At 64.2% G+C, this 53,834-nt stretch overlaps 1 protein-coding gene across 1 annotated transcript; it reads left to right on the top strand.

Annotated features, from left to right (window-relative positions):
- The first annotated feature begins 34,171 nt into the window (after positions 1 to 34,171).
- On the top strand, positions 34,172 to 52,124 carry OAZ2 (ornithine decarboxylase antizyme 2). Its single transcript, XM_054169203.1, is given in 6 exon segments — positions 34,172 to 34,239; positions 37,592 to 37,667; positions 37,669 to 37,749; positions 44,457 to 44,632; positions 47,794 to 47,879; positions 51,964 to 52,124. Coding segments are annotated over 6 exon segments (573 nt in total). The 5' UTR covers positions 34,172 to 34,219; the 3' UTR covers positions 52,098 to 52,124.
- Positions 52,125 to 53,834: the final 1,710 nt, after the last annotated feature.

The raw sequence follows: 53,834 nt of genomic DNA, 5'->3' as shown, positions 1-53,834 counted from the left end.
TCCCCGGGACAGGAGCCCTACAAGTCTAGCACAGCAGCCAAACGTTCCCTGGGACATCAGATCCAGGAGCTTGGGATGTGGGTTCTGTAACCCTAGGACAGCAGCCCCCTATCTACTGGGACAGGAGCCCTGCATCCTCCCAGGCAGCAGCTCCACATCCTCCCAGGCAGCAGCTCCACATCCCGCCCCCCCCGGGCAGAAGCTCCCTAAGTGACCCTAAAACCCCAGGGGTGCAGCCCCAACCCCCTGAGACAGCAGTTGGCTGGGCACAGGACCCAGATTCCTCCTGCTGCTGCAGCCCCATGCCCCCACAAGCAGCCAGTGGTGCCAGTGGTGCCCCTGCTCTCAGGCCTGGGAGGAGCTGCAGGGTTGGGGCATTTCCACCTTTCTGGGGAACAACTTCTTCCTCACATCCAGTCTCAATCTCCCCACTTCTAATGCCATGGGCAGGGACACCTCACACCACAGCAGGTTGCTCACAGCCACCTCCAGCCTGGCTGCAAACACCTCCAGGCAGGAGGCTTCCACCACCTCCCTGGGCAGCCTGTGCCAGGCTCTCACCACCCTCCTGGGCAACAACTTCTTCCTCACATCCAAGCTCAACCTCCCCACTTCTAGTCAATCCCTGACACCCCAGAGCAGAGGGGCAGGATCCTCTCCCTCCAACTCTGGCAATGGGCACTGGCAGCCCAGAAGGCCAAGGGCAGCTTAGCTGGGCTGCTTCTGGGCTGCCAGTGCTCATTGCTGCCTCCCTGGCCCAAGCCTGATTCCTGCCCCCTCAGAGGTGTCCCAGACCCCTATCCCTCCCTGACACCCTCCAAAGTCCCTCCCCAGCTTTCCTGCAGCCCCCTGCAGCTCCTGGAAGGCCACCAGAAGCTCTCCTGGGAGCCTTCTCCTCTCCAGCCTGCACAACCCCAACTCTCTCAGGCTGTCTCCAGAGCAGAGCAGCTCCAGCCCTCTGCTCCTCCTCCTGGCCCTGCTCTGGACACCTTCCAGCCCCTCCAGAGCCTTCCTGGCCCAGAGGCTCCAGAGCTGGCCCCAGAGCTGCAGCTGTGGTCTCAGCAGAGTGGAGGAGAGGGGCAGAATCCCCTCCCTGCCCTGCTGGCCACACTTCTCTGGCTGCAGCCCCGGCTCTGCTTGGCTCTCTGGGCTGCAAGTGCTCCCTGCTGGCTCCTGTGGAGCTTCTCCTCCCCCAGCACCCCCAAGGCCTTTTCTCCAGGGCTGCTCTCCAGCCTGTGTCAGTGCTATGCCATGGCAGGAGATGTGCTGGAGGAGGGGACACATGCTCCTGGGAGCTAGTGCTGGCTTTGCATGGCCTGGCTTTCCGGGTTGGGGCTCTCAGCAGCAGCAGCAGCAGCGGTGTGCATGCAGCGCCGCAGCCACGCCTGGAGCGCAGCAGCAAGGAGGTCACCTCCTTCTGCAAGGCTGCGTCGGGAGCTGCCAAGCCAGAGAGGTGAAGGAGCTGTGTACAGTCTCACAGTCTCACAGAGTCGCCAAGGTTGGAAGAGACCCCAAGGATCACCGAGTCCAACCTGTCCCCACAGACCTCCTGGCTAGACCATGGCACCAAGGGCCACATCCAATCCCCTCCTGAACACCTCCAGGGATGGAGACTCCACCACCTCCCTGGGCAGCACATTCCAATGGCTAACAACTCTCTCAGGGAAGAACTTTCTCCTCACCTCCAGCCTAACCCTCCCCTGGCACAGCTTGAGACTGTGTCCTCTTGTTCTGGTGCTGCTTGCCTGGGAGAAGAGACCAACCCCCTCCTGGGTACAACCTCCCTGCAGGGAGTTGTAGAGAGCAATGAGGTCTCCCCTGAGCCTCCTCTTCTCCAGGCTAAGCAACCCCAGCTCCCTCAGCCTCTCCTCACAGGGCTGTGCTCAAGGCCTCTCCCCAGCCTTGTTGCCCTTCTCTGGACACCTTCAAGTCTCTCAATGTCCTTCCTGAACTGAGGGGCCCAGAACTGGACACAGCACTCAAGGTGTGGCCTAACCAGTGCAGAGTCCAGGGGCACAATGACTTCCCTGCTCCTGCTGGCCACACTCCTCCTGATGCAGGCCAGGATGCCATTGGCCTTCTTGGCCCCCTGGGCACACTGCTGGCTCATGTTCAGGCAGCTGTCACTCAGCACCCCCAGGTCCCTCTCTGTTTGGCAGCTCTCAGCCACTCTGCCCCCAGCCTGTAGCTCTGCCTGGGGTTGCTGTGGCCAAAGTGCAGCCCCTGGCCCTTGGACTTGTTGAATGCCATCCTGTTGGCCTCTGCCCATCTGTCCAGCCTGGCAAGGTCCCTCTGCAGAGCCCTTCTGCCCTCTAACTGACCAACCTCTGCTCCCAACTTGGTGCCATCTGCACACTTGCTGCTGTCTGACTCCCTCCCCTCATCCAGATCAGAGTGGGGATGTTCAAAAGGCTGGGGCCCAGCACTGACCCCCCAGGTGGGCACCAGCTGCCAGGCTGTGCCCAGAGGCCTCCAGAGGAGCAGGATGTCTCTCTGGGGCTGGCCCTGCTTGCCCAGCCTTGGCAGCCCAGGGTGCCCCTTGGTGCCCTGTGCTGCCCTGTGGTGCTCTGTGCTGCCCCTTGGTGCCCTGTGGTGCCCTGTGGTGCCCCTTGGGGTGGCTGGGAGGGTGCTGAGCAGGGCTGAGGGGCAGGGCTGAGGCTGTGGGGTGGCTGGGAGGGTGCTGAGCAGGGCTGAGGCTGTGGGGTGGCTGGGAGGATGCTGGGCTGGGCTGAGGAGCAGGGCTGAGGCTGTGGGGTGGCTGGGAGGATGCTGGGCTGGGCTGAGGAGCAGGGCTCAGTCTGTGGGGTGGCTGGGAGGATGCTGGGCTGGGCTGAGGCGCAGGGCTCAGTCTGTGGGGTGGCTGGGAGGCTGCTGGGCTGGGCTGAGGAGGGAGGGCCGGCAGGGCTCGTCGGGGATCACATGCCTGGAGCTCGGAGGCTGGTGCGGAGCGCTTTCAATGTTTAATTGCTGTCGGTCCGTCAGCGCTCGTCTCCTCCGCCCTGCCTGCCCCCAGCGGGCCGGGCTGAAGCCGGGGCAGCGCGGCGGGGCCGGGCGCGGGGTGCGGATGCCGGCCGGAGCCGTCGGATCGCCGCCACCTCGCTGCTTTGATGGGCTCCTGGCAGTGCCACCCAGGGCCCAGCCCGCAGCTGCGCTGCACCCCGCGGGTGAAGCCGCCGGCACAGCCCGGACCCGGAGCCGGCGGCAGAGCCCAGCGCCGGAGCCGGCGGCAGAGCTCAGCCCCGGAGCCGGCGGCAGAGCCCAGCCCCGGAGCCGGCGGCAGAGCCCAGCCCCGGAGCCGGCGGCAGAGCCCGGCCGGGGAGCCGGCGGCACAGCCCGGACCCGGAGCCGGCGGCAGAGCCCAGCCCCGGAGCCGGCGGCAGAGCCCAGCCCCGGAGCCGGCGGCAGAGCCCAACCCCAGAGCCGGCGGCAGAGCCCGGCCGGGGAGCCGGCGGCACAGCCCGGACCCGGAGCCGGCGGCACAGCCCAGCCCCGGAGCCGGCGGCAGAGCCCAGCCCCGGAGCCGGCGGCAGAGCCCGGACCCGGAGCCGGCGGCAGAGCCCGGACCCGGAGCCTGCAACCTCCTGCCGGGCAAAGGCTCTGCGGCACGGAGGGCTTCGGCCCCCTGCTCACCCCGGACATGGAGATGAGGCTTCAGCCTGCCCCAAAACGCTTTGGTTTCTTGCCCTGAAGATGAAAGGGGGAGGGGGAAGTGGCGCTGCCCCTCCGTGCCCCTGCGGTGCTGGGGCAGCTGAGGTCTATCCTGAACATCCCAACTGCACTGCCCAGGGGAACAAACCAGGGGGGAAGCCTCTCTGCAGGGCTTGTGACAGGCCCCAGAGCCAGGCACGGGGTGACTGCAAGCCTGGCTCCAGCACTTGCTTCACCCGGAGCTGCTGCTGAGGGGACATCAGCCCTTGGTGGCACCTGGCAGTGCTGGGCTGGGGCCAGCTGCCTGCAGTGCCCCCAGGCCATGCGGCACAAGAAGGACATCGAACCGCAGGAGCAGGTCCAGGGGAGGCCATAAAGAGGAGCAGAGGGCTGCAGAGCCTCCCCTGTGGGGCCAGGCTGGGAGAGTTGGGGCTGTGCAGCCTGCAGAAGAGAAGGCTCCAGGCAGACCTCAGAGCAGCCTCCCAGCAGATGAAGGGCTCCAGGAGAGCTGGGGAGGGACTGTGGAGAAGGGCTGGGAGGGCCAGGCTGAGGGCCAATGGCTTTGAGCTGGGAGAGGGGAGACTGAGAGTGGAGAGGAGGAAGAAACTCTTGGCAGTGAGTGTGGGGAGACATTGGCACAGGTTGCCCAGGGAGGCTGTGGCTGCCTCCTGCCTGGAGGTGTTTCAGGCCAGGCTGGATGAGGCCCTGAGCAGCCTGTGCTGGTGGGAGGTGTCCCTGCCCATGGCAGGGGCTGGAGCTGGCTGAGCTCTGAGCTCCCTTCCAACCCAGCCCACTCCATGAGTTTATGACATGTCTGAGCATTCCTCTCTGCCCCCTGTAGCTCCTGCACCACTCTTCAGCCAGCAGAGCAGCTGAGGCAGCCATGGTGCCCTCAGGGGCCAACATTCTCCCCAGGCTGCAGCAGGAGCTCACTGAGCAGTGTCCTGCTCCATCCACAGAGGAGCTGGGAGCCACCTGGAGCTGCTGTGTTCCCACCCAGGCCATAGTGGAGGGAGTTCTGCTCTGGGCTCTGTCCCTCTTCCCCTGAGCCATCACAGGACCTGGAAGGAGCTCCCCCCAGCCCTGCTGTCACCACCTCCAGCAGCAGCCACAGCTCTGCTGCAGCACTCAGCACCGACAGCGTGGCACTGATGGCCTCCAGATCCATCCCCACGGCAGGGAAAAGGCTCAGGGCACTCCAGGAAGCCCTTGCTGGGCCGGATCCTGCCCCTTCCCACCTCCTGAGGCTCTGGCAGGGCGCTTGGTGACTCAGCTTCAGTGCCCAAGTGGGTGGCCAGAGCGGCAGTGACAGGATGTGACTTGCTATGGGGCGTCCAGAGGCTTGGTGCCGCCAGTGTCCTGACCCCTCTTGTGTTGTCCTACCCACAGGGTCCAGCCTGGGCACCTCTGGGTGTCAGCCACCCCACAGCCTGCCCAAGCTAGGATCCTTCAGCCAGCTGCCACGAGGTGAAGGAGCTGTGTACAGTCTCACAGTCTCACAGAGTCGCCAAGGTTGGAAGAGACCCCAAGGATCACCGAGTCCAACCTGTCCCCACAGGCCTCATGGCTCGACCATAGCACCAAGGGCCACATCCAATCCCCTCCTGAACACCTCCAGGGATGGGGACTCCACCACCTCCCTGGGCAGCACATCCCAATGCCTAACAACTCTCTCAGGGAAGAACTTTCTCCTCACCACCAGCCTAACCCTCCCCTGGCACAGCTTGAGACTGTGTCCTCTTGTTCTGGTGCTGGGTGCCTGGGAGAAGAGACCAACCCCCTCCTGGCTACAACCTCCCTTCAGGGAGTTGGAGGGGGCAATGAGGTCTCCCCTGAACCTCCTCTTCTGCAGGCTAAGCAACCCCAGCTCCCTCAGCCTCTCCTCACAGGGCTGTGCTCAAGGCCTCTCCCCAGCCTTGTTGCCCTTCTCTGGACACCTTCAAGTCTCTCAATGTCCTTCCTAAGCTGAGGGGCCCAGAACTGGACACAGCACTCAAGGTGTGGCCTAACCAGTGCAGAGCCCAGGGGCACAATGACTTCCCTGCTCCTGCTGGCCACACTGTTCCTGATGCAGGCCAGGATGCCCTTGGCCTTCTTGGCCCCCTGGGCACACTGCTAGCTCATGTTCAGGCAGCTGTCACTCAGCACCCCCAGGTCCCTCTCTGTTTGGCAGCTCTCAGCCACTCTGCCCCCAGCCTGTAGCTCTGCCTGGGGTTGCTGTGGCCAAAGTGCAGCCCCTGGCCCTTGGACTTGTTGAATGCCATCCTGTTGGCCTCTGCCCATCTGTCCAGCCTGGCAAGGTCCCTCTGCAGAGCCCTTCTGCCCTCTAACTGACCAACCTCTGCTCCCAGCTTGGTGCCATCTGCACATTGCTGCTGACTGACTCCCTCCCCTCATCCAGATCAGCAATGAAGATGTTAAAGAGGCTGGGGCCCAGCACTGCTCCCTGGGGCACACCACTGGTGCCTGGCTGCCAGCTGACTGTGGCACCATTCACCACCACTCTCTGGGCTCAGCCTCCAGCCAGTTCCTAACCCAGCTTAGAGAGCTGCTGTCCCAGCCAGGGGCTGACAGCTTGGCCAGCAGTTTGCTGGGGGGGACGGTGTCAAAGGCCTTGCTGCAGTCCAGGCAGACCACATCCACAGCCTGCCCCACATCCACCAGGCAGTCAGCTGGGCATAGAAGGAGATCAGGTTGGAGAGGCAGGACCTGCCCTTCCTAAATCCAAGCTGGCTGGACCTGAGCCCTTGGCCATCCTTCAGATGCAGTTATTGCCCCCAGGATAATCTGCTCCATCACTTTCCCTGGCACTGAGGTCAGGCTGCCAGGCCTGGAGTCTCCAGGCTCCTCCATCCGACCCTTCTTGTGGATGGGGACCCACCTTGCTCAGCAGACCCACCCCTGACCACCACCATGGCCTCTCCAGACCACCGTCTGCTCTTTCGCTGCTGAGCGATCTTCACACCCAAGGCCAAGCCCTGGTGGCTCACAGCGTGGCCAGCACTGGCCCCACACCTCGCCACTGAGCATCCAGGCAAGCAAGAAGGGACACCCTTGCAGGGGAGGAGGTGGGCAGCTCTGAGCCCTGTCATGGCAGCCCCCAGATTCTCGCAGGGACAAGGTCCTCCATTCTCATCACGGTCCTGGACATGGGGACCTTGTCGAGCCACGAAGGCCTCGCTGTGGGGGCTGGCTTGGCAGCAGCACCAATGGACGCAGGGCCTCCTGCACACCCAAGCCAGCAGCCCCCCTGCATGCAGCTCCTCTGCTTCCCAAAGCCTGGTGGAGCAAAGCCCAGAGGCAGAGGGGGCACGTGGCACAGGCATTGCTGCAGCTGGGATCAGTGGCACTTCCCTGGGGGCAGCCACAGGGCTGCAAGAGCTCTCCGCTGGCTTCTTTGCCACCTCCTTTCCCCTGCTCCCTGGGGGGTTCCCCTTGGCCAGCCCTCTGCACCTCAGCAATGTGGCCAGGGGTAGCCCCCAGGGTAGGAGGAGGTCTCCTTGCAGGCTCCTTCCTCCCCCATGCTGCTCTCCAGGCCCTGCTGCACTGAGCGCCGCGGAGCACAGCCTGGGACCCCTCCTCCATGGTCAGCCCCTGCGTGCTGCTGCCCAGCATGGGGGAGACCTCAGCCTGTCAAGCATGGGGGAGACCTTCTGCTGGCTCCAGCCTCCCTTCTCCCCAGGTCCAGCAGGACCCAGGCTCTGCTTGTGGAGGTGACACCTCCTGGCCAGGGCTGCAGCCTGCTGCGTGGAAGCTGCTGGCAGCGCTCCGGAGGCTGCTCCTCGGTCATGTGGCTCAGGAGAGGGATTAGCAGCTCAGGGGAGGAGGAGAGTTCAGTGAAGCAGCACCTTGCAAGAGCCTGCTCCATCCACCCCACTCCTCGTGGGGCACTGCTGATGGGCAGGCCAGGCACAGCCCCCCTAGAGCCAGTGGGCCACAGCAGCACCCTTCCCAGCACCCTGCCCACACACAGGGGGCGCTCAGCTTGGCTAAGCAGAGCCTGGGGGGTCCCAGTGGGCATGGTGAAGGCCCTGCCTCCAAGCCCAGGGCACCCCAAAGTCTCACCCCATGGAGCCTTGGCAGCAAACCAAAGCAGCATCTCTTGCCAATCCAGGAGTGCCAGGCTCGCTTAAACTGGGCTCTTCAGATGAGTCCAGCAGGAAAGACTTCAGCTCAGGATGAAGGTTTGGCAAAGCCTTAAAGCCACAGAAAACAAAGAGTTTGCTGGTGGGGAGCCCTGGGCCCCAGCAGGAGCTGGGATTCCTTCTGTCCAGGATTCCTTCTGCCCTGCCTCCCCCACAGGGAGCGACCACCGAGGGTGGGCAGCAGCAAGGGTCTGGCTCCAGAGCTGGCAGTCACCAGCTGCTGCTCCAGCTGGGCTCCTGGCCATGGAGCTGGTGGAGAGGGTCCAGGGGAGGGCCATGAAAATGATCAGGGGGCTGGAGAACCTCTGCTCCAGGGCCAGGCTGAGGGAGCTGGGGGTATTCAGCCTGGAGAGGAGAGGGCTCCAGGCAGCCCTAGCAGTGAGCTGCCAGCAGCTGAAGGGCTCCGAGCAGGCTGCAGAGGGCTCCCAAAGGCCTGCAGGGCCAGGCCCAGGGGCAATGGTCTGAAATGAGAGCAGAGCAGAGTGAGATTGGAGGTGAGGAACAAGTTGTGCCCCAGGAGGCTGCTGGAACACTGCAGCAGGCTGCCCAGGGAGGTGGCTGAGGCTCCAGCCCTGGAGATGTTGAAGGGGAGGCTGGAGAGGGCTGTGAGCAACCTGCTGCAAGGGAGGATGTCCCTGCAGGGGCTGGGCTGGGTGACCTCTGCAGCTCCCTCCCAGGCCAAACCCTCACAGGATCCTGTGCCATCTTTTCCAGCCTTGGTGACTCCATGATGGGATGGGAGAGGACACACAGGGGAGCACAGCACCCACGGCCTGCAACCCTCACCTCTGCAGATCCTGCCCAGCACCCAGGGTACCAGCACCCATGGCATCACCACCAGCACCCAGGGCATCACCACCCAGGGCATCACTACCCAACACCCATGGCATCACCCTCCAGCATCCAGGGCATCAGCACCCCGGGCATCATCACCCAGCACCCAGGGCATCAGCACCCAGGGCATCACCACCCAACACCCATGACATCACCCACCAGCACCCAGGGCACCACAGCAGAGCCCCTCCTGCCCTGCCACGGCTCCTGTCTGTGCCAGTCTCACCCCACACACCCCCAAATTCCAGGGCCTGGCAAGCCCCCCCTGAAGGGCAGGGCTTGGGGAGCCCCTTGCAAGGGTTGGGGCCCCCCAAAGGCCAGGTCCCGGCGGCCCCTCAGCCCCCAAAGCCCTGGGGCCGGCCCCAGCGGGGCTGCCTCCCCGGCTCCCGGCCGTGTTTACGCCTGGAGAGCTGCTCCCGGCGGGGAGAGCGACGGCAGCCAGGCTTTGTTTAAAGAGCAGCCGGGAGATTTGCCTTAAATAGGCAAGAGCCCAGCCCTGGAGGGGAGCCCGAGCGGCACCGAGCGGCCCGGGGCAGCGGAGCCCACGGCCACGGAGCCGGCCCGGAGCCTGCGGGAGAGGCGGCAGCAGGAGGAGAGGAGGCGGCAGGAGGAAGAGAGGAGGTGGCAGGAGGAGGAGAGGAGGTGGCAAGAGGAGAGGAGGTGGCAGGAGGAGAGCAGGTGGCAAGAGGAGGGGAGAAGGTGGCAGGAGGAGGAGAGAAGGTGGCAGGAGGAGGAGAGGAGGTGGCAGGAGCAGGAGAGAAGGTGGCAGGAGGAGGAGAGGAGGTGGTAAGAGGAGAGGAGAAGGTGGCAATAGGAGGGGAGAAGGTGGCAATAGGAGGGGAGAAGGTGGCAATAGGAGGAGAGGAGGTGGCAGGAGGAGGAGAGGTGGTGGCAGGAGCAGAGGAGGTAGCAATAGGAGGGGAGGAGGTAGCAATAGGAGGGGAGAAGGTGGCAATAGGAGGGGAGAAGGTGGCAATAGGAGGGGAGAAGGTGGCAGGAGGAGGAGAGGTGGTGGCAGGAGGAGGAGAGGTGGTGGCAGGAGCAGAGGAGGTGGCAATAGGAGGAGAGGAGGTGGCAATAGGAGGAGAGGAGGTGGCAGGAGGAGGAGAGGTGGTGGCAGGAGCAGAGGAGGTGGCAGGAGGAGGGGAGGAGCCGGCAGGAGTGAGCGGAGGTGGCAGCAGGCTCCTGCCTTGCCCCGGGCAGCGGTGCCACCCTGGTCCTCGCTCTGCCTGGGCTGTGGCAGCAGAACCTGAGGTCGGAGCCCTGCTGGGGGGGCGCAGCACAGCCCCAGGCCTCGCCAGCCGGCTTTCACTCTGTACCCTCATGGTGGCAAAGCAGAGCCGCTCCGCTCCGGCGTGGCTGCAGCCGTCCCGGGGGAAGGCAGCCCCAGCCTGGCACTGCCCCAGCTCTGAGCCCCCCAGGCAGCCCCCCTGCGGGTCTTGAGGCCTCCTCCTTCAGGAGCAGGCTAAAGGTGAAGGCAGCCTGCTGTCAGAGGCTGCCGGGGGGGCGGCTGGGCTCGGCCGGGTGCTGCGCAGGGAGCTGCTCTCCGTCGGTGCGCCCGGGGCCGGCGGCAGGCGCAGGGCAGAGCTGTTTCGGCTCGGCGGGGGGACGCTGGCACAAACAAAAGGCTATATTCAAACTTTCCACGGGCAGCAGCAGCAGGCTGGAGGGAAGCTCTTGACTCCTGGAGCGGGGAGGGAGGCGGAGAGGGAGCCCCCCCAGGAGGGGGCCAGGGGCAGCTCCTCCGTGTCCCCAGGGTGGGCAGCCCCCAGCTTCCCTCTGCCTCCACGGGCAGCAGGGGCAGCGGAGGGGCTGGCAGCCAGGCTGGGCACCGCCTCCCAGCCCCAGCCCAGGCCAGGCCGGCAGAGGGGCAAGCTGCTCTTCAGAGGTTTGTCCACTTGCTTGACTTATTTGGTCAGAATTGCTGAGGAGTTCATCACACTAATGAGGAGCTTGGGTGCCTGGGAGCGCCCAGCAGCTGGGAGGCAGAGCTACTGTGCAGAGCCTGGCAGCCCCTGCCAGCCCCTGCCAGCCTCTGCCAGCCCCTGGCAGCCTCTGCCAGCCTCTGCCAGCCCCTGCACCACTGCTGATGCCTGCCCCTCCCCACCCCCACCCCCCCCCGATCATAGTATCATAGCATCAGTCAGGGCTGGAAGGGAGCACAAGGATCATCTAGTCCCAACCCCCCTGCCATGGGCAGGGACACCCCACACTAGATCAGGCTGCCCAGAGCCTCATCCAGCCTGGGCTTAAACACCTCACGGCGTGCTGCGGGACAGGACCCCCCGGCGTGCTGCGAGGCAGGACCCCCGGAGTGCTGCGGGACAGGAGCCCCCGGCGTGCTGCGGGACAGGAGCCCCCGGCGTGCTGCGAGGAAGGACCCCCGGAGTGCTGTGGGGCAGGAGCCCCGGTGTGCTGCGGGACAGGAGCCCCCGGCGTGCTGCGGGACAGGAACCCCCGGCGTGCTGCGAGGAAGGACCCCCGGAGTGCTGTGGGGCAGGAGCCCCGGTGTGCTGCGGGACAGGAACCCCCGGCGTGCTGCGGGACAGGAGCCCCGGAGTGCTGCGGGACAGGAGCCCCGGAGTGCTGCGGGGCAGGAGCCCCGGTGTGCTGCGGGACAGGAGCCCCCGGCGTGCTGCGGGACAGGAGCCCCCGGCGTGCTGTGGGGCAGGAGCCCCCGGCGTGCTGCGAGGCAGGAGCCCCGGCGTGCTGCGGGACAGGAGCCCCCGGTGTGCTGCGGGACAGGAGCCCCGGTGTGCTGCGAGGCAGAACCCCCGGTGTGCTGCGGGGCAGGAGCCCCCGGCGTGCTGCGGGACAGGAGCCCCCGGCGTGCTGCGGGACAGGAGCCCCGGTGTGCTGCGGGACAGGAGCCCCCGGTGTGCTGCGGGACAGGAGCCCCCGGCGTGCTGCGGGGCGCTGCAGCCCCGCGCTGCAGCCGCCCTGGGCTCCACAGCTGGTGGAGCAGGGAGGAGGCCAGCTGAGAGGAGGGTTGGGGCAGGAGGGAAGGGAAGAGAGACAGTTGGAGGGAAGGGAGGCAGCAGGAGGGGAGGGAGGCAGCAGTAGGGGAGGGAAGGGAAGTAACAGGAGGGAAGAGAAGGGAGGCTGCTGGAGGGGAGGGAGGCAGCAGGAGGGAAGAGCAGGGAGGCTGCTGGAGGGAAGAGAAAGGGAGGCAGCAGAAGGGAAGAGAAAGGGAGGCAGCTGGAGGGAAGAGAAAGGGAGGCAGCTGGAGGGGAGGGAGGCAGCAGGAGGGAAGAGAAGGGAGGCAGCAGGAGGGGAGGGAGGCAGCAGGAGGGAAGGGAAGGGAGGGGAAGGGAGGGGAAGGGAGGGGAAGGGAGGGGAAGGGAAGGGAAGGGAAGGGAAGGGAAGGGAAGGGAAGGGAAGGGAAGGGAAGGGAAGGGAAGGGAAGGGAAGGGAAGGGAAGGGAAGGGAAGGGAAGGGAAGGGAAGGGAAGGGAAGGGAAGGGAAGGGAAGGGAAGGGAAGGGAAGGGAAGGGAAGGGAAGGGAAGGGAAGGGAAGGGAAGGGAAGGGAAGGGAAGGGAAGGGAAGGGAAGGGAAGGGAAGGGAAAGCTGCAGGGCTGCCGGCAGTGTCGGCAGGGGCCCTGGCGGCGCGGGGGCTGCATTCCCCGGGGCCAGATAAGAGCTGCCGTAAAAGGAGCCCTGTCAGCGCGGCCGCCTGGCTTGTCTCAGCGCGGGCAGCGCTCCGCCTGCCAGTGCCACCGCAGCGCCGGCGGCTGACGGCCACCTTATCGGCGACGTGCCACGGTCCCCGTGGGGCACCTGCCAGGGAAGCCACCGGGGCACCTCTGAGCCGCCTCGGCCCCAGCCCCTTGTGGCGGCAGCCTCCAGCACACCTGGCTGCAGCTGCCGCGTCCCAGCGGGCTCCATCCAGCCCCTGCTCCGCACAGGGTCCCCCGGACGCTGCGGCTCTTCGGCGGCAAGCCAGAGAGCTCACAGGGGAGCACTGTGGGGGGCGGGGGGCAGAGGTGAGAAAGGCTGGTGGGGAGAAGGAGCTGCTTCTCATAGACCCAGAGAATGGTTTGGGTTGGAAAAATCCCTTCCCAGAGCGTCCTCTGCGACCACCACCCCAACCCCACCGTGGCCACCACACCACGGCCCCAGGTGCCATGGCCACAGGGTTCTGCAGCACCTCCAGCCATGGGGACTCCACCACCTCCCTGGGCAGCCTCTGCCAACCCCTGACCACTCTGGCACCAAAGGAATTCTTCCTCCTCTCCAACATTAACCCTCCGGAGCTTCCAGGAGCACAGCCCACGCCTGGTGCCCTCCATCACCTCGGCAAACCTAAGGGAGTGGGGAGCTCGGGCAAAGGGAGGGCAGGAGAGAGCAGCCCCCTCCTCAGGAGCAAGAGAGGCGAACCTCAGGTGGCTTCTGCTTCTGGTGGGCGAAAGGCTGGAGCTCCACGAGCAGAAAGAGGCTCTTGTGGAGTGAGCTGCAAGATATTGCCTTTGCACGGCTCAACTCCCCCGCCCCTACCTTCTCCTGGAAGCCTCGGCATCTCTTGGGGAGAAGGTTTCCTCCCTCCCCCCTCCTCCCTCCTCCCTCCTCCCTCCTCCTCACACAGCCAATTAGTGAGATGGGGGCAGGAGGCTTCCCGAGTTCACGCCGCTAATCGCCGAACCGAGCCCACGGAATTGCCGAGCCCACATCCAGCGGTACCCACAGGGCAGCCCCCCCGCCCTGCTCATCCGTGGGACACCCTAGGGACGACCAAGTCCCCCTCACAACGCCTTCTCGTTTCCCCCCTTCGGCACCACCCGCCGAGTCCCCCCCGCCCCCTGCGCCCGGCTCCCTGCTTCGTCCTCGCCTCGACCTGACAGCCTCCAGCTGCCGCCCGGCCCCCACGCATCTCCTCTCCACGGAGCCCGCACGCTGCGGGCGAGCCTTGCAGGGCTGCGGGAGGAGCCCACGGCTCCTCGGCCCCGTCCTGGCACAGCCCCGCTCCGTGCCAGCCCCACCGCGGACGGCCCCGCGGCAGCCGCCGGCCTTTGCCGGGCGCCGTGCCGGGGCGGGCCGGGGTCCGTCATCAAATATTGATGGCCCCGCGTGGGGAAGGAGCATTACCAATTCATGACCTGCTGAATTAAACAAGCTGCGGCTCGGGCCCGCTGCCGCTCGGCCAGGCGGAAGGAACGGCGGCGCTGCTGGCACCCGCAGCTGCCAGGGCTGCCGGCACGGCCCCGACGGCCAAAGCCGGGCCCGGGCCGGGCTGTGGGCACAGCCGGAGCACGGCAGCCTCATAGAGCTCCTGGAGGGCGGCTTCACCTCCTCCTCCTTCACTGCCCTCCGCATTTGGATGCCCCCAGGGCAGGGGATGCTGAAAACTTCCTCTCCACAGAGGCACAGCACCTCAGAGCCACAGCACCACAGAACCACAGCACCACAACACCTCAGAACCACAGCACCACAGAACCACAGCACCACAGAGCCACAGCACCACAGCACCACAGCACCACAGCACCACAACACCTCAGAGCCACAGCACCACAGAGCCACAGCACCACAGCGCCACAACACCTCAGAACCACAGCACCACAGAACCACAGCACCTCAGAGCCACAGCACCACAGAGCCACAGCACCACAGTGCCACAGCACCTCAGAGCCACAGCACCTCAGAACCACAGCACCACAGCACCACAGGGTCCTTGGGACCTTCACCCTCGTGGTAACAAAGCAGATTATCCTCTCATGGCTACCTTGTGGTGCCAGGCTGGGCCTGGCTTGCCAGCACTGCCTCCAAGGAGCAACACCACAGAGCCACTACCCTGGATCTGTGGAGTGCCCTGCACTTGGGCACTCTACCTCCCAGGCCAGCCCTGGCATGACCTCTCCCAGCTCTGTGAGCAGCAACTGAGCCTCCACGGAGGGCTGCCCGCAGGGTCTGGCTGGCTGAGGGTCCCAGAGCCCCGGAGCAGGCTGCCCAGAGAGGTTGTGGAGTCTCCTTCTCTGGAGACTTTCAAGACCCATCTGGATGTGTTCCTGTGTGACCTGAGGTAGATTGTATCCTCTGGAGGATCCCTGGAGGTCCCTTCCAACCCCTCACCTCCTGTCACCTGTGATCCTGGCTGGGGCTGCATGGGCCAGGGCCACCCCCTCCCCACAGCATCCCCCTGCCCCCACCAGCTGCTGGGGGCTGTCCAGCAAGAGTTTGCCCCCAAACAACAGCAGGAGCCAGGCAGGCTGCTGGCAGGCTCAGCTCCTCAGGCAGAGGCAGCTGGGCTCCCCTGCCAGCGCTGCAGCGCTCCCTGCAGACCCCTCGCTGCAGCTGCTTCCCAGCGCTGGAGCTGCCTGGCTCCCAGCCCCCCCAGCGCTCCCTGCAGACCCCTCTCTGCAGCTGCTTCCCGGCGCTGGAGCTGCCTGGCTCCCAGCCCCGCAGCGCTCCCTGCAGACCCCTCGCTGCAGCTGCTTCCCAGCGCTGGAGCTGCCTGGCTCCCACCGCTGCAGCGCTCCCTGCAGACCCCTCGCTGCAGCTGCTTCCCAGCGCTGGAGCTGCCTGGCTCCCACCGCCGCAGCGCTCCCTGCAGACCCCTCGCTGCAGCTGCTTCCCAGCGCTGGAGCTGCCTGGCTCCCAGCCCCGCAGCGCTCCCTGCAGACCCCTCGCTGCAGCTGCTTCCCGGCGCTGGAGCTGCCTGGCTCCCAGCCCCGCAGCGCTCCCTGCAGACCCCTTGCTGCAGCTGCTTCCCAGCGCTGGAGCTGCCTGGCTCCCAGCCCCACAGTGCTCCCTGCAGACCCCTTGCTGCAGCTGCTTCCCAGCGCTGGAGCTGCCTGGCTCCCAGCCCCACAGTGCTCCCTGCAGACCCCTCGCTGCAGCTGCTTCCCGGCGCTGGAGCTGCCTGGCTCCCACCCCTGCAGCTCCCCCTGCAGACCCCTCGCTGCAGCTGCTTCCCGGCGCTGGAGCTGCCTGGCTCCCACTGCTGCAGCGCTCCCTGCAGACCCCTCGCTGCAGCTGCTTCCCAGCGCTGGAGCTGCCTGGCTCCCACTGCTGCAGTGCTCCCTGCAGACCCCTCGCTGCAGCTGCTTCCTGGCGCTGGAGCTGCCTGGCTCCCACTGCCGCAGCTCTCCCTGCAGACCCCTCGCTGCAGCTGCTTCCTGGCGCTGGAGCTGCCTGGCTCCCACCCCCGCACTTCCCCCCCTCCCCCGCCGGGACAGGACGTTGCCATGCGGCCGGGGGAGGCCCCGTTCACACGGGAGGGCAGGCTGGCTGCACCCCCCGAGGCTGCCCCTCGCCCCGAGGGAAGAGCCCACAGGCTCCAGCCTGGCCCCGGGGAGGGTCTTGCTGTGCCCACCACAAGCCAGACCCACACAGGGTGGTGGCACCGGCCCCTCGCCCCGGCTGGGCACAGCGCTGCAGGGCACGGGCTGGGCCCTGCTCACCCCGGGAAGGAGCTCTGTGGACAGCCAGGTTGGAGAAAGCAGTTGGGGAAGGGGTTGAGAAGGGCAGGGGATGAGGGAGGGGATGGAGAGCAGCCCTGCCAGCTGGGGCAGAGCAGCCAGGGCAGCGTCACAACCTTTGCTTTGCTGTTTTCGGCTGCTGCTTGCCTTATATGGCCCTGCTGGGAGACAGCAGAAAGCTGGCAGGGGGGGGAACCAAACATGGGAGAAAGTCAGCATGGCCCTGGCATGACCTCCACTGCCCCTGGCCTGGGAGCACAGCGGGCCTGGGGGGCTAAAGAGGAGGTGCAGTGGCCATGGCCATGTGCCAGAGCTGGGGATGGTGCTGTGACCCTGAGCCATGCCAGGCCCTGGCAGCAGCCAGGGGCTGAACAGCTTCACAGATGGCACTGGGCTGGAAGGGACCCCCAAAGGGTTCATCCCCCTGCACTCAGCAGGGACAGCCCCAGCAGGAGCAGGCTGCCCAGGGACACAGCCAGGCTGACCTTGAATGGCTGCAGGGACAGAGCCTCAAGCACCTCCCTGGGCAGCCTGTGCCAGTGTCTCCCCTCCCTCACTCTGCACAACTCCCTCCTGGGGTCCAACCTAACTCTGCCCTGCTCCAGTTCCAAACCACTGCCCCTGCTCCTGTCCCCACAGCCCTCCTGAGCAGTCCCTGCCCAGCCTGCCTGCAGGTCCCCTGCAGGTACTGAAATGCAGCTTTAAGGTCTCCTTGGAGCTTTCTCCAGGCTGAACACCCCCAGCTCTCTCAGCCTGTCCCCATAGCAGAGCTTCTCCAGCCCTCTGATCATCTTGGTGGCCTCTTCTGGGCCCCCTCCATCAGGTCCGTGTCCCTCTTGTCTTGGGAGGCCCCAGAGATGGACACAGGTGAAGTCTCACAGACCCAGAGCAGCCCAGGGAGCTGAGCACCAAGCCCTGGAGGCCGTGTAAAAAGCTTGCTCCTGCCTGGGCTGTTTCAAACCAGTGATGTCCTCACCCTGCCTGCACCCAGGGGCCCGAGAGCCCCGGAGGTATCCCAGCCGGCAGCACCTCCCGAGGAGAAATCCCAGCCGGCAGCACCTCCCGAGGAGGCAGAGCTGGGAGCTCATCAGGCTGGAAAGCTCAGCCGGAGGCGGTGTGCGCAGCGCTGGCTGGGGAAGGCTGACCCCAACCGTCCTGCTGGAGGCAAAGCTCCGCCGCTCCGCAGCCCCTGCGACACCCTGCGGCCGCGGCACACACTGACCCCGGGCAGCTCTGGTGCCTTCTTGTCCCTCCTGATGTCACACACTGACCCCGGGCAGCTCTGGTGCCTTCTTGTCCCTCCTGATGTCACACACTGACCCCAGGCAGCTCTGGTGCCTCCTTGTCCCTCCTGATGTCACACACTGACCCCAGGCAGCTCTGGTGCCTCCTTGTCCCTCCTGATGTCACACACTGACCCCAGGCAGCTCTGGTGCCTCCCTGTCCCTCCTGATGTCACACACTGACCCCAGGCAGCTCTGGTGCCTCCCTGTCCCTCCTGATGTCACACACTGACCCCAGGCAGCTCTGGTGGCTCCTTGTGCAGCTAAATGCCAGTGGTGCCTGTGGCCTTCACCATCATCAGGGACTGAGCCCAGCCAGGTGCCTGCTGGGGAGGGCACTGGGTGCCCAAGCACCTTGGCTGGGAGGGATGGGGTCTGGTGCCTCAGCAGCTGCTTTACAGAACTAGAGACCTGCTGGGGCTGGAGAAGGCCTCCAGGCTCAGCCAGGCCAAGCTCAGCCCAGCCCCACCATGGCCACCACACCATGGCCCCAGCTGCCATGGCCACAGGGCTCTGCAGCACCTCCAGCCAGGGGGACTCCACCACCTCCCTGGGCAGCCTCTGCCAGCCCCTGACCACTCTGGCACCAAAGGAATTCTTCCTCCTCTCCAAGCTAAGCCTCCCCTGGCACAACTCCAGGCCAGTTCCTCTCCTGCTCTCACCTGAGCCTAGGGAGCAGAGCCCAAGCCCAGCTCCCTGCAGCCTCCTCTCAGGGAGCTGCAGAGAGCAATGAGGTCTCCCTCAGCCTCCTCTGCTCCACACCAACCCCCCCCAGCTCCCTCAGCTGCTCTTCTCCAGCCCTCTTCCCCAGCCCCTTCCCCAGCTCTGCTGCCCTTCTCTGGCCCTGCTCCAGCCTCTCAGTGTGCTGCTGGCAGTGAGGAGCCAGAGCTGCAGCCAGCACTCAAGGTGCAGCCTCAGCAGTGCCCAGCACAGGGCACAGTCCCTGCCCAGCACAGGGCACAGTCCCTGCCCTGCTCCTGCTGCCCACCCCAGTGCTGCTCCAGGCAGACTATGCAGGAGGTGATGAAAACTCCATAAAATGGAGGAAAAAATGCAGTCCCCAGTGGGAAGGGCAGAGGGCAGGGAACTGCTTGCTCCTCTCTGCTTTACATTAAGGGTCAGAGAACTCCTTGACCCTCTCTCCCTTGCCTTAAGGGTCAGAGAACTCCTTGCTCCTCTCTCCCTTACCTTAAGGGACAGAGAACTCCTTGCTCCTCTGTCCCTTACCTTATGGGAGAGAGAACTCCTTGACCCTCTCTCCCTTACCTTAAGGGTCAGGGGACTCCTTGCTCCTGTGTGCCTTACCTTAAGGGTCAGGGGATTCTTTGCTCCTCTCTCCCTTACATTAAAGGACAGGGAACTGCTTGCTCCTCTCTCCCTTGCATTAAGGGTCAGGGGACTCCTTGCTCCTGTGTCCCTTACCTTAAGGGTCAGGGGACTCCTTGCTCCTGTGTCCTTTACCTTAAGGGTCAGGGGACTCCTTGCTCCTGTGTCCCTTACCTTAAGGGTCAGGGGACTCCTTGCTCCTCTCTCCCTTACCTTCCCACTGGTGACTTGGGATGGAGGAAGATCAGACAATGGAGGGAGTGACACTGAGAGACACTGCCTGCAGCTGGGGCACAGAGGCAGCAGGGTGGGTGCAGAGTGAGGATGAAGCAGGGGTTTGGTCCCAGGGACACCTCTCTCACACACACACACACACACATGCAGTTCCCCTCCAGCAGTGGGGCAGGCAGCGTGCAGCCCCCTCGGCATCACTCCAGCGCAGCCCGGTTTGGACCCCTCAGCGCCAAGCAGCGCTGCTGGAAAGCCCCTGGAGCAGCTGGGAATGCTGCGGGCACGGTGTCCCTCGGAGGGCACGCCGCTGGCAGCGGCGCCGGGCCGGGCCGGCGGTGGCGGAGCCGGCCGGGGGTGCAGGAGCGGGAGCGCATCGCCACCGTGTGGCGGCGCCCGGGGGCTGGCACCGAGGCACCGCCGCCGCCCCGCGCCGCCGGGGCACTGCTGCCTCCCCTGCCGCAACAGCAGCGGCTGCACAAAGGCTCTGCCTGCGCTTCACCTTCGCTTCACCCCACCCCCAGCGCTGTTCCTTTTGCCTTCCGAGCAGTCCCACACCCTTGACCCCAGCAAACCACCCTCCCTGTGTGCATCCAGCCCCACTGCTAGGGATGTGAGCCGGGAAGGCTGCAAAAGCAGCTAGGGGATGGTGGCTGAAACGAGTGTGCCCCCAAAACCCACCCTCCCTGTGTGCATCCAGCCCCACTGCTGGGGATATGAGCTGGGAAGGCTGCAAAAGCAGCTAGGGGATGGTGGCTGAAACGAGTGTGCCCCCCAAAACCCACCCTCCCTGTGTGCATCCACACCACTGCTGGGGATATGAGCTGGGAAGGCAGCAAAAGAGTGTGCCCCCCAAAACCCACCCTGTGCTGGGCTGCACCAAGCACTGTGCTGGGCTGCAGCAGGCACTGTGCTGGGCTGCAGCAGGCACTGTGCTGGGCTGCAGCAGGCACTGTGCTGAGCTGCAGCAGGCACTGTGCTGGGCTGCAGCAGGCACTGTGCTGAGCTGCAGCAGGCACTGTGCTGGGCTGCAGCAGGCACTGTGCTGGGCTGCAGCAGGCACTGTGCTGGGCTGCAGCAGGCACTGTGCTGAGCTGCAGCAGGCACTGTGCTGGGCTGCAGCAGGCACTGTGCTGAGCTGCAGCAGGCACTGTGCTGAGCTGCAGCAGGCACTGTGCTGGGCTGCAGCAGGCACTGTGCTGAGCTGCAGCAGGCACTGTGCTGAGCTGCAGCAGGCACTGTGCTGAGCTGCAGCAGGCACTGTGCTGTTGGAGTTGTGCAGGCTGGAGAGGAGAAGGCTCCCAGGAGAGCTTCTGGTGGCCTTCCAGGAGCTGCAGGGGGCTCCAGGAAAGCAGGGGAGGGACTTTGGAGGATGTCAGGGAGGGATAGGGGTCTGGGACACCTCTGAGTGGGGCAGGAATCAGGCCTGGGACAGGGAGGCAGCAATGAGCACTGCAGCCCAGAAGGCCAAGGGCAGCCGAGCTGCCCTTGGCCTTCTGGGCTGCTAGTGCCCATTGCCAGAGGTGGAGGGAGAGGATCCTGAAGTGGAAGAGGTGGAAGCCTCATCCCTGGAGGTTTTGTTGTGCCAGGGGAGGTTCAGGTCAGATGTTTGGAATGATTTCTTCCCAGCAAGGCTTCTCATGCACTGTCCCAGGCTGCCCAGGGAGGTGGTGGAGTCCTCATCCTGGGAGGTGCTTTAAGGCTGTGTGGATGCAGTGCTGAGGGAGGTGGTTTGGTGGCAGTGGCTTAGCAGCAGTGGTGGCATTGTGAGCTCTAGCCAAGAGGTTGGGCTTGAGCTTAAAGGTCTCTTCCAACCTCAACAGTTGTGGGACTGTCCCCTTCACAGGCCACCATGCACTCTGAAGTGAGGCTCCCCGTGGGTGTAGGACCTTTATCCAGGCCCCAGACCCCCAAGGCATCTCTGGCACCATGTGCACACTCCATGCTTGATGTATGTCATAGAATCACAGAGTGGGTTGGCTTGGAAGGGACTCACCCAAAGCTCAGCCAGCTCCAGCCCCTGCCAGGGGCAGGGACACCTCCCACCAGCACAGGCTGCTCAGGGCCTCATCCAGCCTGGCCTGAAACACCTCCAGGCAGGAGGCAGCCACAGCCTCCCTGGGCAACCTGTGCCAGTGTCTCCCCACCCTCACTCACAACAATTTCTTCCTCCTCTCCACTCTCAGTCTCCCCTCTCCCAGCTCAAAGCCATTGGCCCTCAGCCTGGCCCTCCCAGCCCTTCTCCAGAGTCCCTCCCCAGCTCTCCTGGAGCCCTTCAGCTGCTGGGAGGCTGCTCTGAGCTCTGCCTGGAGCCTTCTCTTCTGCAGGCTGCACAGCCCCAACTCTCCCAGCCTGGCCCCACAGGGGAGGCTCTGCAGCCTCTGCTCCTCCTGGTGGCCTCCTCTGGAGCCTCTCCAGCAGCTCCAGGTCCTTTTTGTGCTGGGGGCCCCAGAGCTGGAGGCAGTGCTGCAGGTGGGCTCTGAGCAGAGCAGAGCAGAGCAGAGCAGAGCAGAGGGGCAGAATCCCCTCCCTGTGCTGCTGCTCTCCCTGCTCTGGCTGCAGCTCAGCACTCAGCTGGCTCTGGGCTGCCAGGGCAGGGGGGGCTGTCCTCCATGCAGGGAGCTCATTAAGGTTTTTCTCTGTTTCAAAGCTGACAAATCCCTCCCTCAGCTCTTGGGAAGTATTTGCTCAAGTTCCTTCTTGCAAAATACTTAGCCCCCTCCTGAGCTGAGGCTGGCTCAGTGGCTGGAGCTGGAGCCCCAGTGATCATAGAACTGTCAGGCTTGGAAGGGACCTCAAGGCTCAGCCAGCTCCAACCCCCTGCCATGGGCAGGGACACCTCCCACCACAGCAGGTTGCTCACAGCCACATCCAGCCTGGCTGCAAACACCTCCAGAAAGGGTGAGCTGCCCCTGGAGCCAACCTCACCAGCACTCCAGCCCCGCTGTGCACCTGCCCTGGGCCTCCTGAAGGAGAGAAGGCTCCAGAAATATGTTTAGCTGTGGGCTCTAGAAGCAAAGGTCTCTTGGTTTCTCATGCTGCTGGCCATGCAGCTGCAGTCACCTGCAGCACAAAGGTTCCTGTCCCTGCTGGCAAGCAAAGCTGTGCAGAGCCAGGCCAGGTCCTTGTCCTGTCCCCACCTCCCTTGTTTCTTCCCTCCCTCCGTTCTCTGGGCCAAGCTGTGCTGAAGCAACACTTCCCTGCAACGAGGAGCACTGCAAGGCAGTCACTCTGAGGAGCTTTGCCAAACCCTCAGCCCCTTCCCCATTGCTGTTGTGAGGCTGCTGGAGACCAAGGTGCAGCACACAGCCCTTGCAGCAGGCACCAGCCACAGCGCTGGCACGGGGCAGGGGCAGGCGTGGCAGCAGAGGGTGGCACTGCGGGCACCCAGCAACACTGCTGGGGGTGCCTGGTGAATGAGAGGGGAAGACATCCTGGACAGTGAGGGAGACACTGGAACAGGCTGCCCAGGGAGGCTGTGGATGCCCAGGGAGGCCTTGAGCAACCTGTGCTGCCCATGGCAGGGGGTTGCAGCTGGCTGAGCTCTGAGGTCCCTTCCGACCCAACCCATTCTGTGATTCCATGAATCCCTGAAGAGTTTGTGAGGGGAAGATCAACTCAGAGGGCAACCAGAGTCCCCCTCTACTGGAGGCTGAGAACCAGAGGGAGAGACTCTGCCTGGGGATGTTCCTCCTTAATGCCAACAGCGTTGACTGGCACAGTCCTGAGGGTCTAGACAGGAGAGATGCCAGGCCTGCAGGCTTCCAGCACCTCTGCAGCTCAGCACTTTGGAGGAGGCTCTCTACAACAAATATCATCCAGAGACCAGGCTGTGCCTCCATGTGCCCCAGACCCATGCTTCACAAGCACATTGGAGGTGCCCAAGGCCAGGCTGGATGAGGCCCTGAGCAGCCTGTGGTGGTGGGAGGTGTCCCTGCCTGCAGCAGGGGGCTGGAGCTGCCTGAGCTTTGGGGTCCCTTCCAACCCAGCCCATGAATCCATGAGTCTTGCAGGGAGCTGGAGCAGGCCTTGGCCATGGCAGAGCTCATGGCATTCCCGCTCTCCTCCTCACACACCTTACTCCCTCCACTGGAGCTCAAGCCTCCAGCTCCTCCAGCCCCAGAGAGGTGTTGCTCCTGCCCTGCATGCCCAAGCAGTGATTTCTGGAGTTGATTAAAATAAAGAATGTAATTTCATCAGAGGAAATTAAATCACACCTAAAAAAGCTCAGAGTGCAGGGAGAGGCCAGTTGGGTGGGTTTGGAACAGGCAGAGGAAGAGAGGCACTGCCAGTGTGTGTGCTCTGCAGGGCAAGAGAGGCACTGCCAGTGTGTGTGCTCTGCAGGGCAAGAGAGGCACTGCCAGTGTGTGTGCTCTGCAGGGCAAGAGAGGCACTGCCAGTGTGTGTGCTCTGCAGGGCAAGAGAGGCACTGCCAGTGTGTGTGCTCTGCAGGGCAAGAGAGGCACTGCCAGTCTGTGTGTGCTCTGCAGGGCAAGAGAGGCACTGCCAGTGTGTGTGCTCTGCAGGGCAAGAGAGGCACTGCCAGTGTGTGTGCTCTGCAGGGCAAGAGAGGCACTGCCAGTGTGTGTGCTCTGCAGGGCAAGAGAGGCACTGCCAGTCTGTGTGTGCTCTGCAGGGCAAGAGAGGCACTGCCAGTGTGTGTGCTCTGCGGGGCAAGAGAGGCACTGCCAGTGTGTGTGCTCTGCAGGGCAAGAGAGGCACTGCCAGTGTGTGTGCTCTGCAGGGCAAGAGAGGCACTGCCAGTGTGTGTGTGCTCTGCAGGGCAAGAGAGGCACTGCCAGTGTGTGTGTGCTCTGCAGGGCAAGAGAGGCACTGCCAGTGTGTGTGTGCTCTGCAGGGCAAGAGAGGCACTGCCAGTGTGTGTGCTCTGCGGGGCAAGAGAGGCACTGCCAGTCTGTGTGTGCTCTGCGGGGCAAGAGAGGCACTGCCAGTGTGTGTGCTCTGCAGGGCAAGAGAGGCACTGCCAGTGTGTGTGCTCTGCGGGGCAAGAGAGGCACTGCCAGTGTGTGTGCTCTGCAGGGCAAGAGAGGCACTGCCAGTGTGTGTGCTCTGCAGGGCAAGAGAGGCACTGCCAGTCTCTGTGTGCTCTGCAGGGCAAGAGAGGCACTGCCAGTGTGTGTGCTCTGCAGGGCAAGAGAGGCACTGCCAGTCTGTGTGTGCTCTGCAGGGCAAGAGAGGCACTGCCAGTGTGTGTGCTCTGCAGGGCAAGAGAGGCACTGCCAGTGTGTGTGCTCTGCAGGGCAAGAGAGGCACTGCCAGTGTGTGTGCTCTGCAGGGCAAGAGAGGCACTGCCAGTGTGTGTGCTCTGCAGGGCAAGAGAGGCACTGCCAGTCTGTGTGTGCTCTGCAGGGCAAGAGAGGCACTGCCAGTGTGTGTGCTCTGCAGGGCAAGAGAGGCACTGCCAGTGTGTGTGCTCTGCAGGGCAAGAGAGGCACTGCCAGTGTGTGTGTGCTCTGCAGGGCAAGAGAGGCACTGCCAGTGTGTGTGCTCTGCAGGGCAAGAGAGGCACTGCCAGTCTGTGTGTGCTCTGCAGGGCAAGAGAGGCACTGCCAGTGTGTGTGCTCTGCAGGGCAAGAGAGGCACTGCCAGTGTGTGTGCTCTGCAGGGCAAGAGAGGCACTGCCAGTGTGTGTGCTCTGCAGGGCAAGAGAGGCACTGCCAGTCTGTGTGCTCTGCAGGGCAAGAGAGGCACTGCCAGTGTGTGTGCTCTGCAGGGCAAGAGAGGCACTGCCAGTGTGTGTGTGCTCTGCAGGGCAAGAGAGGCACTGCCAGTGTGTGTGCTCTGCAGGGCAAGAGAGGCACTGCCAGTGTGTGTGCTCTGCAGGGCAAGAGAGGCACTGCCAGTCTGTGTGTGCTCTGCAGGGCAAGAGAGGCACTGCCAGTGTGTGTGCTCTGCGGGGCAAGAGAGGCACTGCCAGTCTGTGTGTGCTCTGCAGGGCAAGAGAGGCACTGCCAGTGTGTGTGCTCTGCAGGGCAAGAGAGGCACTGCCAGTGTGTGTGCTCTGCAGGGCAAGAGAGGCACTGCCAGTGTGTGTGCTCTGCGGGGCAAGAGAGGCACTGCCAGTGTGTGTGCTCTGCGGGGCAAGAGAGGCACTGCCAGTGTGTGTGTGCTCTGCAGGGCAAGAGAGGCACTGCCAGTGTGTGTGCTCTGCGGGGCAAGAGAGGCACTGCCAGTGTGTGTGCTCTGCAGGGCAAGAGAGGCACTGCCAGTGTGTGTGCTCTGCAGCAGTGTCCTTGCCCTGAACTGAAGCAGGGACCTCTGGGGACAAGATTCCTTCCTCCAGCCCTCTGTCTCCTGCTGCACCTGGGTGGGCAGCCCCCAGCAGCATCACCGAGCCTGCAGCCACCCTGTGGGGCCAAGGAGAGAGGAGCAGCATGGGGCTGAGTGCAGAGGAGGGGAAAGGCCCCCAGCAGAGCAGGGGCAGCCAGGGCAGAGAAGAACTCAAGCACACAGCTGTGGGGTCTCTGCAGGAGTGTGTCCCCAAGGCCATCCTGGGTGCCAGGGGAAGAGGGGAATGACATCAGTGACCTCCAGAGGGTGGGCTCCAGAAAGAGAGGAATCACAGATCCACAGAGCACACAGAGCTGCAAGAGAGCTGCAAGCTGCTCCGGCCCAACCCTCAGCCCAGCTCTGCAGGGTCACCCCCAAACCACGGCCCTGAGCACCAGCTCCACAGCTGCTGGAACACCCCCGGGGGTGGAGGGGGGCTGCAGCACTGCCCTGGGCAGCCTCTGCCGATGGCTGAGAGCCCCTGCAGGGGGGAAATGTTCCCTGAGCTCCAGCCTGAGCCTGCCCTGGGGCAGCTTGGAGCCCTCTCCTCTGCTCCTGTCCCTTGCCACCAAGGAGCAGAGGCTGTCCCCTCCTCACTCCAACCTCCCTGCAGGGAGCTGCAGAGAGCAGCGAGGTCTCCCTCAGCCTCCTCCTCTCCAGCCTCAACACCCCCAGCTCCCTCAGCCCCTCCTCTAGCCCAGGGGCTCCAGGCCCTGCTCCAGCCTCACTGCCCTGCCCTGGACCTGCTGCAGCTCCTCAGTGTCCTTCCTGGAGTGAGGGGCCCAGAGCTGGACACAGCACTGCAGGTGTGGCCTCAGCAGTGCTGAGCACAGGGGGATGGTCACCTCCTGGCCCTGTTGCCCACCCTGTTTCTAATGCAATGACACTGAGAGGCTGGAGCAGGGCCAGAGAAGGGCAGCAGAGCTGGGGAAGGGGCTGGGGAAGAGGGCTGGGGAGGAGTAGCTGAGGGAGCTGGGGGGGGTTGGTGTGGAGCAGAGGAGGCTGAGGGAGACCTCATTGCTCTCTGCAGCTCCCTGAGAGGAGGCTGCAGGGAGCTGGGCTTGGGCTCTGCTCCCAAGGAACAAGTGATGGGATGAGAGGAGATGGTCTCAAGCTGCCCCAGGGCAGGTTTAGGTTGGACATGAGCAGAAACTCCTTCACTGCAGGGGTTCCCAAGCCCTGACCCAGGCTGCCCAGGGAGGTGGCTGAGTCCCCATCCCCAGAGGGGTTTCCAAGAGGCAGAGCTGCGGTACTGAGGGCCATGGCTTGGCCCCAGCCTGGGCAGAGTTAGAGAGTGGTTGGCCTGAAGGATCTGCAAGGGCTTTTGCAACCCAAATCCTTCCATGGCTCCAAGTCCCTGGATAGCAGCCCTGAGCTGGAGGCTGTGTGTGAGCTCGTGGGCTGGAGCAGGCCTGGACACATTCTCCTGGGGGTGTAGAGCTGAGGAAAACAAAGCTATTAAAGCAAGTGGAGGAGGTGCTGTGCCTGGACAGGTCCTGCAGCTTCCCAGCTCTTTGTTTCCAACAGCTTCAGCACCAGCTCAGGAGGTGTCAGCAAACAGGAGCTCTGCAGCCCAGAGGGAGTCCTGGGCACTGAACCACCTGTGCTGCCCTGTGGCAAGGGCCAACCCAGGGCCCCCAGCGCTGCTGCAGCCCTCAGGCTGCCCCCAGGCTCCAGCCTGCAGCTCCTCCTGGGGGATGGAACCAAAACCAAGTGGGAGAACCACAGGACCCATTCCCAGGCTCAGCCTGCTTAAGCCTGCACTGCAAACAGGACAGGGCAGCAAGGTCTAGCGTGCTGGCAGCGCCACCTCACCTCCAGGCACCCCCTGCTCTGGGAGCTCTCAGGCAGTGCTTGAAGGATTTCAGCTCTTCAGGGCCTGCAGACTCCACAGAATCCCAGCAGGGTGGGGTTGGAAGGGACCTCTGGAGATCATCCTCAAGCTGAACCAGGGGCACCCACAGCAGCCTGCCCAGGAGCACAATGGCCAGGGGGGGTTGGAAGCTCTCCACAGGAGACTCCACAACCTCTCTGGGCAGACCTCCAGCACCCTCACACCAAAGAAGTTTCTCCTCCCCTTCAGGTGGAACCTCCTGGTTTCCAGTTTGTGCCCACTGCCCCTTGTGCTGTCCCTGGGCACCACTGAGCAGAGCCTGGCCCCAGCCTCTTGTCCCCCACAGCTCCTTTAGCTCTTGCTGAGCATTGCTCAGCTCCCCTCTGGGGCTGCTCTGCTCCAGGCTCTCAGCCCCAGGGCTCTCAGCCTTTGCTCCACCTAGAGCTGCTCCAGGCCCCTCAGCAGCTCCCCAGCCTGCCCTGGACTCTCTCCAGCAGTTCCCTGGCTCTCTTGGGCTGGGGAGAGCAGGGCTGGACTCAGCATTCCAAATCTGGTCTCATCAGGGCAGAGTAGTGGAGGAGGAGGACCTGCCTTGCCCTGCTGGCCACACTGCTCCTGCTGCACCCCAGGGGCCTGCTGGTGCTCTTGGCTCTAAGGGCACACTGATGGCTCATGGGCAACTTGTCCACCAGCACTCCCAGCTCCTTCTCCATGGAGCTGCTTCCCAGAAGGTCACCCCTCACCCATCCTGGTGCAGGGGGCTGTTCCTCCCTGGGGGCAGGACCCTTGCTGACCCTTCAGCGTTTCCACTGGAGCCACAGGTTAAGTAACTAAAAGCACTCACAGAGAATTGGAGGTTAAATGGGAAAGAAATACTGTGTAAAAGGTGTAAAAAGGCAGGGAGGAAACACAGAGACAAATCAGAGCCAGCCTCAGGCTGGCCCAGTTCTCCACCTGGGGGCTGCAGAAGGCCCCAGAAGCTCTGCACTCCCCCACACAGCACAGAGCAGCTGGGAGCAGAGGGGAGGGAGACAGAGAAAGAAAGGGCAGTGAGGTCTGCTCATCTGGGATGGAATAACAGAAAAGAGGATATCCTGTGCCTCCCCCTGGGCTCTCCAGCCCCTGGAGGACTTTTTGTATCTCTCTGCTTGAGGACACTTAGTCCTCAGCCCAGAACACTGTGCTATGGCAGCTCTCTTAGAGACCTCCAGCTCCATTCATGCCTTCTTCAGGCAGGGTCTAGCAGCAGCCTGGAAGGTTTTTTTTGTCTCCCAGGACCAAGAGAGGAGCTGCCAGCTCCACATGGAGATGAGTGAGGAGCGGTGACCGGGAGGCTGGCCTGGCTGCAGGCGCTGAGGGAGGCAGCGGAGCTGTGCCGGGGGGGAAGGATGAGCTCACTGCAATGCCAAGAGCTGCCACAGCCATCAACACAGAGCCCTGCCTGGCTCCAGAGCTGCCACATGCAGCAGCACCACCCCTCCTGCCTGCCTCAGTGCTCTCCTCCCTGCTCTTCTCTAACAGTTTGTCTTCAGACTTGTCCCCTTCTCCTTGGGGGGAGGTTTCCTGGTGCCACTTAACCAGATCCTGCCCTGGGAGGCTTTAGCTGCATCCTGGGGTGTGACCTGCTGCATCAGCAGCCAAGGAAAGAGCTGGCTGAAGATTCAACAGCAGTGCCCAGGTGGGCAAGGAGGCCACCAGCAGCCTGGCCTGGAGCAGCACTGGGGTGGGCAGCAGGAGCAGGGCAGGGACTGTGCCCTGTGCTGGGCACTGCTGAGGCTGCACCTTGAGTGCTGGCTGCAGCTCTGGCTCCTCACTGCCAGCAGCACACTGAGAGGCTGGAGCAGGGCCAGGGAAGGGCAGCAGAGCTGGGGAAGGGGCTGGGGAAGAGGGCTGGGGAAGAGGGCTGGGGGGGAGCAGCTGAGGGAGCTGGGGGGGGGGGGTTGGTGTGGAGCAGAGGAGGCCGAGGGAGACCTCATTGCTCTCTGCAGCTCCCTGAGAGGAGGCTGGAAAGAGGCTGAATTTAGTCTCCTCTCCCTGCTAACAAGTTGAATGGCCTCATGTTGCACCTGGGGAGGTTTGGGTTGGACATTAGAAGAAACCTCTTCACTGAAAGGGTTCTCAAAGCCTGGCACAGGCTGCCCAGGGAGGTGGTTGAATCCCCTTCCCTGGAGGGGTTTAAAAGGTGTGGAGAAGTGATGCTGAGGGCCGTGGCAGAGTTAGAGAATGGTTGGAGTCAGTGATCTCAGAGCCCTTTTCCAGCTGAGTTGAGCCTCTGGGTCCCTGCCTGTGTTGCCCCTGCTCCTGAGTGTGTCACAGGACTGCAGCCCTGGATGGGCACAGAGCCAGCCTGTGCCCACAGGCACCCTGCACTCCTCCATGGCCCCCAGCAGCTGGGCACTGTGTCTCCTGCCAGTCCTGTGCCCTGTAACCCGGGCTGTCCTCTTGTCTTTGCCTTGCACCATCCCAGCTCTTTGAGAGGCCAGAGCTGCCTGCCCAGCCCAGCCTCATGAGTGGGCACCAGCTCCATGCCCAGCCCTGCCTCATGAGTGGGCACCAGCTCCATGCCCAGCCCTGCCTCATGAGTGGGCACCAGCTCCAGGCCCAGCCCCCCTGGGTCTCTGCTCCCCAGCTGGGGGAAAATCTATCACTTCTCTCTCCAGTTTTGTCTAACAGCTCTTTGGCCCACAATTAATGACAGCCATTTAACAGCACTAATTAAGGAGATGCCCACCCAGCATTTGCAAGCTTCTGAAGCAGGAAGGCTGCAAACATCACATGCCACATCTAGGCTTTGGGATAAGCCATGCCCAAACACAGCAAAGCTCTTAGGAGGTGCCCAGCCTAGGTAAGACTGGCTGCAAAAGAATCCAACCTGTCTGAGCCCTTCAGGTTGCCAAACCCTTGGGCAGGGCAATGAAAGCCTGGCCAGGCCAGGAGGGCACAGGGCAGAAATGGCTTTGTGAAGGACTGACACAGCCCTGGTAGAACTGTGGCATGGCACCAACAGAGCCCACTCTGCTGGGCTGCTGCTGGGGTGCCAGGCTGACATCACCCCCAGAGCCCCAGGAAGCGACCTGCAAAGAGCTTTGATGGGAGAGAGAGAGAAGGCCAGGAGGGTGGCAGCCCAGTGGAGAGAAGGGTGGCAGCGCAGCAAACAAGGGGCAGCACCCGGTGAGGGTGCCAGAGCCCTGGAGCAGGCTGCCCAGAGAGGTTGTGGAGCCTCCTCTGGGCACTTTCAAGCCCTACCTGGATGTGTTCCTGGGTGGCCTGCCCTGGGTGAGCTGCCTTGGCACGGGGCTTGGACTGGATGATTTCCAGAGGTCCCTTCCAGACCCTACCATTCTCTCTTTCTGTGATACTGTGAATGTTCTCCTGGGGAGGAGAGGAGAACAGTGGGGCAGGGCCTTGCCAAGCAGGGACAGGGAAAGCCACACAGGCTCCTGGCAGAGCAGCCAGGTGAGGGGGTGCCTCGGGAGAGGACAGGCAGGGCCATCCTCCCTGCTGCAGAAAGAGTTCAGGCAGGGCGTTCCATCCCTCTGCCCGGGGGAACTGCAGGGCCCGTGGATGCTTGCCAGGAGCCTTGGGACAGGCTGGAGCTGTCCCAGCCTGGCCAGGATGTCCCCCAGCAGCTCCCTGCACGGGAAAGGGCCTCACATGGCCAAAAAAGGCATAAAAAGGCCCCGCTGGGCTTCAGTGGCAGCGGCACTCCGGCAGCCGGTGACACGGTGCCCTGGCTGTCCTGGCCAGCCTCACAGGGTGTCCTTGTGCCACCCCAAACTAGGGCACACAGCAGCCAAGCCCTGGGCAGCGTAGTGACAATGAGGCTGCTCCTCTGAGCAGGGCTAAGGTCCTTTCCCTGCACAGGGGACACTGAGGCCCGGGACAGGCAGCATGGCAGCTGCAGAGGGCACATCGGCTGCCTGCCAGGGCCTGGAGGGAGCCTGCAGGAAGGCTGCAGAGAGACTTCTCCTGAGGGGGTCTGAAGCCAGGCCAGGGGGGAAGGGTTTGAAGCTGAGGCAGAGCAGGGTCAGACTGGAGGGGAGGAAGAAGTTCTTCAGTGTGAGGGTGGTGAGAGTCTGGCACAGGCTGCCCAGGGAGGCTGTGGATGCCAGCTTGGCCAGGTTGGATGAGACCTTCAGCAGCTGAGTCTAGTTGAGAGGTGTCCCTGGGCATAGCAGGGGGGTTGGAGCAGGTGATCTGTGAAGTCTCTTCCAACCTGCACCAGTCTGTGATTCTTTGCCTTGGAGGCCATAGACTATCAGGACATCTCTCAGAGCACCCAGCAAGGGCAGAGCACCCATGCCAGCAGCACAAGCAGCAGCCCCTGCCCTTTGCAGAGCCCTCTGGGCACAGATGGGGACACGGAGCGATGCCACGAGGAAAAAAAAACCCACAACAAACCAAACCCAAAGCAAACCAAAGCAAACAAGCAACCTTTCCCAGCGGGACCCAAAAATAATGCCCTGGACATTCCAGCGGCCCCAACAACAATCGCCCGAGGAGCCGGCACTGTGGGAAAGTCTCAGCTGGCTTTTCCTTGGAATTATAAATAGAGTCCCGGCTGCGAGCGGGGCTTGGGCCGCGGGGGCAGGGGAAAGGCCACCGGGCGGGCGCCGTTTGAAGCGCGGCGCTGGCCGCCGGCCAGAGCGCTGCGGAACAGCTGGGAGCTTCCTGCGGGGCTGGGAACCGGCGAGCGCAGGGCCCGGGCTGCCCCGCCGACACCGCTCCTGGGGCTGCCACTCAGCCCCGCAGTCCCTGAGCCTGCCGGGGACACCGCTCCTGGGGCTGCCACTCAGCCCCGCAGTCCCTGAGCCTGCCGGGGACAGCGCTCCTGGGGCTGCCAGTCAGCCCCGCAGTCCCTGAGCCCGCCGGGGACACCGCTCCTTGGGCTGCTTGTCAGACCCCGCAGTCCCTGAGCCTGCCGGGGACACCGCTCCTGGGGCTGCCAGTCAGCCCCGCAGTCCCTGAGCCCGCCGGGGACACCGCTCCTGGGGCTGCCACTCAGCCCCGCAGTCCCTGAGCCTGCCGGGGACAGCGCTCCTGGGGCTGCCACTCAGCCCCGCAGTCCCTGAGCCTGCCGGGGACACCGCTCCTGGGGCTGCCAGTCAGCCCCGCAGTCCCTGAGCCTGCCGGGGACACCGCTCCTGGGGCTGCCACTCAGCCCCGCAGTCCCTGAGCCTGCCGGGGACACCGCTCCTGGGGCTGCCACTCAGCCCCGCAGTCCCTGAGCCTGCCGGGGACGCCGCTCCTTGGGCTGCCAGTCAGCCCCGCAGTCCCTGAGCCCGCCGGGGACACCGCTCCTTGGGCTGCTTGTCAGACCCCGCAGTCCCCGAGCCCGCCGGGGACATCGCTCCTTGGGCTGCCCCTCGGACATAGCTCCTTGGGCTCCCTGTCAGTCCGGGAGCCTGCCGGGGACACCGCTCCTTGGGCTGCCCCTCGGACATAGCTCCTTGGGCTCCCTGTCAGTCCGGGAGCCTGCCGGGGACACCGCTCCTTGGGCAGCCCCTCGGACATAGCTCCTTGGGCTCCCTGTCAGTCCGGGAGCCTGCCGGGGACATCGCTCCTGGGGCTGCCCGCAGGTACCCGGGAGCTCGCTCGGCTCCCGGCGGTGCTCTCCAGCGTGCTGCGAACACCAGCGAGGCCAGGTGAAAGAGCAGGGGAGTAGGTGTGAGACTGCCCCAGGACTCCAGTCCGCAGGGCTGGCTTCTGAGGACGTCTTGAGAGCTTTCCTTCCAGGGAGCTGCTTGGTCTCTGATCCCCATGGGAATGGCTGCTCAGCGCCCATCAAAATGTTGTTCTAGCTGGACTTGAGTAAAGCCTTTGTGAAACCGTTTCCCACAGCATCCTCCTGCAGAGCCTGGCTGCTCACGGCTGCGATGGGTGGACATGGCACTGGGGACATGTTTTAGTGGCCGTGGTGGCGTTGGGCTGATGGTTGGACCTGGTGATCTTGGAGGTCCCTTCCTGCAGAAGCAATTCCCTCGTTCTGTGTGCCCCCAGCACTCCGTGCTTGCAGGATCGCCAGAGGCTCACTGCTCCCATGCTCAGCTGTCCCTCGAGTCACACTCAACTGTCCCTCAACAGCCCAGCAGTGACCCCTCAAGAGCTTCTCAACAGCACCTCAAGCAGCCCCTCAAGGGTCCATCAAATGCCCCTCAGCAGCCTCTCAAGGGTTCCTCATTGGTCCCTCAGCAGCCTCTCAAGGGCTCCTCATTGGTCCCTCAGCAGCCTCTCAAGGGCTCCTCATTGGTCCCTCAGCAGCCTCTCAAGGGCTCCTCATTGGTCCCTCAGCAGCACCTCCAGGGTCCATCAACTGCCCCTCAGCAGCCTCTCAAGGGTTCCTCATTGGTCCCTCAGCAGCCCCTCCAGGGTCCACCAACTGCCCCTCAGCAGCCCCTCCAGGGTCCACCAACAGCCCCTCAGCAGCCCCTCCAGGGTCCACCAACTGCCCCTCAGCAGCCCCTCCAGGGTCCACCAACTGCCCCTCAGCAGCCCCTCCAGGGTCCATCAACTGCCCCTCAGCAGCCTCTCAAGGGTTCCTCATTGGTCCCTTAGCAGCCCCTCCAGGGTCCACCAACTGTCCCTCAGCAGCCCCTCCAGGGTCCACCAACTGCCCCTCAGCAGCCCCTCCAGGGTCCACCAACTGCCCCTCAGCAGCCCCTCCAGGGTCCACCAACTGCCCCTCAGCAGCCCCTCCAGGGTCCATCAACTGCCCCTCAGCAGCCTCTCAAGGGTTCCTCATTGGTCCCTTAGCAGCCCCTCCAGGGTCCACCAACTGTCCCTCAGCAGCCCCTCCAGGGTCCACCAACTGCCCCTCAGCAGCCTCTCAAGGGTTCCTCATTGGTCCCTTAGCAGCCCCTCCAGGGTCCACCAACTGCCCCTCAGCAGCCCGCCCAGCAGCCCCCCAGCCGCGCTGGAAGCGGACGGGAGCTGGGGGGTTGGGGGGGGAGGGGGACGGAGGGAGAAGGAGCGCCGCGCGCCTGCGCGGGCAGTGGGCGGGGCGGGGCGCGCGCCTTTGTGTGGGCGGGGCCATCCCCCTCGCGGCGGGGCGCGGGGAGGGGCGGGGCCGGGCGGCGCGGGCCCGCGGGGTCAGTCGGCGCGCGGCGGCGAGCGAGGGAGGAGGCGGCGGCGGCGGAGCCGAGCGGAGCCGATCCGGGCCGAGCGCAGCCGAGAGCAGCCGAGGCGGGAGCGGGCAGGGGAGCCGGAGCGGAGCGCAGGATGATAAACACCCAGGACAGGTGCTGCCCAGCCCCCCGCCCGCCGTGCCGCGGCCTCTTCCTCGCCCCTCGGAGCGGCGGCTGGGCTCGGGCGACGATCGGCCCCGGGGCAGGGAGATGGGGGAGGTTGCGGCTCTGCTCCTTCCCCGGGTTCAAATCCCCACCGCGGTCCCCTTTCTGTGCGGGGAGCGGTGGAGCCCCGGAGCTGGGAGGGGGACCGCGAGTGCTGGAGCAGCCTCTCGCTCGTAAATCAGGCCGAGGAGGGGTCGCGGCCGCCCTCGCTGCGGGCCCCGCAGCGCCAGGGCCAGGCGGGGCTCTGCCGGCGGGAGGGGGAGCGGCGGGCCCGGGGCTGTGCCTGCCCACCGCCGGCCCTCTGCCTTGGCCGCAGCCCCCCCGAGGGCCGTTTCCCCGCCGTGTCGATCGGGACTCTGGAAGCCGGCCGTGCTGGGGCCCTGTGCTCGGCGGAGGGCTGGCCGCAAGTTCCTGCTCGCAGCGGGCGGCTTGCCGTGCGTCTCGCAATGGCTGGCAGCAGAGCGTCTTGCGGTGACGACCGGAGTGCAGCCGCATCTCCAGAGCCTTCCTCCGAAAGGGCCGGCAGCCCGAGAAACCAAGCCCCCTTCGCTGCCGTAACGCCAGGGGAGCTCCGTGCATCCTTCGGTCCGCTCCAAGTGCTCAGCGCAGAGGGAAGAGCCTGGAGGCCAGGGAAACGTGCAGCTTGTAGAGCCCGGAGTGCCGGGCTTGTGGACGGGAAGCGATGCTGGCCGGGGGGGCTTCAGCTGTGGAGGATGTTGAGGAGCAGCCCTGGTGGGCTTCAGAAGTGGCCAGGCTGTCCTTTGTGCTTCCCGGCTGTGCTCCGCAGGATTGCTGGGAGCTCAGCAGGTTAAAATTATACCTGCGGGCTGCAACCCTCTGCCTGCTGCCAGCTCCTCTCTCTCAGGCAGGGCTCACCCAGCGAAGCTTTTGTTCGGGAGTTTCTTCGGGGGAAGGAAGGCCCTCGGCAATCGAAATCCATCTTCGTGTGAACCAAGCTAGGGGGAAACAGCTTCTCGAAAGGGGCTGGAGGGGAGCAGGGTCCTAACCTGTGTGCCGTGAACAGGCGGTGGGGAGCAGAGCCGCGGGTGGGGAGCAGAGCCGCGGGTGGGGAGCAGAGCCGCGGTGGGGAGCAGAGCCGCGGTGGGCAGCTCGCAGGCAGCTGCACCGAGGGCTCAGGCTTCCCCTGAACTTCTTCCCAGCGTGCTAACGAGCATCGGGAGGAAGCCAAACCTCTTTCAGCCCGCGTGTGTGTGTGTGTGTGTCCTTACACACTTCCCTGGGTGCGCTGGGTCCCGGGCAGCGAAGTCCTGGCGGCCTGCAGGTCTGGGGCTGGGCTGAGCGCCAGCGCCGGGGGCAGGGCTGAGCGCCGGAGGGTCCTCCCGTTGCGACTTCTGCATGTGCCAGAGGAAGCCGAGCTGGGAAGCGGTGGCTTGGACCGTTTCGCATGGAAACTGCAGCCTCGCTCCTTTGATTCTCTTCTGGTTTGGTTCTTTCCTTTTTTGTTGTTGTTGGTTTTTTCCCACAACTACACTTCATTATCCAGCTCCTCGATGCCTTGGCCGCAAGTTGGCCAAAGCTATCAATAGTACATTGTTGACTGGGGGGGGGGGGGGAGGCGGCGAGGGAGGAGGGGAAGGGAATAACAAAGCTGCCAACAGCTTTCTGGGGGTGGGGAACGGCACAGCAAAGTGCTTTGTCATGCCTCTCCACAGCCACTACTACTGAATACACACTGGCCCATTGATGGCCCCGGTCACGCCGTGGGGAGGGGACTGCCCGAAGGCAACGCTGCCGCTGCCCAGCCCTGTGCCCGCAGGGCTTTGCCCTGAGACACCTTCCCTGCGCGGCTTCTGCTCCTGCGCTTCAGCGGCAGCGTCTCTGTAGGCCGTGGGAACGCTGCCGGTCGGCTCTAGCCGGCCTGGAGGAGGAGGAAATCGGCGAAGGAGGATGTTTGTGTTTGGTGTGGAAAGGCTGCTTGGGTAGGAGGTGGCAGGCCGAGGGCCCCCTGGGGTCCTCGCTGCGACTGGGAGCGCTGGTTGGCACTGGGGAGTGCCCAGGTTCAGCGGCTGGTTGGCAGCCTTGGCGTGTTTTCTGGTTCAGGTGGCTCTGGTAGTGCAGCTCCCTGGATGCCAGGAAGGAGTTGTTGCCCCGTGAGGGTGGTGAGAGCCTGGCACAGGTTGCCCAGGGAGGTGGTGGAAGCCTCATCCCTGAGGCCAGGCTGGCTGTGGCTGTGAGCAGCCTGTGCTGGTGTGAGGTGTCCCTGCCCATGGCAGGGGGGTTGGAGCTGGCTGAGCCTCGAGGTCCCTGCCAAGCCTAACAATTACTCTGTGATTGTATCCTGAAGCCTGTCCCCCTCGTGGAGAGGGATTAGAGTGGGAAAAACACTGTCCTGGGAGCAGCTCTGGGTGCCAAGTGTCAGGGCAGCCAGTCAGCTGCCAGTGCCTCTGCAGAGCCTGCCCCTGGTGGTCTTGCTCCTTGCTCTGTGTGCCCCTTGAAGCCCTCTCCAGCCTGGGGGCGCTCACACAGCTTTGCACTGCCTGGTCTCATACTGGGGGCACTGGGAGTGACTGGTTTCTCTGCCTGGCTTTTGCAGGCTTTGTTCAGAGGAGTGCCACAGGCAGTGCCCTGCCTCAGCAAAAGGGCTTTTGTGGTGGCTCATAAAGGAAGCAATGCTCCAGAAGTAAACCAATTTGGTTTTCCTGAGCTTCCTAAGGGCTGGGGCAGCTAGTAGAGAGCCTGTGCTCCAAGTGAGCCGGGGAGGCCAGGGGTAGGACATCCCAAGGGGCTCAGCAGCTGGGGGGGGATGGTCCTTCTGGGGGGCTCAGGGGGAAGGATGCACACGGGGGGTGGTTTATGGGCCTGTGGAAATGTCAACGTGGACGTTGTGGAGAGCCTCACAAAAAGCCCTGAGGAGCCAGCCCTTTCCTTCCTCCTCCTCCCCTGGGGAATGTGAAACCTAAGCCTCCTCCTGCCGGGTGCTGTTGGTCTATTTGTAGGTATTTGTCTGTGGCAAACGTGTGCTGCCCTGCTCCTGCCTCCCCAGCCATCTGCTCCTGGCGCCCCTCCAGCCCTCCCTCATTAGCATGAGGTTGCTCAGCACTCTCCGGGTGCCTGGCTGGAGAGCCCCCTCCTCCCCTGCTGACCAAACACCACCTGGGCAAGGAGTGCAACCCACCGGGGGGGGGCGGTCCTGGGAGCTGCCTCTGATGTGCTGGGAGGGGGAGCAGGGATGGGAGCGGTGCGGGGTTGGGAGGCGCTGGAGCATCTGAAATGTGATCCCTGCTAACCTAACCTGGTGCTCTCTCTCTCTCTCTTTTGTTGTTTTTTCTCTCTCTTGCAGTAGTATTTTACCTTTGAGTAACTGTCCCCAGCTGCAGTGCTGCAGGCACATCGTTCCAGGGCCTCTGTGGTGCTCCTGATGCCCCTCACCCACTGTCGAAGATCCCCGGTGGGCGAGGGGGTAGCAGGGATCCTTCTCTTTCAGCTCTGATATATAAGGTGAGAGAGCTCTGATGTCTCAACAAATGTGCTGCAGCTGCCTTTTGCACTCATGGAATTGTTCTGCTTGCCCTTTCAGCTCCTCAGGTCCAACCAGTCTCTAACCCTGCCCAGGCTGGGGCTAAGCCATGGCCCTCAGCACCACAGCTCTGCCTCTTGCAAACCCCCCCAGGGATGGGCATTCAGCCACCTCCCTGGGCAGCCTGGGGCAGGGCTTGGGAACCCTTGCAGTGAAGGAGTTTCTCCTCATGTCCAACCTAAACCTCCCCTGTCCTATCACTAGTTCCTTGGGAGAAGAGACCACCCCCCAGCTTGCTCCAGCCTCTGTTCAGAGAGCAACGAGGTCTCCCCTCAGCCTCCTCTTCTCTGGACTAAACACCCCCAGTTCCCCCAGCTGCTCCTCAGCAGCCCTGCTCTCCAGCCCCCTCCAGCACCCCTTTGATGGGGACAGAGGAGCCCTTTTCACCCAGGTGTGCAGCAGATCGTTCCCCAGAGGCCCATTTCAGCTGCTGCAGTGTTTCCAAAGCCTGAACCCACGTCCTGAACGTCTCACCAGGGGAGGAAGTGGGCAGCAGAGAGGTGAAGAGCAGGGTATGGTTGATAAGCTCCTTCCTGTGCCCTGGTCTGGAAGGTAGAGCTCGGGGGGGGTGGTGCTGGGAGCTGCCTGAGGTAGTCTGCAGAGCAAGTCCTGACCTCAGCTGCAAGGTGCCCAGCACTTGCCCCACAGCCTGGCACAGCTCCCAACCAAGTGCAGGGTGAGGCGTGGTCAGGAAGGGCTTTGTGAGGCAAGGTCAGGAAGGGCTTTGCAAGGACAGGAAGCCTTTGCCTGGGCTTAGAGCAGGTGGATCCCTGCAGCTCTCCTCTCTTGGCCCTCTTTGTTCTCCAGGAGCTTTGCTTTGGGAGTGAGGAGGCTGCAGAGTAAGAGGCACTTGGGCAGCTCTGTGCTGTGCCAGCATTGCACCTGGCACCCTTCTGGGCTGCTCCTCCAGGGGGGCAGGCAGTGAAGTGCTGGCAGATGAAGGTAACCTAAGCTGGGGCTGGGCTTGCAAATGTGGCCCTTCAGAAAGGAGCCTTCTCATGGCTGTTAGACTTCAGCTCCCTGATGGGGGGCACACAGGCATTGTGTGGTGGGAAGAGACCCAGGCCCTTGTGGCTCACAAGCCACCAGAGTCTCCTCTCCCAGTCCCTGAGGTGCAGAGCTGGCAGCTGCTCTTGGAGGGGCTGTCCTCAGGGAGTTGTCAGCCCAGGCCTCCTCACCAGGTGCAGAGACCTCAGCTGTAGCCTGAACAAGGACCTGGAGCCAGCTCCACGCTCTGCAGGTGAACTGTCACCGGCCTCAGAGGGTTAGGAGCTGCAGAGAAGCAGCAGAGCACAGCAGGCTTCCTGAAGAAGATCCCAGAAGAGCTGCAGGAGGGCTCAGGACAATGAATGAATGCCCTGAGGGTGGGGACCCTGCAGTTAAGGCCTCTGGGGCCAGCTGTGCCAAGCCTGGCCCTGTGCACAGGGGCTGCAGGTGGAGGAGATGCTGGGGGAAAGAAGCTCAGCTGGGAGAGTTGGAAGAGTTTGCTTTCAGAGTGGCCTTGAATTCACACAGAAGCTTTTGGCAGTGGTGTGTGGGGCTGGGGCTGCTGCCTGTGGGGATGTCATGCAGAAAGCTGCTGCCCAGAGCTGGGATTCTCCCTGGATTTACTGCTGACATAGCCCAGCAGAAGCTGCCAGAGCAGATGATGTGTGGTGCAGACATAGCTCACCCTGGACCAGAGCAGGCTGCCTTGCCCAGGGCTTTAAAGGCCAACCTCAGACAGGGTTTCTGGAGCTCTCATTCATCTGTTCCATCCAGTGGTGCTGTAGTTACAGCAGGCTGAGCCTTGCAGCCAGCCAGCCTCAGTGTGACCTGGAAAGGCATCTGGGCCCAAAAGCTTAAGTCCTTTTTCCAGCTGGATCAGCTGTGGAGCATGCAGCATGATGCCTGAGTGGGGGAGGATTCTGTCCTCTGCTCTGGTAGGACCCCAGCTGCATCCAGCTCTGAGGCCCCCAGCACAAGCAGGACCTGGAGCTGCTGGAGAGGCTCCAGAGGAGGCCACCAGGATGAGCAGAGGCTGCAGAGCCTCCCCTGTGGGGCCAGGCTGGGAGAGTTGGGGCTGTGCAGCCTGCAGAAGAGAAGGCTCCAGGCAGACCTCAGAGCAGCCTCCCAGCAGCTGAAGGGCTCCAGGAGAGCTGGGGAGGGACTGTGGAGAAGGGCTGGGAGGGCCAGGCTGAGGGCCAATGGCTTTGAGCTGGGAGAGGGGAGACTGAGAGTGGAGAGGAGGAAGAAATTGTTGTGAGTGAGGCTGGGGAGACACTGGCACAGGTTGCCCAGGGAGGCTGTGGCTGCCTCCTGCCTGGAGGTGTTTCAGGCCAGGCTGGCTGAGGCCCTGAGCAGCCTGTGCTGGTGGGAGGTGTCCCTGCCCATGGCAGGGGCTGGAGCTGGCTGGGCTCTGGGGTCCCTTCCAGCCCAGGCTGTTGTGTGGCTCCATGCAGAGCCCTGCAGTGGGGTCCCTGCGCTGCTGGCATCGCTGTGCTCAGAGCTGCCCCCCTCAGCCTCTCGTGGCACAACTCAGAGGTGCTGTGGCTGGCAGGCCTGGCAGCAGGCTGCAGGTGTAGCCATGCCAGCAGTGTGCTGCTCATGCAGGCTTCTCCAGCCTCTTGGCCCTGCTGCTTCATAACATCCTCCTTGTGCTGCCGGCATGCTGAGGCCTCCAGCCCTGTCCTGACCAGGACGCCCCAGGGGTGCAGCTGGCTCGGGGCAGCTTCTGCTCAGTGAAGTGCAGCCAGGTGGGAGCTGGGCCTTGTGGCTTGGCTGCAGCAGAGCTGAGGTGCTTTGGGCAGCTGGGCCTGGTGGGGCTTTTCCTGCCCACAGTGCCCTGGAGGGGGGCATGCTGCAGGAGTGAACTGAAAACCAAGCACCGTGGCTCCAACAGGCGCTGAGCAGCTTCCACGGAATTCTGGGCTGCTGCTGTGCAGGAGCAGCCTCTCTTCCCTGGCATCTTGCTGGCTTGGTTTGGATGCCTACAAACAAACCCCCCTGTGCTGCCCAGGAGAGGCTGTGAAACCACAACTCCCTCCAGACTGGGGGAGCTGGTTCTGCCCAGCCCTGTGGCCCTGCTGCCTCAGCTCTGAGGGCTGGCGGTTCAGGGGGTTCCAAGCTGGGGTTAACCACACTGGGCTTGGAGCCCAGGGCTTCACTTGTGGTGACAGAAGGACTTAAGTCAGAAGGCTTGGGAAGCTTTTCCCTCCTAGTGCAGGCTCCTGCCAGGCTTCCTGCACAGATGTGTGCCTATGGCTCCCCTCCCGTGTGCCAGGCCTGGCCTGCTGCTCTCAGCTTCCTCGCTTGGCCTTTGTGAGGTGGAAGAAAAGAAGCATCTGTGAACTCTCCTTGAGAGAAGGATCTCCAGAAGAGAGAGCAACAACTGCAGAGGGCTCCTGCAGTGCCCTGGTTTGGCTTTTGGAGCACACTTGTGCCAGCAGAGCTGTGCCAGGGCTCGGCCCCGGGGCTCGGCGGTGGCAGCAGCTCCGACTTTGCTCCAGCAGCTGTCAGGAGGGTTCTTGGCTTGGAGCTAGCAAAAGCCTCCAGCAGACAGAGCCAGGAGAACTTCTTTCAGACTCAGTGAATGAGCTGATTTCCTGCAGGCTCTTTATTCTGCTGGGGGGCAGCCCTGGTTTTCAGGGCAGCTCCCTGGGCTGTGCCCCAGCAGCCGCTTGCTGCTCCACTTCCCCCCCTGGCCAGCAGCTCCTCCTGGGCCTGCAGCACAGCTTTGTCACCAGCTCTATGACACACCTGATGGCTTCTCCCTTGCCTCCCACTGCAGTCAAACCAAGAGGGACCTCTCTCACTGCACCTGGTGGCAGGAACTGAAGCGCTGGGGCACAGCCTTGGGGAGGTTCTGGGTGGTGCTTTCCGCTGCGCCGCTCGCAGCGGCAAGAAGCAGCCTGCTTGAAACCAAGCCCTCCTGAGGAGCCTCCAGGCCTCTTGCTGGGCAGCCTTGGCTGCTGGTGGTTCTGCTGCTCACCCTTCAGGTGCTTCTGCACTGCACATCCAACCTGGGCTTGAGTTGTCCTTGTTGCCTGTGTGGGTCATGGTCAGAGAGGAGCTGCTGCAAAGCATTTCTGGAGCCCGGTCTGGGGAGGTGCTGTTTGCTTGGCAGTGTCACAGAGTCCCAGGATGGGGAGGTTTGGAAGGGCTCTCCAGAGGTGATCCAAGTCCATCCCTCCTGCCAGAGCAGGGGCAGGGCCCACAGGAACACATCCAGAGGGGTTTTGAATCTCTCCAGAGGAGGAGACTCCACTAGCTCTCCGGGCAGCCTGCTCCAGGGCTCTGCCACCCTCACTGCGGCAGAGTTCATTGTCAGCAGCTCAGAGCTTGCCAGGAGCTGCTCAGTTCATCTCCTCCTTCAAACAAGAGGCCTGGAGGCTGGGCCTGGAGCGAGGCGCCAGTGGAGCAAGGCCCTGGCGGAGCGAGGCGGCCGGCGGAGCGAGGCCCTGGCGGAGCGAGGCGCCGGTGGAGCGAGGCCCTGGCGGAGCGAGGCCCTGATGGAGAGAGGTGGCCGGCGGAGCGAGGCCCTGGCAGAGCGAGGCGCCGGCGGAGCGAGGCCCTGGTGGAGCAGGGCCCCTGGCGGAGCGAGGCGGCCGGTGGAGCGAGGCCCTGATGGAGCGAGGCGGCCGGCGGAGCGAGGCGGCCGGCGGAGCGAGGCCCTGGCGGAGCGAGGCCCTGGCGGAGCAGGGCCCCTGGCGGAGCGAGGCCCTGGCGGAGCGAGGCCCTGGCGGAGCGAGGCCCTGGCGGAGCAGGGCCCCTGGCGGAGCGAGGCCCCTCGTGGAGCAAGCCACCTCCTGCCCCTGCTGCTGACTGCCAGCTTTCCCAGGCCCTCCTGTGAGGAGAAGAGAGCAGCAGTGACTTCTGAGGGCTGGCTTCCCCAGGCCCATCCGCGCTGTGCCGATGCCTGTGTGGTTGTGAGGATGCCTGAGCCTGGAGCCCAGCAGATGGGAGCAGTGCAGCTCGCCGCGCGGCTGCCAGCGCCGGCTCGGGAGCCTGGTGAAGCTCTTCCTCCTCCCGCTGGGGCTCTTTGCACTCCGGTGCTGAAGCCAGCTGCCTGCAAACGCAGTCAGGAGAAGGAGGGGAGCTGGAACCACAAAATTGCCTTCTAGGAAGCGCTGGGCAGGGCCTGAGGCGCTCTGGTGCTCGGCGTGCTCGCTCGGGCAGCGCTGGAGAGGGCCCTGGGCCTTTGTGGTCTCTGGCAACGATCTGCTCCCAGCCTTCAGCTCTGGGGAGCTTCTGCCTTGCTTTGGGATTCTCTCTGATGCAGATTTGGGAGGCAAACCAGTGGGTGGTACAACCTGGGGGGGCAATTTGGGGTCATCCCTGCTGTGCTGGGGAGGAGGGGGAGACACAGCAGAAGCGATCGGCCTGCAGCAGCTCACAGAGTCACCAAGGCTGGAAGAGACCCCAAGGATCACCAAGTCCAACCTGTCCCCACAGACCTCATGGCTAGACCATGGCACCAAGGGCCACATCCAATCCCCTCTTGAACACCTCCAGGGATGGGGACTCCACCACCTCCCTGGGCAGCACATCCCAATGGCTAACAACTCTCCCAGTGAAGAACTTTCTCCTCACCTCCAGCCTAAACCTCCCCTGGCACAGCTTGAGACTGTGTCCTCTTGTTCTGGGGCTGGTTGCTAGAGAGAAGAGACCTAACCCCCTCCTGGCTACAACCTCCCTGCAGGGAGTTGCAGAGGGCAATGAGGTCTCCCCTGAGCCTCCTCCAGGCTAAGCAACCCCAGCTCCCTCAGCCTCTCCTCACAGGGCTGTGCTCAAGGCCTCTCCCCAGCCTTGTTGCCCTTCTCTGGACACCTTCAAGTCTCTCAATGTCCTTCCTAAGCTGAGGGGCCCAGAACTGGACACAGCACTCAAGGTGTGGCCTGACCAGTGCAGAGTCCAGGGGCACAATGACCTCCCTGCTCCTGCTGGCCACACTCTTCCTACTGCAGGCCAGGGTGCCCTTGGCCTTCTTGGCCCCCTGGGCACACTGCTGGCTCACTGCTGGCTCACACTACTGCTCCTCCAGCCTGCTGCAGCTCCTGCAGCAGCTCTCCTCCAGCCTGCTGCAGCTCCTGCAGCAGCTCTCCTCCAGCCTGCTGCAGCTCCTGCAGCAGCTCTCCTCCAGCCTGCTGCAGCTCCTGCAGCAGCTCTCCTCCAGCCTGCAGCTCTAGGCTTTGAAGCTGTGGTGGCTGAAGGCACTCTTCACTCCCCAGCACGTTAATGCAAAGCTCCAATGCCCTGGGGGGGAGCACAGGACCAGAAGAGCCCTCAGGGCTCTTCACTGTGCTGTGTCCCCAGGCCAGCACAAGGGGAGGGGAAATGTCAGCCCTCCCTCCCAGCAGGACTCTAAAGCCCTTTGGTTGCTGCCTGCTGTCTCCTGGGTGGGACTTGGCTTGCTTCTCTTTGGCCTGAGGTCAGGGTGAAAGGAAGGGGAGCAGCTGAGCCCTCCTGCAGGGCAGCCAGGCTCAGGCTGGGCAGCCCTGGGCACGGGGCTGGGCTTCGGGGACGCCCCCAGGCTCTGCATCCTCACCAAGCCCTCACCTCTCGCTCTGGCCCGTGGTGTGGGGGCTGAGCCTGGGGGCTGAGCCTGGGGGCTGAGCCTGGCTGCTGAGCTGCCTCCCTGCTCTTGCAGGACGAGAAGATCACTGTTAGCCAGGATGTGCCGGCGCAGGAGGGCGAGCCGCACCTGCTCCACTTCCACTACAAGGTCACCGAGGTGAAGACCTCCTCCTGGGATGCTGTGCTCTCGAACCACAGCCTCTTCGTGGAGCTCCCTGATGGATTGCTGGCTGATGGCAGCAAGGAAGGGTAAGCTGAGGAGCCCAGGGCTTGGCTGGTGTGGGGCAGGAACCGGCTCCAGGAGCGGCACTCCTGCGCTTCCCTCTAAAGCCTGACCTAAAGGCTTCAGAGAGGAGTTCAGCCTGGAGAAGGCTCCAGGCAGAGCTCAGAGCAGCCTCCCAACAGCTGAAGGGCTCCAGGAGAGCTGGGGAGAGACTCTGGAGAAGGGCTGGGAGGGCCAGGCTGAGGGCCAATGGCTTTGAGCTGGGAGAGGGGAGACTGAGAGTGGAGAGGAGGAAGAAATTGTTGTGAGTGAGGGTGGGGAGACTCTGGCACAGGTTGCCCAGGGAGGCTGTGGCTGCCTCCTGCCTGGAGGTGTTTCAGGCCAGGCTGGATGAGGCCCTGAGCAGCCTGTGCTGGTGGGAGGTGTCCCTGCCCCTGGCAGGGGGCTGGAGCTGGCTGAGCTCTGGGGTCCCTTCCACTCTGAGCTGCCCTCCAGATGCTTCACTCTCCTGCCCCGGTGACCCCTCGGGGGGTGGCTGTGGGCTGAGTGCCTCTGAGGGGTGAGCAGAGAGCTCCTGCGCCTGCTTTGGTGTGTAAATCTCCAAGCCTTTCTCAGATGTATCTCTTTTTCCCCCTGGCCAGCTGATTTTGGCAGCATTTGCCTCTCTCTGGGGGGAGGGGGGGAACCCCCAGCCCTCCTTTCTCCTGCTGCTCTCCTCCTGCCCGGGCGGCGGAGCCGGGCCTGGAGCGCTGCCGCGCCGGCGCCAGGCTCTGCCAGCCTCTCCCTTGGCAGGCCGTGCTCCTGTTGTGTCCAGACAGCTCTGCTCTGGGAAGTTTGTGGCAAGGCAGCTTCCAGAGCAGCTATTTCCTGCCAAGGGCTTTGCCAGAGCTCTCTGCTGGCAGGGAGCAGCTCGGCCTGGCTGGGGCTCCGCCGCCTGCCTCTGCTGGCTGCCCCCCGGCCCTGCTCAGGCTCCCTGCTCAGGCTCCCTGCTCAGGCTCCCTGCTCAGGCTCCCCCCTGGCCCTGCTCAGGCTCCCTGCTCAGGCTCCCCCCTGGCCCTGCTCAGGCTCCCTGCTCAGGCTCCCTGCTCAGGCTCCCTGCTCAGGCTTCCCCCTGGCCCTGCTCAGGCTCCCTGCTCAGGCTCCCTGCTCAGGCTCCCTGCTCAGGCTCCCTGCTCAGGCTTCCCCCTGGCCCTGCTCAGGCTCCCTGCTCAGGCTCCCCCCTGGCCCTGCTCAGGCTCCCTGCTCAGGCTGCCCCCCGGCCCTGCTCAGGCTCCCTGCTCAGGCTGCCCCCCCCCGGCCCTGCTCAGGCTCCCTGCTCAGGCTCCCCCCTGGCCCTGCTCAGGCTCCCTGCTCAGGCTCCCCCCTGGCCCTGCTCAGGCTCCCTGCTCAGGCTCCCCCCTGGCCCTGCTCAGGCTCCCTGCTCAGGCTGCCCCCCCCGGCCCTGCTCAGGCTCCCTGCTCAGGCTCCCCCCTGGCCCTGCTCAGGCTCCCTGCTCAGGCTCCCCCCTGGCCCTGCTCAGGCTCCCTGCTCAGGCTTCCCCCTGGCCCTGCTCAGGCTCCCTGCTCAGGCTGCCCCCCGGCCCTGCTCAGGCTCCCTGCTCAGGCTGCCCCCCCCCGGCCCTGCTCAGGCTGCCCCCCCCCGGCCCTGCTCAGGCTGCCCCCCCCTGCCCCCCCAAGCTTAGGGGGGGAGCATCTGCTCCCTGGGCCCCCCCAGGAAGTGGCAGCCCTTGCTGGCTTCCCCCTGCCTGCCTTGGCAGCTCTGCGCTCCCACGGTGCCCCTGGGGCTGCCCGGGGGCATCCTCCCCCCCCTGCTGCCCCCAGGGGAAGCACAGCCCGGGCAGGCTCTTGTTGGCCAGGTGAAGCAGCCCAGGCTGTCATCAGCCCACTTCATCACCACACCATCAGCCCCCCGGCAGCTCCCCTCCCCCCCTCGCTGGCTGCCAGGCTCAGCCCCTGCTGGGCGCTGCTGCGGCGGGCACTGGGCTGGCACCGGCGGGGCTGGCACTGCCCTGCCCGGACCCCAGCGGGGGCAGAGCTGCCCTGCTTGCAGCAGCAGCGGGCAGAAAGGCTGGAGCTGGCAGGCAGGAGCAGCTGTGTGCAGGAAGCAGCTCTGGCTGGGCTGGCAGCAGGCTGTGCTCTGCCTGGCATCCTGCTGCCGCTCCGCAGCTCCTTGCCGCAGGGCAGAGCTCTCCCGTCCCTGCCTCGCTGTTGCCTGCCTCGGGGCCATGGACTCAGGGCACTGTTGTGCTTGGAAGGGACTTGAGCCCAACCCTTCACCCAGCACTGCCAGGGGCACCCCTGGAGCCTGGCCCTCAGCACCACAGCTCCAGGGCTGGGGACTGCCCCACTGCCCTGGGCAGCCTGGGCCAGGCCTTGGGAACTCTCTCCAGGCAGAAATTGTTCCTTGTGTGCAGCCTGAAACCCTCCTGGCAGCACACCTTGAGGCCATTGCCTCTTGTCCTGCCCTTGGGAGCAGAGCCCAGCCCCCCCCTGCCTCCAGCCTCCTCTCAGGGAGCTGTGGAGGGCAATGAGGTCTCCCTCAGCCTCTTCTTCTCCACACTAAGCCACCCCCCCAGCCCTCTTCCCCAGCCCCTTCCCCAGCTCTGCTGCCCTTCTCTGGCCCTGCTCCAGCCTCTCAGTGTGCTGCTGGCAGTGAGGAGCCAGAGCTGCAGCCAGCACTCAAGGTGCAGCCTCAGCAGTGCCCAGCACAGGGCACAGTCCCTGCCCTGCTCCTGCTGCCCACCCCAGTGCTGCTCCAGGCCAGGCTGCTGGTGGCCTCCTTGCCCCCCTGGGCACTGCTGGCTCCTCTCCAGCCAGCCATGACCCCCAGGTTCTTTCCTGCTGGGCAGCTTTCAGCCACCCTGCCCCAGGCCTGCAGCCTCTGGGGGGTTGCTGTGAGCCCAGAGCAGGACCTGAGCAGGTGCAGTGCTCAGCTGCCTGCACACCCCAGGGGCTGCTGGGGCTGGGTGCTGGGGCCAGGGCCTTGCTGGGTGCCCTGGGGGGAGCTGGCAGGCCTGCAGGGCTGGCTCAGCAGCAGGAAGCCTATTGTTTGGGCCCCCATTGTTCCCTGGGAAGGGGGGCTGTAAACAGTCTGCCTGGAAACATCTCAGCCCTTGATAGTGCTGAGAGGCTTCCTCAGGACAGGGCTTGTGCAGCTGATGTTCTTTTGTCTCCTTCCTCCTTGGCAGGTTATCAGCACTGCTGGAGTTTGCTGAGGAGCAGATGAAAGTCAGCTATGTCTTCATTTGCTTCAGAAAGAGCAGAGAAGACAGAGGTGAGAGCTCAGCCCTGCTGCCAGCTCTGCTCCCTGCCCCTGAAGCAGGCACCAAACCCCTTGTGCAGCCCCAGGCAGGACTCCAGGGGCTGTGCCCACCACCTGGGCAGTGCTGGTGGCATCCTCCCAAGGCAGAGGTGGTTTTCTGGGGAGGGAATCAGCACTTACAGGGTGGCCAAGGGCTCAGGCCCAGCCAGCATGGGTTTAGGAGGGGCAGGTCCTGCCTCTCCAACCTGATCTCCTTCTATGCCCAGCTGACTGCCTGGTGGATGTGGGGCAGGCTCTGGATGTGGTCTGCCTGGACTGCAGCAAGGCCTTGGACACTGTCCCCCCCCAGCAAACTGCTGGCCAAGCTGTCAGCCCCTGGCTGGGACAGCAGCTCTCTGAGCTGGGTTAGGAACTGGCTGGAGGCTGAGCCCAGAGAGTGGTGGTGAATGGTGCCACAGCCAGCTGGCAGCCAGGCACCAGTGGTGTGCCCCAGGGATCAGTGCTGGGCCCCAGCCTCTTTAACATCTTCATTGCTGATCTGGATGAGGGGAGGGAGTCAGTCAGCAGTAAATGTACAGAGGACACCAAGCTGGGGGCAGGAGTTGGTCTGCTGGAGGGCAGAAGGGCTCTGCAGAGGGACCTGGACAGGCTGGGCAGATGGGCAGAGGCCAAGGGCAGGAGATTGAACACATCCAAGTGCCAGGTTCTGCACACTGGCCACAGCAACCCCAGGCAGAGCTACAGGCTGGGGGCAGAGTGGCTGAGAGCTGCCAAACAGAGAGGGACCTGGGGGTGCTGAGTGACAGCTGCCTGAACATGAGCCAGCAGTGTGCCCAGGGGGCCAAGAAGGCCAAGGGCATCCTGGCCTGCATCAGGAACAGTGTGGCCAGCAGGAGCAGGGAAGTCATTGTGCCCCTGGACTCTGCACTGGTTAGGCCACACCTTGAGTGCTGTGTCCAGTTCTGGGCCCCTCAGCTTAGGAAGGACATTGAGAGACTTGAAGGTGTCCAGAGAAGGGCAACAAGGCTGGGGAGAGGCCTTGAGCACAGCCCTGTGAGGAGAGGCTGAGGGAGCTGGGGTTGCTTAGCCTGCAGAAGAGGAGGCTCAGGGGAGACCTCATTGCCCTCTACAACTCCCTGAAGGGAGGTTGTAGCCAGGTGGGGGTTGGTCTCTTCTCCCAGGCACCCAGCACCAGAACAAGAGGACACAGTCTCAAGCTGTGCCAGGGGAGGCTTAGGCTGGAGGTGAGGAGGAAGAGAGAGTGATTGCCCATGGGAATGTGCTGCCCAGGGAGGTGGTGGAGTCCCCATCCCTGGAGGTGTTCAGGAGGAGACCTAATGGGGTGCTTGGTGCCATGGGGTAGTTGTTTAGGTGGTGTTGGATGATAGGTTGGACTCAATGATCTTGAAGGGCTCTTCCAGCCTGGTTTATTCCATTCCATTCCCTGCCAGGGGCTGAGGGCAGAGGCAGGCTTTGGGCTTGCCCACTGCTGCCATCCCAGCCCTGCTGCCACTCTCAGGCTGAAATCTGCTCCTGGAGCACCCAGAGATTGCCCAGACACTGGTGCCTGCTGCTCCCTCACTCAGCAGAGAAGGTCTCCTTTGGGCCCAGGCTTCTGGAGTCCCTCGGGGCTGTGTCCTGGGCCCAGTGCTCTTTGACATCTCTGCCATGGGCAGTGGCACTGAGGCACCCTCAGCAGGTTTGCTGCTGGCACAGAGCTGTGTGGTGCCATGGACTCCCTGAGGGAGAGGATCCATCCAGAGGGCTCTTGGCAGGCTGGAGGAGTGGCCCAGTGCCAGCTGCAGGAGGCTCAACAAGGCACAGGGCAAGGTCCTGCAGCTGGCTCGGGCCAAGGCCAGGCACAGCTCCAGGCTGGGTGCAGAGTGGGGGGAGAGCAGCCCTGGAGAAAGAGCCTTGGGGGTGCTGGGTGCTGAGCAGCTCCCCAGGAGCCAGCAGTGGCCTGAGGCAGCCCAGCAGGCAGCTGTGTGCTGGGCTGCAGCCAGAGCAGTGTGGGCAGCAGGGCAGCAGAGGGGATCCTGCCCCTTGGCTCTGCTCTGCTCAGACCTCCCCTCCAGTCCTGCCTCCAGCTCTGCTGTCCCCAGCAGGAGAAGGACACAGAGCTGTGGGGAGAGTCCAGAGGAGGCCACAGAGATGCTGCCAGGGCTGGAGCAGCTCTGCTGTGAGGCCAGGCTGAGGGAGCTGGGGGTGAGCAGCCTGGAGAGGAGAAGGCTCCAGGGGCACCTCAGAGCTGCCTGCCAGGGCCTGAAGGGAGCCTGCAGGAAGGCTGCAGAGAGACTTCTCCTGAGGGGGTCTGGAGCCAGGCCAAGGGGGAAGGGTTTGGAGCTGAGGCAGAGCAGGGTCAGACTGGAGGGGAGGAAGAAGCTCTTCAGTGTGAGGGTGCTGAGGCTCTGGCACAGGCTGCCCAGGGAGGCTGTGGCTGCCTCCTGCCAGGCTGGGTGAGGCCTTGGCTGACCTGGGCTGGTGGGAGGTGTCCCTGGGCATGGCAGGGGCTTGGAGGAGATGATCTGGGAGGTCCCTTCCAGCCTGAGCCATCCTGTGCCTGGGCAGGAGAAAGCAGAGCAAAGCCTCTCTGTGGGGAGTGCTGCCCATTATAGACCTCCCTGCACTTTTGCCCTTCCTGGCCTTAGAGGTAATCCTGCCCCTGGCTGGAGGTGCTGAGGGCTTAGGGGCTGCCTTAGGATCCCAAGATAGATGTGTGGGGTGAGGGCTCACAGCAGGGCAGCTGGAGGGCCTTGGGCCCTGGCTCTGTCACTTCCAATCTCAGCAGCCACAGGCTGGTGGCCAAGGAATTGCCCTGGCAGGAGCTGAGCAGAGCTGAGAGCTAAGCTGTGCTGAGCCCAGGGAGCTGCCACCATGCCCACAGCCAGGTGGGGATTAAGTGGTGGCTGTTATGTCACCAACCCCCACCCCCCCCAAGGCCCTGGAGGTGACCTCTGCAGGGAGACAGCTGCCCCTGGCCTCTGCTGTTGCAGAGCTGGGGCCCTGGGGGCTGGCTGCTCTGCAGGAGTTCTGGGCTGCCCCAGCCCCTGGGGCACTGCCAGTGGAAGCTCCCAGGGTGCCAGCATGGAGGGCTCCAGCCCCTGGGGCACTGCCAGTGGAAGCTCCCAGGGTGCCAGCATGGAGGGCTCCAGCCCCTGGGGCACTGCCAGTGGAAGCTCCCAGGGTGCCAGCATGGAGGGCTCCAGCCCCTGGGGCACCCTCAGTGGAAGCTCCCAGGGTGCCAGCATGGAGGGCTCCAGCCCCTGGGGCACCCTCAGTGGAAGCTCCCAGGGTGCCAGCATGGAGGGCTCCAGCCCCTGGGGCACCCTCAGTGGAAGCTCCCAGGGTGCCAGCATGGAGGGGGCTGGGAGGCAGCTCTGGAGCTCATCCAACCCAAGCCTGCTGCAGCAGGGCCCCCCCCAGCAGCCTGCCCAGGGGCACAGTGCCCGGGGGGGTTGGATCCCTCCACAGGAGGAAGCTCCACAGCCTTTCTGGGCAGCCTGCTGAGGCTGGGGCTGCCCTCTGCTGGGGCACTGAAGGGCAGCCAGCAGCCTCTGCCAGGGCACCCAGAGAGCTCTCTGACCTGACAGCCCTCTGCAGCAGCAGGCTTGGGCTCTTCACACAGTCACAGAGTGCCAGGGGCTAGAAGGGAGCTCCAGAGAGCATCCAGCCCACCCCCTGCCAGGGCAGGGCTCCCAGGGCAGGGCTCCCAGGGCAGGGCACCCAGGGCAGGGCACCCAGAGCAGGGCACACAGGAGCACAGCCGGGGGGGGGCTGGAGAGCCTCCGCAGAAGGAGACTGCACAGCCTCTCTGGGCAGCCTGCTCCAGGCCTCCAGCAGCCTCACCCCAAAGGAGTTTCTCCTCATGCTCAGCTGCAGCCTCCTGGGTCCTACTCTGTGCCTCTTGTGCTGTCCCTGAGCAGAGCCTGGCCCCAGCCTCTTGCTCCCCACAGCTCCTTTGGCTCTTGCTCAGCATTGCTCAGCTGCCCTCTGGGGCTGCTCTGCTCCAGGCTCTGTGCCCCTGCTGCAGTGCCCCAGCAGAGGGCAGCCCCAGCAGAGGCTCTGCTGCTGCTCACTGCTTCCCTTCCCTTCGCAGCTCCCCTCCTGAAGACCTTCAGCTTCCTGGGCTTCGAGATGGTGCGGCCCGGCCACCCCTGCGTCCCCTCCCGGCCGGATGTGCTGTTCATGGTGTACCCCCTGGAGCAGAACTCTTCCTCTGATGAAGAATAGCTGCCGCTGTGCCCCCCGGGGGCGGCCGGCAGCGCCGCGGCGCGGAGAGAGGCTTCCAGGCGCTGCGCTGCGGAGCCGCCGCGGGCCCGGCCCCGCCGCCGGCCCGGCCCTGCCCTGCTCGCTCTGTGTCCTCGGAGCCGGCTCCCCCGCGGTGCCCTGCCTCCGGAACTCGCTCTCCGCTCCTCTCATGCCCAGACAGCGCCTGGAAGATGTTCCTGGACTGGCCTAGGAGCTGCTGCCCTGCAGCTTCCAGGGGGTGTCTGCCCGGGGGTGCCCTGCGCGGCCGGCGGGCACCGCAGCAGCAGCAGCAGCTCCTGGCCGCCTCTGAAGCCCTGCTGGACCTTTCCCCCCTCGCCCAGCAGGCTGCCCTGCAGCCCCCCTCCGAGCTGGCAGCCAGGAGCCCAGCAGGAGGCACGGGCTGGGGGCTGGGCACACGGAGGAGGAGGAGGCTCAACCTTTAACACTAGGCTGGACCCCGCCGGGCCTGGCCCCGGGGTGCCTGAAGCTCTTTGGTCTAACCTGGGTTGGGTTTGGGTTTGGGTTTTGTTTCCCCCACCACCACCTCTATTTTTGGTTTGTTTGGGGTTTTTTTGGTCCTTTTTAAACTTGCTCTTCCAGCTTCTGTCCCAAGCAGTCCTAACTCTGCTCCCTGTTGCCACTGCACTCTCTCAGCGCTCAATAAAGGGGCATCGGAGATGACCTGCACCCAGCTGGGCCTTGCTTCTTGGGGAGCCTCTGCTGGGCCTCCCCTGCTGGCAGAGGCTCAGGCAAGCTGCCCCTCCCTGCCCCTGCTCCTCCTCACTGCCCTAGCTGGGGAGCCTGCTTTGCACCCTTCCCTCCCAGGCCCAACTGCAGAGCCCTGGCTGCAGGCCCTGCCCAGGGCTCCCTCCCAGGCTCAGGGGTAGGGATGTGCAGAGGCTGCTCCCTGGGAGGTGGGGTGGTGATGGGACAAGGAACAGCAGCTTTGAGGTGAGCCAGGGGAGGTTTGCATTAGGGAGGAGGGAGCAATGGTGCACTGTGAGGGGGGTGAGACACTGGCACTTGGGGCTGCCCCCTCCCTGGCAGTGCTCAGGGCTAGGTTGGTTGGGCTCAGCTCTGGTGTGGGGAGTCCCTGCCTGTGCCAGGGGGGTTGGAACTGGGTGATCCTCGAGGTCCCTTCCAACCCTGACACTTCTGTGGCTCTCAGTGAGTGTTGGGAACCCCAGAGGCCCTGCCCTGGGGGGGGGCATTTCCTTGCTGCCTGCAGCTGTGCTGGGCCAAAGAGCCAGAAGTTGCCCCCAGGGCAGGCCTGTGGCCACCCCCTCTGCCCTCCCTCCTCACCTTTCCCAGGAGATGCTCTTGAGTCCAGACCCAAGGGGGCTGTGTGGAGCTCTGCTGGGTGCTCTCCCAGCCTGGGGGCTCCATGGCAGCTGATGGTTCAACCCTGCCCCTTCTCTGCTGGGCACTGAGGCTGTGCCCTGGGGCTGGCTCTGGCTCTGGAAGGCCACAGGAGGAGGCTACTGTGTTTGTCAGCTCTGCCTGCCTGGCCAGGGGGGGTGGGCTGTGCTGGGGAGGGCCAGCTGAGCCATCCCATAACCATCAGGGGCAGTGCTGTGTGTGGGGAGCAGGCTGGGGGCTGTGTGAATAAAGCAGTGTGAAGCTGGTGTCTCCTTCTCCCTCCTTCCCCTCCAGGGAAGGGCAGAGCTGGGTGGCTCTGCTCCCTCCTCCAGGGGCACTAACTCCCAGCAGTGGTGACAG

This window comes from Dryobates pubescens, chromosome 17, assembly GCF_014839835.1.
Source record: "Dryobates pubescens isolate bDryPub1 chromosome 17, bDryPub1.pri, whole genome shotgun sequence".
NCBI classification, from domain to species: Eukaryota; Metazoa; Chordata; class Aves; order Piciformes; family Picidae; genus Dryobates; species Dryobates pubescens.
The sequence above is the reverse complement of the archived record's forward strand: the minus strand, read 5'-3'. Positions and strand labels throughout refer to the sequence as shown.